The sequence below is a fragment of the Nerophis ophidion genome, linkage group LG06 (assembly GCF_033978795.1).
Source record: "Nerophis ophidion isolate RoL-2023_Sa linkage group LG06, RoL_Noph_v1.0, whole genome shotgun sequence".
In the NCBI taxonomy this organism is placed as follows: domain Eukaryota; kingdom Metazoa; phylum Chordata; class Actinopteri; order Syngnathiformes; family Syngnathidae; genus Nerophis; species Nerophis ophidion.
This window is the reverse complement of record NC_084616.1, coordinates 65,117,226-65,189,157: the sequence shown is the minus strand read 5'-3', so window position 1 is coordinate 65,189,157 and position 71,932 is coordinate 65,117,226. Positions and strand designations below refer to the sequence as shown.

The following is a 71,932-nucleotide window of genomic DNA, read 5'->3' as shown; positions in this document are numbered from 1 at the left end:
AGCGAAGGTCTCGGGAGGCCCGCTTTAGCAGAGACGGATACACATGACGCTTCCCCCGCCTGGCTGCTAAAACTCACTTACCTGACATGTGTATAGTCAACACTGACATACTGCTGATGCACAAAATACGAGGAATAGTCGACATCCATACAATGAAAAATAAGTTGCCTTTATTTTTCCATGATCTGCAACTTTTTTGTGTAGTGATATGGTGGCATTTCACCTGTTGTCAATTAGACACCATCAATGAAAAGTACAACTTTAGATGTCTGATGTAGAGCAATTATAAGCGCTGTATAAATATGATGCCCTTGCAAACACAATATTAATTATTGTCACTGTATTTAGCAACGGAGGAATAAACACCTTTTAGTGCGATGCAATGCCTTTTAAAACTACTTTACTGTAAATATTTCCCATGTGAGCTTGTACAGTACAGTCTCAATTTTTGATCGACCGGGGACAGAGGGGACAGAGCCTTCTCTGTTGTGGATCCCAAACTCTGGAACGATCTCCCTCTCCATGTGAGACAGGCCCATTCTTTGGCTATTTTTAAGACCCTTCTTAAAACCAATTTTTATTCACTGGTTTTTAACCCAGCATGAGACTTTAAAGGCCTACTGAAACCCACTACTACCCACCACGCAGTCTGATAGTTTATATATCAATGATGAAATATTAACATTGCATCACATGCCAATATGGCCTTTTTAGTTTACCAAATTACAATTTTAAATGTCCCAGGAGTTTCGTCTTGAAAACGTCGTGTAATGATGACGTGTACGCGTGACGTCACGGGGTTTTAGGAAGTGTGAGCGCTACACACACACAGCTAAAAGTCGTCTGCTGTAACGGCATAGTTATACAGTATTTTGGACATCTGTGTTGCTGAATCTTTTGCAATTTGTTCAATTAATAATGGAGAAGTCACAGTAGAAAGATGGAGTTGGGAAGCTTTAGCCTTTAGCCACACAAACACACGGTGATTCCTTGTTTAAAATTCCCGGAGGTGAACATTTACTATGGATCACAGCACAGGCAAGCCAACATGAATCCAGACCACATGTCAACCAGCAGGTTTCGGTGAGAAATTTGTGGTAAAAAAGTCCGTTCTTACCGGATAAAAGCTGAGCTTGTGCCGTCCATAGCTGCCATCGACTCCCCTGAGACACTGCGCGTCAACACCCGGCCGTGGAGACACCCTTCCGACTATCAGGTAGTATTAAACTCACTAAAACACTAGCAACACAATAGAAAGATAAGGGATTTCCTAGAATTATCCTACTAAATGTGTTTAAAAACATCAGAATATGTCCCAATGCTATCACGTTGTTTTTTTTTAACTGTTTTTTATTTTTTTTCTACTCCGTCGCTTTCAATATCCTCAAACACGAATCTTTCATCCTCGCTCAAATTAATGGGGAAATTGTCGTTTTCTCGGTCCGAATAGCTGTTTTTGTTGGAGACACCCATTAAAATCAATGTGAATATATGAGGAGCCATCAACATGTGACGTCATCATCTGCGACTTCCGGTAAAGGGAGGCTTTTTCAGGAAGTACCAAAAGTGGCGAACTTTATCGTAGATTTTCTCTACTGAATCCTTTCAGCAAAAATATGGCAATATCGCAAAATAATCAAGTATGACAAATAGAATGGACCTGCTATCCCCGTTTAAATACGAAAATTTAATTTCAGTAGGCCTTTAAACTGTTTTAAACTTTTAACATGTCTAACTGTTAACTTTTTAACTGCTTTTTATCCAACAAATTGTTTTTAGGGTTATTTGTATTTGCTATTTCAATGTGTTTTTTACTTCTGTTTAAAATGTTGTGGGTTTTTTTAAGTCTGTCCTTTGCCTTTATTTCTTTGTGGTGTACAGCCCTTTGTACTTCAACTGTGTTTTTTTAAAGGGCTTTACAAATAAAGTTGGTATGGTATGGTATGGTATGGTATGGTATGGTATGATATCGGATTCATTATGAGATAGTCAACTAAAAGGTTTTGGGGGCCACATTTCCAGAAAGCTAATTTTCCAGGGGGTCATAATTTTTCCTGTGCTATTTTTTTTAGATTATTTATAAACCAGGGAACCAGCATTCTCTACTACAGAAATTTGGTTGTGATCTATTTATTTTTCTAAAATGTACTGGCGCGCTCTGCTGTTTTTAAAGACTTTCCGCAAAAAAGCTGGTCAAATATAATTTCAATGCCAACACTCTATAGTGTTTTTAAGAATCTGCTGCAAAAATGTGAGTCTTTCTTTCACATGTTTTTTTTATCGAACTTGTGGAAAACCGGTTGGTATAGCCAAATGATGAAAAAGAAAAGACCTAAAATGGTGCCTTGAGGAACACTACTAGGATAAGTAAAGAAACTAAACAAATGACTATTGACTGCAACATCCTGTTTTATAAATCACATTATTAAAAAAAAGTGTTACTGACAAAATAGAAAGGATATTTAAAGAAGTACTTTGAGGAATGCCTAAGATATGTAAATCACCAGTTCGGAGCCCTGTGTTGGCGAGCAGAGTTAAAATGTCAACGCAAAGATCCGTCAATGTGTTTACAGTGGTCTACGTTTTTCTATTCAATAGGAGCACTCCTGTGCTTTTTAAGGAACTTGCTTCATAAATATGTGTCTCCCAAGTTTTGAACTGAAATAGAGGGCTGGTACGGTGTCATTCTCAGGCCGGAATTGGACCCTGGGTCGCCAGTTGAATACCTTGCATTAGATCACACATTCAAATTGGATAGGACTTAATGTTGTGCCAGTTGAATTACGTACAGTTATATACAGTTTTATATACATATATATATATATATATATATATATATATATATATATATATATAATTGAATATACAGTATGTGTGTATATATATATATATATTACATATATATATATATATATATATATATATCAGTATGTGTGTGTATAAGTGTATATTTATATATTTGTGTGTGTGTGTATATATATATATGTGTATATATACATATACATATATATATATATATATATATATATATATACATATATATATATATATATATAATTGAATATACAGTATGTGTATATATATATTACATATATATATATCAGTATGTGTGTGTATATGTGTATATTTATATATTTGTGTGTGTGTATATATATATATATATATATATATTGTATATACTGTGTATGTATATATATATATATATATATATATATATATATATAGATAGATATATTGTATATACTGTGTATATATATATATATATATATATATATATATATATATAGATAGATAGATATATTGTATATACTGTGTATATATATATATATATATATATATATATATATATATATATATATATATATATATATATATATATATATGGATGATCCCTGTACACATAGCAATTTTCGTAGAATAATACACAACTCACAAAATGTTTTTTCTACTGTGTCTATGACTACGTCAGAGTTAGACATGCGTTCTACTGAGGTGGCAAATTATGATGCGTTCAGTTTATCGCAGCGCCAAGTAGACAATCTGAAAATTCCCATCATATCAATTCCTAGATATGGTCGTAATTATTTTAAGTATACTGTGCATAATAAACGCAACATTATTAATATTGCTACTACGGATAATTTTATCAACAACTCCTTAAAACAGCCCACTACCTATAATATGGGCTTTCTAAACATCAGATCTTTGTCTCCCAAAACGTTATTAGTCAATGAGGTCATTAGAGATAACAACCTTAACGTCATCGGTCTTAGCGAAACCTGGCTTAAACCAGACGACTTTTTTGCGATAAATGAGGCATCCCCTCCTAACTATACGAATGCGCATATTGCCCGTCACCTCAAAAGGGGAGGGGGTGTCGCACTAATATACAACGAAAACTTTAACTTTAGTCCTAACTTAAATAATAAATATAAATCGTTTGAGGTGCTTTCTATGAAGTCTGCCACACCTCTGCCTCTGTGCCTGGCCGTTATCTACCGCCCCCCAGGGCCCTATTCGGACTTTATTAGTGAATTCTCAGAGTTTGTTGCTGATCTAGTGACGCACGCCGATAATATAATTATAATGGAGGACTTTAATATCCATATGAATAACTCATTGGACCCACCGTGCGTGGCGCTCCAGACTATCATTGATAGCTGTGGTCTTACACAAATAATAAATGAACCGACGCATCGCGGCGGTAATACGATAGACCTAGTGCTTGTCAGAGGTATCACCGTTTCCAAAGTTACGATACTCCCGTATACTAAAGTATTGTCCGATCATTACCTTATAAAATTTGAAGTTCAGACGCATGTTCGTCAAACTAATAATAATAATAACTGCTATAGCAGCCGCAACATTAATGCTGCCACAACAACGACTCTTGCGGACCTACTGCCCTCGGTAATGGCACCGTTCCCAAAGTATGTGGGCTCTATTGATAACCTCACTAACAACTTTAACAACGCCCTGCGCGAAACCATTGATAGCATAGCACCGCTGAAATTAAAAAAGGCTCCAAAAAGGCGTACGCCATGGTTTACTGAAGAAACTAGAGCTCAGAAATTATTATGTAGAAAGCTGGAACGCAAATGGTGCACGACTAAACTTGAGGTGCACCATCAAGCATGGAGTGATAGTTTAATAACTTATAAACGCATGCTTACCTTAGCTAAAACTAATTATTACTCAAATCTCATCCGCATTAATAAAAACGATCCAAAATTTTTGTTTAGTACAGTAGCATTGCTAACCCAACAAGGGACTCCTTCCAGTAGCTCCACCCATTCGGCAGATGACTTTATGAAGTTCTTTAATAAGAAAATTGAACTTATTAGAAAGGAGATTAAAGACAATGCGTCCCAGCTACAACTGGGTTATAGTAACACAGATACGATTGTATATACGGCGGATACTGCAAATATCCAAAATAGTTTCTCTCCTTTTGATGAAATAACATTAGAAGGATTGTTACAACGTGTAAATGGAATAAAACAAACAACATGTTTACTTGACCCACTTCCTGGGAAACTTATCAAGGAGCTTTTTGTATTATTAGGTCCATCAGTGCTAAATATTATAAACGTATCACTTTCCTCGGGCACTGTTCCCCTTGCATTCAAAAAAGCGGTTATTCATCCTCTCCTTAAAAGACCTAACCTCGATCCTGACCTCATGGTAAACTACCGACCGGTGTCTCACCTTCCCTTTATTTCGAAAATCCTCGAAAAAATTGTTGCAGAGCAGCTAAATGAACACTTAGCGTTTAACAATCTATGTGAAACCTTTCAATCCGGTTTCAGGGCAAATCACTCGACTGAGACAGCCCTCGCAAAATTGACTAATGATCTATTGCGATGGACTCTGATGCGTCATCTATGTTGCTGCTCCTCGATCTTAGCGCTGCTTTCGATACCGTCGATCATAATATTTTATTAGAGCGTATCAAAACACGAATTGGTATGTCAGACTCAGCCCTGTCATGGTTTAACTCTTATCTTACTGATAGGATGCAGTGCGTCTCCCATAACAGTGTGACCTCGGACTATGTTAAGGTAACGTGTGGAGTTCCCCAGGGTTCGGTCCTTGGCCCTGTACTCTTCAGCATCTACATGCTGCCGCTGGGTGACGTCATACGCAAATACGGTATTAGCTTTCACTGCTATGCTGATGACACCCAACTCTACATGCCCCTAAAGCTGACCAACACGCCGGACTGTAGTCAGTTGGAAGCGTGTCTTAATGAAATTAAACAATGGATGTCCGCTAACTTTTTGCAACTTAATGCCAAAAAAACGGAAATGCTGATTATCGGTCCTGCTAGACACCGACCTCTATTTAATAATACAACTTTAACATTTGACAACCAAATAATAAAACAAGGTGACTCTGTAAAAAATCTGGGTATTATCTTCGACCCAACTCTCTCCTTTGAGTCACACATTAAAAGCGTTACTAAAACGGCCTTCTTTCATCTCCGTAATATCGCTAAAATTCGCTCCATTTTGTCCACTAAAGACGCCGAGATCATTATCCATGCGTTTGTTACGTCTCGTCTCGATTACTGTAACGTATTATTTTCGGGTCTCCCCATGTCTAGCATTAAAAGATTACAGTTGGTACAAAATGCGGCTGCTAGACTTTTGACAAGAACAAGAAAGTTTGATCATATTACGCCTGTACTGGCTCACCTGCACTGGCTTCCTGTGCACTTAAGATGTGACTTTAAGGTTGTACTACTTACGTATAAAATACTACACGGTCTAGCTCCAGCCTATCTTGCCGATTGTATTGTACCGTATGTCCCGGCAAGAAATCTGCGTTCAAAAGACTCTGGCTTATTAGTGATTCCTAGAGCCCAAAAAAAGTCTGCGGGCTATAGAGCGTTTTCCGTTCGGGCTCCAGTACTCTGGAATGCCCTCCCGGTAACAGTTCGAGATGCTACCTCAGTAGAAGCATTTAAGTCTCACCTTAAAACTCATCTGTATACTCTGGCCTTTAAATAAACCTCCTTTTTAGACCAGTTGATCTGCCGCTTCTTTTCTTTCTCCTATGTCCCCCCCTCCCTTGTGGAGGGGGTCCGGTCCGATGACCATGGATGAAGTACTGGCTGTCCAGAGTCGAGACCCAGGATGGACCGCTCGTCGGGACCCAGGATGGACCGCTCGCCTGTATCGGTTGGGGACATCTCTACGCTGCTGATCCGCTTGAGATGGTTTCCTGTGGACGGGACTCTCGCTGCTGTCTTGGATCCGCTTGAACTGAACTCTCGCGGCTGTGTTGGAGCCACTATGGATTGAACTTTCACAGTATCATGTTAGACCCGCTCGACATCCATTGCTTTCGGTCCCCTAGAGGGAGGGGGTTGCCCACATCTGAGGTCCTCTCCAAGGTTTCTCATAGTCAGCATTGTCACTGGCGTCCCACTGGATGTGAATTCTCTCTGCCCACTGGGTGTGAGTTTTCCTTGCCCTTTTGTGGGTTCTTCCGAGGATGTTGTAGTCGTAATGATTTGTGCAGTCCTTTGAGACATTTGTGATTTGGGGCTATATAAATAAACATTGATTGATTGATTGATATTGTATATATATATATATATATATATATATATACACATATGGATGCATATATATATATATATATATATATATGTATATATATATATATATATATATATATATATATGTTTATATATATATATATATATATATATATATATATATATATATATATATATATATATATATATATATATATATGTATATATATATATATATATATATATGTATATATATATATATATATATATATATATATATATATATATATATATATATATATAATGCATATATATGTATATTTTGGGACTTGGTATCAAGGAAACGTGTAAATAATCAAAAATAATAAATGTAATTCAGCTAGTTAAAACCTACAATAAATTGCTACTAACACACATATTTACTTTCCCCCCTGCTCCCTCTCTAGGATGACAGGGGATACAAAACAATAACGTTTTTTTTTTTTAAGTGCAGTACATTTTCATAACATGGTCACTACTGCCTAGTTTATCTTGTTATATTCTTATTTGTACTGTTATATTTTCATTGAATGAAATAAGTTTCATTTCATTTCATTTTTATTCGTATTGTTATGTTCTCTAATTCATTTCCATTTATACCCCAATTATTTACTTTTTACTTTTAAAATTTTGGACCCTGTGATGAGGTAGCAACTTGTCCAGGGTGTACACCGCCTTCCGCCTGAATGCAGCTGAGATAGGCTCCAATACCCCCCGCGAACCCAAAAGAGACAAGCGGTAAAAATGGATGGATGGATGGATATACCCTCATTATTTACTTTTTACTTTTTAAATTTGTTCTAAATTCTGTACACTGCTGCTAGAATTTTAATTTTCCTGAAGGAACTCTCCTGAAGGACTCAATAAAGTACTATCTATCTATTTATCTACTTTAGTAATGGTGGAATGGTGCTGTAAATTTTCATATGTGCTGATTTTTTACACATTTCTCTCGTGATGGTTTTTGAAGCTCACCATATTTCAATTTGTCATGTGTAATGTAGTACAGGCATCATCTTCAAGTTGTTAAGATAGCAGCTCTCACACATCTTGTCTTCATCGTCAGAAAATAAAACCCAGCATGACAATATATTTCCGATAATATCTCGATGGCTATGAATGCTCCAACTCACTGACTAAAGGGTAAGGCATAAGTCAGTATTCATTTAGATTAGTGATCTCTAACTTTCATCACTACCAGAACTTATTTAATCAAAATAAAGGCGAGGTGAGCTTTTTGTTTTTTATTTATATGACAGATAACATTTAAATTGTTCTTTATTTACAAACCAGATCTCCACTTAAACAGTGTTGTCTTTGTCTTTTAATATATGTAGTGTTTTAATTTGTCACAAAAAAAAGACTGTTGACCTGTTATAAAAAATATCAAGAGATGAAACAAATATTTGACCCATTACCAAGCAAATCCTAAGCGACCTGTTAAAGATGCCAGAGTTACATCATAGGAATATCTAAACACACTTAAACGTCAATCTGAGATTTCATTGTGCCCAGTAATGGACTACTGACACTAAAAAAATTGATTTTGAGCCTGCTGCTCACAAGCGAATGAAGGGCATACTAAGTGAACAACCATACATGTCACACTAAGGGTGGCAGTATGAACAATGCCAACACTGTTGTAAAAATGTGCCATATAGTGAAACCACACTAAACAATAACGACAAACACATTTTAGAGGAATATTTGCACCGCAACACAACATAAACACTACAGAACAAATTCCCAGAATTCCCTGCAGCATCGACTTTTCGGGTACACTACAATATAAACAAACGCAATTGGTGGATCTACACCTAACATCCACTGTAATGATACCACGTACAATAGCGGTACTACTATGATTACATCGAAATTTTTTAACATCACAAAATCATCGTTCGTTTTTTTTTTTGTTTTTTTTTATATATATATATATATTATGTTTCGAAACTCAGGAAATATGTCCTTGGACACATGAGGACTTTGAATATGACCAATGTCTGTCTGATCCTGTAAAGACTTGGTATCAAATTTGTGGTATCATCCAAAACTAATGAGAAGTATCAAACAACAGAAGAATAAGTGTTTATTACATTTTAACAGAAATGTAGATAGAACATGTTGAAACAGAAAATAAGCAGATATTAACAGTAAATGAACTATTAGATTAATAATTCATTTTCTACCCCTTGTCCTTAATAATTTTGACAAAATAATAGAATGATAAATGAAACAGTATGTTACTGCATATGTCAGCAGACTAAATTGGGAGCCTTTGTTTGTTTACTTACTGCTAAAAGACAAGTTGTGTGGTATGTTCACTATTTTATTTAAGGACAAACTCGCAATAAGAAACATATGTTTAATGTACCGTAAGATTTTTTTTGTTAAAATAAGGCCAATAATGATTTTTTTTATGGTCACCTTTATTTAGAAAAGTACCGAAAAGTACCAAAATGTTGGTACCGGTACCAAAATATTGGTATCTGGACAACACTAATACACACACCGAGCACTAGAGATGCGCGGATAGGCAATTATATCATCCGCAACCGCATCACTAAAGTCGCCATCCACCCGAACCAACATTTTATCAAGACCGCAACCGCCCGCCACCCGCCCGTTGTTATATCAATCACGGGTAGGCAACCTTTACCACTTAACGAGCTATTTTGACCCGTTTCACAGAGTAAAGAAAGCAATGGGAGCCTCAACCATTCGCGGGAATGTTTGCTGGTGCTCATTCAGATAGCAAGAATAAGGATGTGCTATGAAGCCAATGCCTTTGACGCCTTCTACAACATGTACAAACTGCTTGCCAGCCCATCAACATGTTGTATGCAGCTTACGCAGATACACGAACAAGATTGAAAGGCATACTGGGGGATACAGAGTACACTGATGGTTGTGATATAAACAACTTTAACACTTTTACTTATATGCGCCACATTGAAGCCAGACCGAACAAGAATGACAAACACATTTCGGGAGAACATCCTCACAGTAAATAAATGATAAATAAATGGGTTGTACTTGTATAGCGCTTTTCTACCTTCAAGGTACTCAAAGCGCTTTGACACTACTTCCACATTTACCCATTCACACACACATTCACACACTGATGAAGGGAGATGCCATGCAAGACGCCAACCAGCACCCATCAGGAGCAAGGGTGAAGTGTCTTGCTCAGGACACAACGGACGTGACGAGGTTGGTACTAGGTGGGATTTGAACCAGGGACCCTCGGGTTGCGCACGGCCACTCTCCCACTGTGCCACGCCGTCCCAGTAACACAACATAAACGCAACACAACAAATGCGCGGGGGGTGGGGGGGGGGGTGGGTTAGTGCTAGTTGGGTGTATAATATAGTCAGGAAGAGTCATGGATGCAAAGGATTCTGGGTATTTGTGTACTCTGTGTCACCCAGTATGCCTTTCAATCTTGTACGTGTATCTACGGAAGCCACACACAACATGTTGATGGACTAGTAAGCAGTTTGTACATATTGAAGAAGATGTCAAAGGCAATGGCTTCATAGCACGCACTTATTCTCGTTATCTGGGTGATTGCCAGCGAATGTCTGCAGCGCCTATTGTCTTCTTCAATTTGTCACACGGGTCAAAATCGCTTTTTGGGTGGTAAAGGTTGCTGATCCCTGAACTATGTATATTAAATATTTCCGAATAGTTCAATTGTCACCCGCCCGAATCTATTTAAAATCTATTTTTTCGTCATGTCAACCACCCGACCCGCGGTTTATCCGCGGACTCCGTGGATGAGACCACAAACCGCGCATCTTTACCGAACACCCACTGGCAGAAATGTAGATCGGCGCCTATGCTTACGTACCTTCATGGCTATGCTTGTGTTCAGTGGAGTAGGCCTTTCCGATCATGGTCCAGACAGGCTTTAGGCAGCCAAACAGTCCCTCCAAAAATCCTCCAGACCCCGATTGTAGCCGAATGTTCTCCGAATGGTTCCGGAGAGCACCAGCTTCTGGGCTGTGGCCCGCCTCGGCCCCTGCGCCACACTGGCAGGTGTCATGTTCATGTAGTTTTAGCACGCTGTTGTCAAAGTGCCCCGAAGGTCCATCACTGGGAGTGGGACTGCTGCCACCCAGGGCCCCCAAGCCACCGGTGTCAATGGATAGCACGTTTCGGAGGACACACTGTGTTGGGGTCAGGTCCGTTTCCGGGGTGCAGGCGGGGGTGTCGGCATCGAGTCTTCGATAGGGGGGTTCTGATACCGGGGTGCTGAAGCCTGACAGGGAGGGGGAAGGGGCACGGGGCTCATGGATACAGGTCCCACTCATCAGGGGTTTCCCCAACCCAGGTTAGGGTGGATGGTGTTTGGAGAGCAGGTGATACAACCTGAAGGAGAAGATCGGATACAAATTTATTATACATCATTACATATATATACCTGCTTATGTTTCATTCCAACAATTTAAAACTCAGTGTATGCTTTAGACCAGTGGTTCTCAAATGTGGGTACTTGAAGGGATGCCAAGGGGCAGGTGAGATTTTTTAAAAATATTCTAAAAATAGAAACAATTCAAAAAACCTTTATAAATGTATTTATTGAATAATACTTCAACAAAATATGAATGTATGTTCATAAACTGTGAAAAGAAATGCGACAATGCAATATTCGGTGTTGACAGCTGGATTTTTGTGGACATGTTCCATAAATAGCTTCACGGTGGTGGAGGGGTTAGTATGTCTGCCTCACAATACGAAGGTCCTGAGTAGTCTGGGGTTCTTTCTGTGTGGAGTTTGCATGTTCTCCCCGTGAATGCGTGGGTTCCCTTCGGGTACTCCGGCTTCCTCCCACTTCCAAAGACATGCACCTGGGGATAGGTTGATTGGCAACACTAAATAGGCCCTAGTGTGTGAATGTTTTCTGTCTGTCTGTGTTGGCCCTGCAATGAGGTAGAGACTTGTCCAGGGTGTACCCCGCCTTCCGCCCGATTGTAGCAGAGATAGGCACTAGCGCCCCCCGCGACCCCAAAAGGAAATAAAGCGGTAGAAAATGGATGGATGGATGGATGGATTTCTTTTTTTGTGAAGAAATGTTTAGAATTAAGTTCATGAATCCAGATGGATCTCTATTACAATCCCCAAAGAGGGCACTTTAAGTTGATGATTACTTCTATGCGTAGAAATCTTTATTTATAATTGAATCACTTGTTTATTTTTCAACAAGTTTTTAGTTATTTTTATATCTTTTTTCCCCCAAATAGTTCAAGAAAGACCACTACAAATAAGCAATATTTTGCACTGTTATACAATTCAATAAATCAGAAACTGATGACATAGTGCTCTATTTTACTTCTATATCTCTTTTTTTCCAGCCAAAAATGCTTTGCTCTGATTAGGGGGTACTTGAATAAAAAAAAAAAATGTTCACAGGGCGTACATCACTGAAAAAGGGTTGAGAACCACATGCTTTAGATCAGGGGTCTCAAACTCAATTTACCTGGGGGCCACTGGATGCAGAGTCTGGGTGAGGCCGGGCCGCAAGAAAAAAATTCTTAAAAAAATATTTTTAAATGTCTTTATTTTTATTTTCAACACAAAATAATATCAAAATATACATGAACAAAATGAGGATGAAGAAATGTGAGGCAATGCAAAAAAAACAAACAAACAACGGTTTGAATTGTTCCAGGTCATCGAGGAATGTTATTACTGACGGACAGCCAGGCGCGTTAGAAAACCCTCGTCGCCATGGCAACGTCGCTGTTGCTTTCACTCATTTGCCGCTTTTCCACTAATGCAGGGGTAGGCAACCCAGAACATTGAAAGAGCCATTTTGGACCCAAATAACAAAAATCGTCTCTGTCTGGAGACAAATGGGAGGGACGGGGGGAATTTCTCTGCTTGCATCACGCAAGTGACGTCAATGTTCGGCCCTCGAGAGCCACATACCACACCGTGATTGGTAGATTCCTACAGCTCCGCAAACAACGCTGTCAAGTGCCATTCATACACTATCAATAAACTTTCATATTAAGGTGGGGGCCGCAAAATAGCATCTTGTGGGCCGCAATTGGCCCACGGGCCGCGTGTCTGAGACCTCTGCTTTCAATTATCAGCTGGTTTTGAAAACAAAAACAGCTGTGTCTGTGTGTTCTGCAGCCTATGAATGGGGAGCCATGCATGCAGCCATCCACCAAATGTTCTTTATGAATGAATGGAGCAAAGCAGGTACTAGCACTGCTCTGTCAGCACCAACCCCCTCAAAATAGGTCTCCCATCATGCATCAAGTCTGCATGGACTATTGTGTGCATGCCATAGAACATGATGAATTGCATAATCGTCCCTGCGTGTACTTCCGTGCGTGAGCGTGTGTTTGTGTGAAGTGGTGATGGCGTGCACATGTGCACGTTTCATGGAGCTCACAGCAACTCCATGCCTTGGACTGCACCAGCACATGAGGCGAAAAGACCCCGTGGAAATCGTGCAAAAAAATAAAAATAAAAACAGTGCGAGGGAGAACGCGCACGCGCACGCGTATTCATGCATGCAAATCAATGTAAAAAAAACAACAACAACAACAACAAAAAACATGAGGATGAATGTGAGTGTGAATGTTGTCTATCTGTGTTGGCTCTGCGATGAGGTGGCGACTTGTCCAGGGTGTACGCCGCGTTCCGCCCGATTGTAGCTGAGATAGGCGCCAGCGCCCCCCGCGACCCCAAAAGGGAATAAGCGGTAGGAAAATGGATGGATGGATGGATTCGATGCTTACAGCCGGATGGTATATCAAAGCCGCCGTGCAGCATGCATTGCGAGCCCGATGTCGATGATCAGCATCCCCCTGCGAGTGCCGCAGCGTCCGTGCGTCCACTCAATGTTGGCGCCGGCGCATAAATGACACGGAATGCGCGCGTCCGTCCTCGCTGCACACACATATGATGCTTCAGCATCGACCATCAGATCGTTTGCCTTTGCCTTGCTGCTGCGGCGTGGAGCAAAACACACGGCATCCGCACGCAAACGCACCGCGAGGTTAAAAATGCACATTTAAGCGAACAGTACGGCATTCCCATACCTTTCTGACTGCTTGTTGTCGCGTTGTCAAGTGAAAGGGTGCATGGGCTCAGCTTTCTGCTTTGCTTACGATGAACAACAAATGGCGGGTTTTTTCCCCCCCCCCCTCCTCCTCTTCTGTCCGTCTCTGCTGGTTCCTGTTCCGTTATCCAGCTAGTTTTGCGTCGCTGGGATGGTTCACAAAAATGTGTACCAATATCTGGGGAGCCATGCATGCAACGTGAGGCGCGCTGGGTTTCGGGGGAGGGAGCTGTCTCCTCATTCCCAGTGCTGAATTGACGTCACGAAGATGGCGGGATGATCCAAAAGGGGGCGTTGTTAGCTTCCCCACTCAAAACACAAGCACTATCTCATCATGGCATGCGTTATTGTGGGCCATTTTGTGCGCACACGTACAAACCCCGTTTCCATATGAGTTGGGAAATTGTCCATCCATCCATCCATTTTCTACCGCTTATTCCCTTTTGGGGTCGCGGGGGGCGCTGGCGCCTATCTCAGCTACAATCGGGCGGAAGGCGGGGTACACCCTGGACAAGTCGCCACCTCATCACAGGGCCAACACAGATAGACAAACAACATTCACACTCACATTCACACACTGGGGCCAATTCAGTGTTGCCAATCAACCTATCCCCAGGTGCATGTGTTTGGAAGTGGGAGGAAGCCGGAGTACCCGGAGGGAACCCACGCATTCACGGGGAGAACATGCAAACTCCACACAGAAAGATCCCGAGCCTGGATTTGAACCCAGGACTGCAGGAACTTCGTATTGTGAGGCAGATGCACTAAACCCTCTGCCACCGTGAAGCGCTTGGGAAATTGTGTTAGATGTAAATATAAACGGAATACAATGATTTGCAAATCATTTTCAACCCATATTCAGTTGAATGCACTACAAAGACAAAATATTTAATGTTCAAACTCATAAACTTGAATATTTTCTTGCAAATAATAATTAACTTTGAATTTCATGGCTGCAACACGTGCCAAAGTAGTTGGGAAAGGGCATGTTCACCACTGTGTTACATCACCTTTTCTTTTAAAAACACTCAATAAACGTTTGGGAACTGAGGAAACTAATTGTTGAAGCATTGAAATAGGAATTCTTTATAAATGATAAATGGGTTGTACTTGTATAGCGCATTTCTACCTTCAAGGTACTCAAAGCACTTTGACACTACTTCCACATTTACCCATTCACACACACATTCACACACTGATGGAGGGAGCCGCCATGCAAGGCGCCAACCAGCACCCATCAGGAGCAAGGGTGAAGTGTCTTGCTCAGGACACAACGGACGTGACGAGGTTGGTACTAGGTGGGATTTGAACCAGGGCCCCTCGGGTTGCGCACGGCCACTCTTCCACTGCGCCACGCCGTCCCTAAAATGATAAATATTTTTTTATGAAATCTGGCATAGATTGGAGGTGGCGGTTTTCAAAGAGTTTACTATAATTTAACTTGAAAATGATCATCTAGTTTTGTTTATTTTACTTGCACTATGAAAGAAGGTCTTTCATAGTCTTTCCCATTCTTGTTTTATGTAGAGCTTCAGTCATTCAACAGTCCAGGGTCTCCGCTGTCGTATTTTACGCTTCATAATACGCCACACATTTTCGATGGGAGACAGGTCTGGACTGCAGGCGGGCCAGGAAAGTACCCGCACTCTTTTACTACGAAACCACACTGTTGTAACACGTGGCTTGGCATTGTCTTGCCGAAATAAGCAGGGGCATCCATGATAACGTTGCTTGGATGACAACATATGTTGCTCCAAAACCTGTATGGACCATTCAGCATTAATGGTGCCTTCACAGGTGTGTAAGTTACCCATGCCTTAGGCACTAATACACCCCCATACCATCACAGGTGCTGGCTTTTGAACTCTGCACCTATAACAATCCGGATGGTTATTTTCCTCTTTGTTCTGGAGGACACCACGTCCACAGTTTCCAAATGTAATTTGAAACGTGGACTCGTCAGACCACAGAACACTTTTCCACCGTGCATCAGTGCATCTTAGATGAGCTCGGGCCCAGCGAAGCCAGCGGTGTTCCTTGGTGTTGTTGATAAATGGGTTTTGCTTTGCTTAGCAGAGTTTTAACTTGCACTTACAGATGTAGCGACCAACTTTAGTTACTGACAGTGGTTTTATGAAGTGTTCCTGAGCCCATGTGGTGATATCCTTTACACACTGATGTCTGTTTTTGATGCAGTACCGCCTGAGGGATCAACGGTCCGTAATATCATCGCTTACGTGCAGTGATTTCTCCAGATTCTCTGAACCTTTTGATGATTTTACGGACCGTAGATGGTAAAATCCCTAAATTCCTTGCAATAGCTCGTTGAGAAATGTTGTTCTAAAACTGTTCGACAATTTGCTCACAAAGTGGTGATCCTCACCCCATCCATGTTTGTGAATTACTTAGCATTTCATGGAAGCTGCTTTTATACCCAATCATGGCACCCACCTGTTCCCAATTAGCCTGCACACCTGTGGGATGTTCCAAATAAGTGTTTGATGACAATTTCTCAACTTTATCAATATGTATTGCCACCTTTCACAACTTCTTTGTCACGTGTTGCTGGCATCAAATTCTAGAGTTAATGATTATTTGCAAAAAAAAAAAATGTTTATCAGTTTGAACATCAAATATGTTGTCTTTGTAGCATATTCAACTGAATATCGGTTGAAAACAATTAGCAAATCATTGTATTCCGTTTATATTTACATCTAACACAATTTCCCAACTGATATGGAAACGGGGTTTGTTCACGATATTGCCAAAAGTGTATGGCCACCTGCCTTGTCTAACATATGAACTTGAAGTGTCATCCCATTCCTAACCCATTGGGTTCAATATGATGTCGGTCCACCTTTTGCAGCTATTACAACAGGGGTCACCAACTTTTTTTAAACAAGGAGCTACTTCTTGGGTACTGATTAATGCGAAAGGCTACCAGTTTGATACACACTTAAATAAATTGCCATTAATAGCCAATTTGCTCAATTTACCTTGAATAAATAAATCTATAAATATATTTAAAAAATGGGTATTTCTGTCTGTCATTCCGTCGTACATTTGTTTTCCTTTTACGGAAGGTTTTTTGTAGAGAATAAAAGATGAAAAAACACTAAACTGAATGGTTTAAAAGAGGAGAAAACACACAAAAAAAAATTAAAATTAAATTTTGAAACATAGTTTATCTTCAACTTCGACTCTTTAAAATTCAAGATTCTACCGAAAAAAAATGAAGAGAAAAACTAGCTAATTCGAATCTTTTTGAAAAAATAAAAAAATAATTTATGGAACATTATTAGTAATTTTTCCTGATTAAGATTAATTTTAGAATTTTGATGACATGTTTTAAATAGGTTAAAATCCAATCTGCACTTTGTTAGAATATATAACAAATTGGACCAAGCTATATTTCTAACAAAGACAAATCATTATTTTTTCTAGATTTTCCAGAACAAAAAATTTAAAAGAAATTCAAAAGACTATGAAATAAGATTTAAATTTGATTCTATAGATTTTGTAGATTTGCCGGAATATTTTTTTTTAATTTTAATCATAACTTTGAAGAAATATTTCACAAAAAATATTCGTTGAAAAAACAGAAGCTATGAATTAAATTTAAATGTATTTAATATTCTTTACAATAAAAAAATAAATTTACTTGAACATTGATTTAAATTGTCAGGAAAGAAGAGGAAGGAATTTAAAAGGTAAAAAGGTATATGTGTTAAAAATCCTAAAATCATTTTTAAGGTTGTATTTTTTCTCTAAAATTGTCTTTCTGAAAGTTATAAAAAGCAAAGTAAAAAAATAAATGAATTTATTTAAACAAGTGAAGACCAAGTCTTTAAAATATTTTCTTGGATTTTTAAATTCTATTTGAGTTTTGTCTCTCTCAGAATAAAAAATGTCGAGCAAAGCGAGACCAGCTTCCTAGAAAATAAATGAAATTTAAAAAATAGAGGCAGCTCACTGGTAAGTGTTGCTATTTTAGCTATTTTTAGAACAGGCCAGCAGGCGACTCATCTGGTCCTTACGGGCAACCTGGTGCCCGCGGGCACAGCATTGGTGACCCCTGTATTACAGCTTCAACTCTTCTGGGAAGGCTGTCCACAAGGTTGCGGGGTGTGTTTATAAGAATTTTCGACCATTCTTCCAAAAGCGCATCGGTGAGGTCACACACTGATGTTGGTCGATAAGGCCTGGTTCTCAGTCTCCGTTCTAATCAGTGACGTGCGGTGTACTAAACGCCAGGTGAGGCATACATCCTTTTTTTTCTTCTTTTTTTTTTTTTTTTACTTAAATTCATTTGTGCAGCTCTAGTCATTGTTGATTTAGGTTGCACATTAGTGTTACAGGGGGAAAAAAGGGAGTAATTCGCTTTCACAAAAACTTTACCATATTGATATTATGATATGATAAATGGGTCCAAAAACTAGTTGATAAAGTTTTTATTATATACTTTTTGGTCCCATTTTCTTTTGACAAAATAAATCAAGTATTTTGAGTGTATATTACCTTTCTGTATTTGTATCTGAAGCAGAAATAGCTATCCTCCATGAAAACATACTTTGTATGATCGCATTCATTTTGTCTTAAAGTCCAGTTTAGAGAAGTATTTCATCTTGGATACAGTATTAAATCCTCCATATTGGCAGCAACATTTACTTAATTCAATTTAATTCCAAGAAATTAAACAATATTTTTGCATATGACAAAAAACACCCAGAAACGCTGGCTTACTCTAATAAAGATGCCATGTTTGTTATATTTACAGTTGAAAAAAAAAAGAAAAAAAAATGCTGGCTTCAGCTGGAGAGACTTGTATCTGCTAGCTTGAGCGCCCCCACTTCTCCCAGTGTGGCGAGTCGGAGTACTGCTGAGGCATTGAACTGCAAGTTGACAATATAGCGCCCCTACCTTGAGGCAGAGGTACTTGCTGCCTCAAGACCTGCTTTTTCCACGTGGCCACAAGCATGCGCCCCGTCGCACGCACGCCCAATACACACTGTGTGTAGCCGTGGAGGCACCGCCTGTGTCTGCCTCACTTCTCGTATGCTGCATTGTTTTGATCAGGAAACATGGAATTTCTGCTATTTTGACCATGAACATTATCAAAATATACAGAAACCACACCAAAATCACATAGAAAGCATAAGCCAAAAGAGAAATATTAAAACGTATTTTATTTTTTTACTTTGTTTTGGAACATCTCATGGCTAAGCCACCTTGACAGCACGTCACTGGTTCTATTTCATCCCTAAGGTGCTCTATCGGCTTCAGGTGAGGACTCTGTGCAGGCCAGTCAAGTTCATCTACACCAGACTCTGTCATCCATGTCTTTATGGACCTTGCTTTGTGCACTGGTGCACAGTCATGTTGGAAGAGGAAGGGGCCCGCTCCGAACTGCTCCCACAAGGTTGGAAGCATGGAATTGTCCAAAATGTGTTGGTATCCTGGAGCATTCAAAGTTCCTTTCACTGGAACTAAGGGGCCAAGCTAAACTCCTGAAAAACAACCCCACACCATAATTCCTCTACCACCAAATTTCACACTCGGCACAATGCAGTCCAAAATGTACTGTTCTCCTGGCAACCTGAAAACCCAGAGTCGTCCATCAGATTTCCAGATGGGGCAGCGTGATTCATCACTTCAGAGAAGACATCTCCACTGCTCTAGTGGAGTCGTCGTGCTTTACACCACTGCATCCGAAGCTTTGCATTGGACTTGTTGATGTATAGCTTAAACGCAGCTGCTCGGACATGGAAACCCATTCCATGAAGCTCTCTGCGTACTGTACGTGGGCTAATTGGAAGGTCACATGAGGTTTGGAGCTCTGTAGCAACTGACTGTGCAGAAAGTCTTTGCTCTATGCGCTTCAGCATCCGCTGAACCCTCTTTGTCAGTTTACGTGACCTACCACTTGGCCAAACTCTTCACTTTTCTTAAAATAAAGCCAACAGTTGACTTAGGAATGTTTAGGAGCGAGGAAATTTCATGACTGGATTTGTTGCACAGGTGGCATCCTATGACAGCTCCACGCTGGAAATCACTGAGCTCCTGAGAGCGGCACAGTCTTTCACAAATGTTTGTAGAAACATTCTTCATGCCTAAGTGCTTGATTTTAGGCATGATTTTGGATGGGTGGCCAAATACTTTTTGCAATATAGTGTATGTGCGTGTCACGGCGCGGATTCGAACCTAAGATTCTTCCACAGCAGATTCCCACACTCCTTCTGGCAGCATGCCAGTTCACACCCCCGCACGCGCCGATTGCACCACGCCCACGCTTTGCCACAGCTGCAGGCTGCCCGTCATCAGAGCACCTGGCAGCAATCAAGGGAACAGCATAAAATCCAGTCACTCCTTGGATCCTGTGCCGGAATGTCATCAACTCTTGTAGTAAGCACAGACGTCTCTGGCTTCCCTCTCGTTGTCCTCGCCTCATTTTGTCTTTTGCCTCGTTGACTTGCCCCTTGTCCTCCTTGCAGTTGCCTCCCTCGATCCTCGATCACTCGCCTGGACTCGGACCTTGTTTGCTTGCCGCCTGCTCTCGACCTCTTGCCTGTCCCCGGATCTTCCTTGTGCCTACTCCTCCTTGACCAGATGAAGGTTTCATTCAACACGCATGTACAACATCCTCTTGTTTTATTCACATGGTTAACCTTACAATTAATCCTGCAACCAACACTTAGAGTAGCATACACATCCCACACAACCATCAAAGGTTACAATAAACCTGGTAACCTTAAGTTTTTTGTGGTGTCGTCTCCTTCCAATCCTCAAGTACATAACAGTGCGTGTCATATCTCATTTTTCACAGCATCATGTTAGACCCGCTTGACATCCATTGCTTTCGGTCCCCTAGAGTGGGGGGGTTGCCCACATCTGAGGTCCTCTCCAAGGTTTCTCATAGTCAGCATTGTCACTGGCGTCCCACTGGATGTGAATTCTCCCTGCCCACTGGGTGTGAGTTTTCCTTGCCCTTTTGTGGGTTCTTCCGAGGATGTTGTAGTCGTAATGATTTGTGCAGTCCTTTGATACATTTCTGATTTGGGGCTATATAAATAAACATTGATTGATTGATGTCTTCTGGGACCCAAACTTGTGATGTGCCTTTAAGCATAGCACCTTTCATCCTGGATTGGGACAGACAAACAGGCAATTCAGCTGTATGCACATGCACAAAAAACACAAATGCATCAGAGAAATACTAAAATTTGTAGGCAACTCGCCATGTGCTGGGACTCAAGCACACGAGCAATCAAACATTACTATACTAAGAAGTCAATTGACAGCATGATTGAAAATGCTGGTCACTGGTCTCGCCTGTAGAAATGGTTCCAATAGGGACTTTGAGAATGGTTATTATTGCATAGTTCCTAAGAGAGTCCAATAGTTAAAACTATTGTTTTTTTTCGTGAAGTTGAGGCAACAACACAGTGGAGTGTGCAGTGACCTCAATGTCTGTATGATGAAAGGCATACGCACATATACAATCTTTTTTCTTATTCTACTTACATATAGGCTTCACGGTGACTGAGGGGTTAGTGCGTCTGCCTCACAATACGAAGGTCCTGGGGTTCAATCCCGGGCTCGGGATCTTTCTGTGTGGAGTTTGCATGTCCTCCCCGTGAATGCGTGGGTTCCCTCCGGGTACTCCGGCTTCCTCCCACCTCCAAAGACATGCACCTGGGGATAGGTTGATTGGCAACACTAAATTGGCCCTAGTGTGTGAATGTGAGTGTGAATGTTGTCTGTCTGTCTGTGTTGGCCCTGCGATGAGGTGGCGACTTGTCCAGGGTGTACCCCGCCTTCCGCCCGATTGTAGCTGAGATAGGCACCAGCGCCCCCCGCGACCCCAAAGGAAATAAGCGGTAGAAAATGGATGGATGGATGGATGGATGGATACTTACATTTATTAGACTTTTAAGCAGTTTTCTTAGGAAACATTCTCATAGATTTGTGCATTGTTGTTTAGCAAGTATGTTGCAATGTTTAACATCAATAAAATCTTGCTAAATAGTATTGATGCTCTAGAACAGTTATCTCCAAAGTGAGGCCCAGGGGCCATGTTTGGCCCGCAGCTCGCTTTCAATTGGCCCTTGGCATTTTGTGAAAACAAAATAGATTCCTTATTGAGATAGATGGATGGATAGATAGTACTTTATTGATTCCTTCAGGAGAGTTCCTTCAGGAAAATTCAAAATCCCAGCAGCAGTGTACAGAGTTGAGATCAATTAAACAGTAAAAAGTAAATAACGGGGTTATAATAGAAACAAAATAGAAAAATATTACAGTAAGAATAAAAATAAAAAGCAACAATTAGAAGAAAAATGTAACAGTAAAATAATAATATAACAAGAGAAACTAGGCAGTAGTGACCATGTTATGAAAACGTATTGCACTGTTATTGTGCAGAGAGAAGTTGTACAGTCTAATGGCGTGTGGGACAAAGGAGTTTTTGAGGTCTATTAGTCCTGCACTTGGGATGAAGCAGTCTAGCACTGAACAGTCTCCTCTGGCTACTGATAACGCTATGCAGAGAGTGACTGGCATCATCCAGGATGCTCACTAGCTTGTCCACAGTCCTCTTCTCTGCCACCGTCACCAGTGAGTCCAGTTTCATTCCGATCGTAGGACGGGCCCGCCTGATCATTCATGAGATAGATTAGAAATGAGAAATTACACTCATTTGCTTCATCATGATAACACTTAGCCAAGATAATGAGGTTTATTTTTTAGATAGCTTAACATCTATTGACCAATATTGGATCGGTTTTTAGCAACATGTATGGCCCCTGCATCCTGCACTATTTTTTTTCTGTATTTGGCCCTCGGTGGAAAAAACTTGGACACCTCTGTTCTATGTTAATAAATCTTGTGCATATTCCATATAAGCCTAGGTCTTGATAACTACTTTTAGAACGAAACATTGCTAAAGAACAGGGAAGTACTTCAGCTAATTAAACATTGATACAAAGCATTAACTTCACACAATTGGAGCTACTGCAGACAACAAACATAGATGTTAGCAAAATATTTTACTTGCAACAGGACATCAACCCAAATATTAGGGTATATATTATATATGTTATGTGCAAATTGTGTAACCCATCCAGATGCAAAGAAATAATGTACCTCCATACTATTGTACTTTTCCTTGTGAGTGTCGAAGAGACTGTGGTCGACGAGAAAGTTTGAAAGTCCACTTGATGATGTTGAATCTTTAAAATCTTGAGAAAAGTATTTCTTTTTAAGCAAGCATGTATTCACTTCATCAAATTCTGATATTTTTTGATGATACACGGTTTGTATTTTCACAAATAAACATTTAAAATTGAGTTTATACCAAAATGGATACATGGATGATACAGCAGAGGATTGGGAGAATGTCATGTGGTCAGATGAAACCAAGATAGAACTTTTTGGTATAAACTCAACTCGTCGTGTTTGGAGGAAGAAGAATACTGAGTTGCATCCCAAGAACACCATACCTACTGTGAAGCATGGGGGTGGAAACATCATGCTTTGGGGCTGTTTTTATGCTAAGGGGAAAGGACGATTGATCCGTGTTAAGGAAAGAATGAATGGGGCCATGTATCGTGAGATTTTGAGCCAAAACCTCCTTCCATCAGTGAGAGCTTTGAATGGTTGACCAAATACTTATTTTCCACCATATTTTTAAAATAAATTATTTAAAATTCCTACAATGTGAATTTCTGAATTTTTTTTTCACATTGTGTCTCTCACAGTTGAAGTGTACCTATGATGAAAATTACAGACCTCTGTCATCATTTTAAGTGGGAGAACTTGCACAATCGGTGGCTGACTAAATACTTTTTTGCCCCACTGTATGTTTATGTATATACATATATATCCATCCATCCATCCATTTTCTACCGCTCAGCTACAATCGGGCGGAAGGCGGGGTACACCCTGGACAAGTCGCCACCTCATCGCAGGGCCAACACAGATAGACAGACAACATTCACACTCACATTCACACACTAGGGCCAATTTAGTGTTGCCAATCAACCTATCCCCAGGTGCATGTCTATATATATATATATATATATATATATATATATATATATATATATATATATATATATATATATATATACATATATATATATATATATATATTATTCCCAACAAATTATCTATTACTAATTACCAAACCAATAATTTCTTTTTTTCTTTGGGAGAGTTCTTATGCTCTTATGCAATGTCACCCTCTGTCCTGCAGAGGGCCACACTTACATCAAAGTGTGCACAGTTGCAAATATTGCGCATGCGCAATGTTTTGTGCCTTTCGAGGACCCGTAGCTTCCACGGCGGGATTCAAATCAAGTAGGGACCATAAGTGTCAGGAAGCTACTTTATTTATGTTAATAAAACATTTAGAGGGAGACATTTGACGTAGCGTAACTAATTTCAGTGTTGTATAAAACAAAAACAGCATAGCATTGTAGCGAGGCAGAGTTTAGCCGGATAACTCTGCTAGAATAGCAGTAGCATTAGCCGTTTGACAGTGGTAAAAGTAGTACTCGGTGAAGGGTTTGTTGTCCAAAGATGTGCTCTTTGTCCTTGTTCACTCCTCCGCTTCCGTCCGGACACACGACATTGTGTGAGTCCAACAACGAGCTGCTGTCAGGGAGCAACCCGGCGGAGCTACTCAAACAGGTATGACTCTCCCACTGATACATCCATCCATTTTTGCCGCTTATTCCCTTTGGGGTCGCGAGGGGCGCTGGTGCCTATCCATCCATCCATTTACTACCGCTTATTCCCTTTGGGGTCGCGGGGGGCGCTGGTGCCTATCTCAGCTACAATTGGGCGGAAGGCGGCGTACACCCTGGACAAGTCTCCATCTCATCGCAGGGCCAACACAGATAGACAGACAACATTCACACTCACATTCACACACTAGGGCCAATTTAGTGTTGCCAGTCAACCTATCCCCAGGTGTATGTCTTTGGAAGTGGGAGGAAGCCGGAGTACCCGGGTAGGACATGCAAACTCCACACAGAAAGATCCCAAGCCCGGGATTGAACCCAGGACTAATCAAGACCTTCGTATTGTGAGGCAGACGCACTAACCCAGGGGTGCCCACACTTTTTCTGCAGGCGAGCTACTTTTCAATTGACCAACTCGAGGGGATCTACCTCATTTATATATATCATTTATATTTATTTATTTATGAAAGAGACATTTTTGTAAACAAGTTAAATGTGTTTAATGATAATACAAGCATGTGTAACACATATAGATGTCTTTCTTTCACAAGGACAAGAATATAAGTTGGTGTATCACCTGATTCTGATGACTTGCATTGATTGGAATCAGACAGTAATGATGATAACACCCACATTTTCAAATGGAGGAGAAAAAAAGTTGTCCTTTCTGTACAATACCACATGAAAGTGGTTGGTTTTTGGCATCTAATTCATCCAGCTTCCATACACTTTACAAGAAAAACATTGGCGGCAAATTCCGTAGCTTGCTTGATTGACATTCACGGCACCCGAGGGTCTTGTGAGATGACGCTGGCTGCTGCCAGTTCATTATTATGAAAAAATGACAGAGAGGAAGGCGAGAAACACTTTTTATTTCAACAGACTTTCGCGCCGTCCCTTCCGTCAAAACTCTAAAGGCCGACTGCACATTTCCTATCTTCACAATAAAAGCCCTGCTTCATGCTGCCAGCGCTAACAAAATAAGAGTCTCGGAAAGCTGGCGTGCACAAGTGATGTGCACGCCAGCTTTCTGAGGGATCGCTTGTGCACGCAGTTTTCCGAGACTCTGTATTTAGTTAGCGCAGGCAGCATGAAGCAGGGCTTTTATTGTGAAGATAGGAAATGTGCAGTCGGCCTTTAGAGTTTTGACAGAAGGTACGGCGCGAGAGTCTGTTGAAATAAAAAGTGTTTCTCGCTTTCCTCTCGGTCATATTTGAATAATAATGATCTTGCAGCAGCCAGCGTCATCTCACAAGACCCTCCGGTACCGTGAATGTCATTTAAGTGACGTCTTGGTGAAGATTGATGATCACTAATTTTTAGGTCTATTTTTTTAAAAAGCCTGGCTCGAGATCGACTGACACACCCCCCGCGGTCGACTGGTAGCTCGCGATCGACGTAATGGGCACCCCTGCACTAACCCCTCTTCCACCGTGAAGTTCTCCCACTGATACAACCTTTATTTAACCCGAGAAGAAACCCATTGAGATTGAGGGTGACCTGGCCAAGAGGTCAACAGCACATGTCACAGAGCAGTTTCAGAAAAGTAATAAGTTAAGACATACATTTAAAGTGCATAAAAGAGAACTGTAAAATAATAAAGATGTACACCTTTTAAAAACACAGTCACTGTGCAAACGTCTCTCGCTGTCTGTCCCTCACACTGTAAAAAAAAAAATTCTGTAAAAAAACGGTCATCTACTGGCAGCTGTGGCTGCCAAACGAAAACCATAACATTAAAGTAAAACATTGTAAACCAAATAATGATCCAAAACATTATATTTACAGATATTTTCATGAAACATTTTGCGGGAAAATATCGTAATTTTACAGATTTTTACTAAATTATTACGATCAACCACCTTTAATAAAGTGACGATGCAAACAGTTCTGCAGAAAAATACCTTTATTCTACGGAGTTTTTCCAAATTATTATGATCAACCAACTTAATGAAGTGACAATTTTGGCAGTTCCACAGAAAAATACCATTATTTTACAGATTTTTTCCGAATTGTTAAGATCAGGGGTCTCAAACTCAATTTACCTGGGGGCCACTGCATGTAGAAACTAAAATGTATTCACGTTCTTTGAATGGCTATCCCGACCTAGCAACATCCTTGCCGATCCTCCCGATTTAACCGAGAGACAGGCTGTGACCCTCGCGAAGGATTGTCCCGACCGGATGTCGCCCGGACAAGTGTTTTAAAGGGGTGCCATGACAGCACTGCCTTCATCGTCCTCGACAACCTTACGTCGCGTTCGCTCATTCACCATTCTAACAGCGCGTCGACTAAGCCGCATGTTGTATAAGGCTTCGTTGATAATACAGTATTGGCTGCAAGACATACTTGATCAACAGCCATACAAGTCACACGGTGACTGTACAAACAAATATAACACTGTTACAAATATGCACCACACTGTGAACCCACATCAAACAAGAAAGACAATTACATTTCGGGAGATCATCCGCACTATAACACAACATAAACACAAAACAGCAATGCCAAAAACTCTTTTGCCAAATTCAGTCCGTACATAGGGAACTGTTAAAACATACTCATTGTTAGAGCCTAATGCAGTGGTTCTCAAATGGGACTACGCGTACCCCTGGGGGTACTTGAAGGTATGCCAAGGGGTACGTGAGATTTTTCTAAAATACCCAAATAATAGCAACAATTCAAAAATCCTATATTAATTGATTAATACTTCAACTAAATATGACTGTAAGTTCATAAACTGTGGAAGGAAATGCAACAATGCAATATTCAGTGCTGACAGCTAGATTTTTTTGTGGACATGTTCCATAAATATTGATGTTACAGATTTCTTTTTTTGTGAAGAAATGTTTAGAATTAAGTTTATGAATCCAGATGGATCTCTATAACAATCCCCAAAGAGGATTGTAATAAAAAAAGAGGATTGATGATTGTGTAAATTATTGCAAAGATTGTTTATGTAGATAAAAAAATAAAATGGGCCCCAGCACTGAGCCTTGCGGAAGTCCTTTGGTAATGTCCAGTAATGAAGAGGTCGTCCCAGCCACCTGCACACGTTGTGTTCTGCTGGAAAGATAGTCTGTGAACCAAGCAGCTGTATTTTTGGATATTTCAACGTGATGAAGGGCTTGAATCCATGACATACAGATACAGTTGCCCTGCTTTATCGCTAACTTGATTTCCAGAAATCATTGTATCACAAAGCACACTTGACAAGATGAGGTCATGTGATAGAAACCAGACTCCAATAGGTCTAAATAAGCCTTGTTACTTCAAAACAGTGTGGAAACACATTTTATTTTTACTCCAGATTATGTCCTTATGTGTTCTACTTGAATTAAATCATGTGAATGTTGATTTCCATCAAATAATAACTACTTTGAGGCATATACAAAGTAGTTGTGTATTTATAATTGTATAGGGTTCACCTTTCAATAATTAATAAAATGTCAACAGCTAATAAGTAATCCATCTCATGTTGTCAACAGGAGTCAAGTCCTTTGAGTTTGTATTTCCCCCGAGAGTCCATGAAGCTGCACTGTCGCACTGAGAGCAGCAGCAAGGCGGCCTTCTTGGACCACTCAGAGACATTGTGGACGAGGAGTGCAGCAGTTTGGTATGCTAATCGGACGGACACACCTAGGCCATGTCCACACGAACACATAGAGTTTCATAAACACATATTTGGGGTTAAAAAAAATCTCCATCCACCCAAGTGTACTTTGAAAACTGTCTATGTCTACACACAAACACATACACTTGATGTCTTGCACATTTTGTCCAATCGGAAGCCTGAAAAAAAGCAGAAATATCTGATTATCTTATTATGTTTATTTTGATCGACTTTAGACGTACATCTTTAAAACCAGCCTGCACGTACACAGAGACCTGGGAACATTATTAAAGAGCGAATGTACGCCTGTGCTGCTGAAACCCAACACTCATAGAATTATAACGTGTTCAGCAACATGATAATATATTACATGAGCAGTGAAGTGTACATTATTTCTGTAATCTGCACACACTAACGAGCAAAGGAAACCATTTTGCATGTTTAATGGAATTATAAACCATTTAATCATCGATATAGTGATATGGCACATGTGTAATAAAGTGTAAATTGTCTTTAAGATCACTACACACTACAAAGAGGATGCTACATTAGGTTGTTTTTTTAGTTGCTTGCTCACTTTTTACTCGTGAGCACGGTCGCAAAACATGTAAGTTAACTTCATGATTTGTTGTTAAACAACGACTAAAAACATGAGCTAATGTTGCACCTTTCTTATGACAGAGCAAAAGAGCTTGTCAAAGTTGTCCCATCAGGTGGAGGTTTGACAACAATCATATCCAAAACAGCTGACTGTCATTAGCGCTGAAGGGAGTGTCGCAAAGCCCATTTTGATGTGTCTTTTTTATTAATGTTGAATGAAAATAGCAGCATGTTTAGATTTAAACATACAATACCCCGTCTTCCGCCCGATTGGAGCTGAGATAGACGCCAGCGCCCCCCGCGACCCCAAAAGGGAATAAGCGGTAGAAAATGGATGGATAATTCCTCCTTTAGTGTATTTAAAGCCAGCAAGGCAGTGTTGTTGAGGTTGGAAATGACAGCACACAACCGTGACATCACAAGTCTCATTTTGTGCCATATACACGCATACGCTGAGCGGAGAGTTTTGGAACTCTACACTTTGGCCAGCGTTTGTAAAAGTCTGCGTTTTTAAAGACAAAAGTATACGTCTGCGAGTAGACAGGAGGCCTAAGCGCAGAAATAAGTATGCGTTTATTAAGTATCTGTGTTCGTGTGGACATGGCCTTAAACACTTATGTGTGTATTGCCAAACCTAAAACTTTTTAATGTTTTCAATGTTGTTTAAGGCAGTCCCAGCTGCAGAAAAAAAACATTTTAAGTACCGGTAGAATGAAAAACAAGTTAACTTTACGTGCTTCATTGTATCCATTCAACCATATTCAATTGTATCTATTAATGTCTTCATTTATCCAGGTCATTGTAATATCAGGGCATTCAATTGATTACTACTGTACTGTTTGGTTTATGTTAAAATATGTTTTGCTTCTCATCCGGTATTGGCACCAGTCACTAAAGTAGATCTGACCAATCTCAGTATATTGGCATGGACTGATGAAGCCCACATTTGGGGTTCGATGATGTCACAATGGGAACGCTTCCGCATCCTGCCCATATCATCAGATCAGTCATACTGGAAATATGATAAAATTAGAAAGACATGTTCTGTCTATCATTCACAATCCCTTTGTAAGATATGACCACCCTTTTTCTTTTTTTAATGCATTCCAGGTCTTAAATAAATCAGTTAAAAGTCTGCTAACAATGGATTCAATGGCGGCTCTCTATTCCCCCAAACAAAGCACTAAATAACCACTTAAAACTAGCAACAATACTCTTATTTACACATTGTAACTTAAACATTAAACAAATATTAGCGATGTTGTTATTATAAGTGCTAGCGCGGACAAACAATTTTTTGCGGCGCGTTGATAATAAAGATTTAACGAGCTTGTCCTGCTGTATTGTAAACTGGCCAATGTCCTGCTGCGGCATCGCATCTCTGCTCGTCAAAATTATTCTAGATTATTAAATCATGCATCGCATCTGGATAATAGGAGAACCAAGCCATACATCTAGAAGTTGTTCATCTGTGTCATTCAATTCATACCGGATGATGGTGACACAGACACAACAACCAAAGACATCACCTACAGGCAGCAACTTCTTCTTTTAACTCTTTATGTACAATATGATTTATTCTTTATCTAAACATGTAGATATAAACATCCTATCAGTTGTCATCGCAGTTAAAGCATACATTGTACTGTAAGCGATCATTTTATTATGTTTGTATTTCTTGTTTAGCACTTAGCAATACTGCTACATGATGCTATATTGTTTCACCAAAGTTGAATCTGTTTAGCACACAATTTTTAACACAAAGCTCACCCTTTTTATATTCAGGATCAGAAATTTTAGGTTCTCTGTAATAATTTTACATAAAGTAATCATTGGCTCTCTCAAAGTCTGCATGATTTGCATTGTTGTTAATGAGGGAAGGGATCTGTGGTTCCCACCTTTACATCACAGGTCACGTGACTGGCTTGCTCATTATCCCTCAAAATGGCTCAGGTATCTCTATGAGATTAGAATCAGAATCAGACATACTTTATTAATCCCAGAGGGGAAATTAAATTAATGCTATTTTGATCATATATATTTATTAGTAAACTTTGTAAGTCCTTTGGTGTTATAAATTTAGATATATATGAAAATAGCTTAAATATAGAGTTAACCTGTTTTTTTATTTCTACTGGTGCTTTAAGCAGGGGCATTACTTTTTTGAGGGGGGTTAACTTTTTCAACCTACAAGTCATTTGCTGCGAGCTGAACAATGGGTCTTGACCACTCCTAGAGTGCGGAGAAATACATTTCATCCGAGTAAATAGGGCCAGTTTATCCCAAAATCTGAAAAACAAACATAGTGTTGTGCTGTGTCCATTCATTCCACTTAAGCATGTATTCAATAAGAGCAGCAACACGGGTTGTGGCATGTCGATAGCTCCATGCAGCTTCTGTACTTCAAACAGAAGCACTGATATCAACCTGAACACTGAACAAAATATTCATACTGCGAGAAATAGTAGAAGCTGTGCAAGTAACCCAAGTAGGTGTGTGCGTGCGTGTGTTCCGTAGCGAATGTAGCTACCTTTCCTCGCATGAAAGTTTACTCCTGTGTTACTGTTTACTTTCGTGCTTACATTTCCAGTAGAAGTGAATGGCGCTGCTTCCTGCTCGCTCCAACCATCCATACTGTTATCTATGCAAAGTTTAAAACCCAGTATCCGTGATGGTATGAGGGTGCATTGGTGCCCAAGGCATGGGTAACTTACACAGCTGTGAAGGCACCATTAATGCTGAAAGGTACATACAGGTTTTGGAACAACATATGCTGCCATCTAAGCGCCGTCTTTTTCATGGACGCCCCTGTTTATTTCAGTAAGACAATGCCAGGCATTACAACAGCGTGGTTTCGTAAAAAAAAAAGAGTGCGGGTACTTTCCTGGCCCGCCTGCAGTCCACACCTGTCTCCCATCAAAAATGTGTGGCGCATTATGAAGCGTAAAATATGACAGCGGACACCCCGGACTGTTGAACGACTGAAGCTTACATAAAACAAGATCGGGAAAGAATTCCGCTTTCAAAGCTTCAATTATTAGTTTCCTCAGTTCCCAAACGTTTATTGAGTGCTGTTAAAAGAAAAGATGATGTAACACAGTGGTGAACATGCCCTTACCCAACTACTTTTGCACGTGTTGCAGCCAAGAAATTCTAAGTTAATTATTTTTTGCAAAAAAAAAAAAGTTTATGAGTTTGAACATCAAATATATTGTCTTTTAAGTGCATTCAATTGAATATGGGTTGAAAAGGATTTGCAAACCATTGTATTCCGTTTATATTTTCATCTAACACAATTTCCCAATTCATATGGAAACGGGGTTTGTACATACACTATATTGCCAAAAGTATTTGGCCACCCATCCAAATGATGACAATCAGGTGTCCTAATCACTTGTCCCGGCCACAGGTGTATAAGATCAAGCACTTAGGCATGGAGACTGTCTCTACAAACATTTGTGAAAGATGGGCCGCTCTCAGGAGCTCAGTGATTTCCAGCTTAGAACTGTCATAGGATGCCACCTGTGCAACAAATCCAGTTGTGAAATTTCCTCGCTCCTAAATATTCCAAAATCAACTGTCGGCTTTATTTAAAAAAAAAATGGAAGAGTTTAGGAACAACAGGAACTCAGCCACCAAGTGATAGGCCACGTAAACTGACAGAGATTGGTCAGCGGAAGCTGAAGCGCATAGTGTAAAGACCTTCTGCACAGTCAGATGCTACAGAGTGCCAAACTTGATGTGACATTCCAATTAGCCCACGTACAGTACGCAGAGAGCTTCATGGAATGGGTTTCCATGTCTGAGCAGCTGCATCTAAGCCATACATCACCAAGTCCAATGCAAAGTGTCGGATGCAATGGTGTAAGCATGTCGCCACTGGACTCCAGAGCAGTGGAGAAGCCTTCTCTGGAATGATGAATCACACTTTTTTCATCTGGCAATCTAATGGACGAGTCTAAGTTTGCAGGTTGCCAGGAGTACGTTACATTTCGGACTGCATTGTGCAGAGTGTGAAATTTGGTGGAAGAGGAATTATGGTGTGGGGTTGTTTTTCAGGAGTTGAGCTTGGCCCCTTAGTTCCAGTGGAATGAACTTTGAATGTTCCCGGATACCAACACATTTTGGACAGTTCATGCTCTCAACCTTGTGGGAACAGTTTGGAGCGGCCCCCTTCCTCTTCCAACATGACTGTGCACCAGTGCATAAAGCAAGGTCCGTAAAGACATGGATGACAGAGTCTGGTGTGGATGAACTTGACTGGCCTGCACAGAGTACTGATCTGAACCTGATAAAACACCTTTGCAATGAATTAGAACGGATATTGAGAGCCAGGCCTTCTCGACTAACATCAGTGTGTGACTTCACCAATGCGCTTTTGGAAGAATGGTCAAGAATTCCTATAAACACACTCCGCAACTTTGTGGCCAGGGACAGCCTTCCCAGAAAATTTGATGCTGTTATACCTGCAAAAGATGGACCGACATCATATTGGGTTAGGAATGGGATGGTACTTCAAGTTCATATGTGAGTCAAGGCAGGTGGCCAAATACTTTTGGCAATATAGTGTATATGTCGCAGGACACATTTCATCCATTAATTTTTACCATTTGTCCCCGTTGCGGGGGGCTGGAGCCTTTCATTTGGTAGTAAATGTCCGCCTTAAATAAATAGAAAAATAGGAAACACTGCCTCATTAAAACTTGCCATGCCTCTAGATTTACCAGTTAATGGTTCCTTGAGACAGAGAAAATTACTTTTTGTAAAGAGGTAATTCGGTAAAATTAGCTTTAACTTAAAGTTGTGTAGTTGTCATGATCGAGGCCTCGCCTGCTGATGGCATCATAGTGTGGCCTTTTTCACTTTCTCCCAGGTATACACATATTGCGATGTGGAAAATGTTAAAATACTAAATTTTTTTAGGGGGCGGTGAGAAATCAAACTTTCATATCTCACTAGGAAAAGCATTTTAAGAGTTACATATATATATATATATATATACACACAATTTCAGTTTAAGAGCTGTAATTGGATACCGTATTTTTCGGACAATAAGTCGCAATTTTTTTCATAGTTTGGCCGGGGTTGCGACTTATACTCAGGAGCGACTTATGTGTGAAATTATTAACATGTTACCGTAAAATATCAAATAATATTCAGTGTTTCCCACAGGTCAGGGATCTATTTGTGGTGGTGTGGTCGGGCGGCGGTGGGATGGGTGTCAGCGGCGGCGGCGGCGATGACCAAGAAGAACGCGAAGTTGGAATATAATTACAACACTTTATGTACATATTTATATACATATTTATATAATATTTACACATTTATACAATATGTAACTACAAGCTCCATTCACAGACAGAGCCCCATTGCTTTTATGAGCGGTCGAGCGAGTCAAAAGCCGAAAAGAAAAAAAAGAAAAAAATCTTTTTTTATTTTTACTTGTTGCGGCCGTAATTCTTTCGTGGCGGGCCGCCACAAATAAATGAATGTGTGGGAAACCCTGATATTATTTAGCTCGTTCACGTAAGAGACTAGACATATAAGATTTCATCGGATTTAGCGATTAGGAGTGACAGATAGTTTGGTAAACGTATAGCATGTTCTATATGTTATAGTTATTAGAATGACTCTTACCATAATAAGTTATGTTAACATACCAGGCACCTTCTCAGTTGGTTATTTATGCGTCATATAACGTACACTTATTCAGCCTGTTGTTCACTATTCTTTATTTATTTTAAATAGTCTTTCAAATGTTTATTCTTGGTGTTGGGTTTTATCAAATACATTTCCTCAAAAAATGCGACTTATTAATCCAGTGCAACGTTACATATGTATGTTTTTTTCCTTCTTTATTTTGCATTTTTGGCAGGTGCAACTTATACTCCCGAGCGACTTATACTCCGAAAAATACGGTACAAATAAAAATTCATATGACTGGATATCGTTTTGTCAACATTTTCGTCTCGTTTTTATATAACTAAAGTGTCAGTTAATTTTGTTACGGAATTGTCTTAGTCAATGTGCTTTTGTTTTGATTAGAAATCGTCTTTTTTTTTTACCTGCTCTTATGTACAAAACACAACCTAAATAAAATAAGCAGCTTCCCAGTGCCTGCACACACTGTTTAAAAGATACATTTCAAGATGTTCCTCTTGTCGGACTTTTAATAGTTGTTTCAATGTTGGAAACTCATGTTAAACAATGCCAAAGTATCAAATCATAAGGTTCATTCATTTGTGCATGAACTTACATACAGTTTTGAATGCTGCTGAACGCTGTGTATTGCAGTGTTATTTTTTAATAGTGGGCCAATTGTGACGGGCGTACTAATGTGGGCACTTTGAGTTCATGTTCTCTGCCAGGCTGCTTACTGTATATCTGCCCTATCTTGCTTTCTCGTCTGCTGTGATGTGTATAACATGAATGCTCCCATGTTTTCTTCTGTTCACAGCATTTTACACGGGACTTTTCTTATGGCCACTTTGAAATTTGATTATCCGCTAAAGTCTGACGAAAAGGACAATTAATTTGAGGAAATACAAGAAAATGTAGGATGAAGTATTATTTTCATCTATTTGTGGTATGGGCACAATATTCATGACGTGCAGTGAAATAATGCAGATGTTTAAATGTGACTCTGGGATAAAATGTAGGCAAAATTTACACCAAAGTTTATGCAATAGATATTAGCTAGACCACAAAGACGTGTGTTGAAATGTAAATTAGACTCATCAGAGGTCCCCTTTAATGTATGACATTTTGACCACTGAATATTTCAAAGTATGCCGCATGTGATTGTCTCACTGTTTTTGGCTTATAAAATGTTAAAGTTGTGGACAATTGTAATCATGCACTACAGGTTTGATCAACAGTCACACTGTGAAGGAGGTACCATATTTATTGTACTTTTTCCTATTTAGGCGGGATAGTGGTTTCACAGGACTACTGAATGAAATCAAAAACTCCCATGAAGAGGGTATGTGCATTTCTTCAGCCATTTTAAGAAATTAATATCTACACTATTGTACATTTTATAGAAACCTGAATGCTATCTCCCACAGTGCCGACATGGTTGTCAATGAGTTCTGGCTGCATACTGGCCCTATTGGAGAGGATTTATTCTTTTCATGGCTCCTTGTTTCCTCATCTCACGGTAAACTGTGCCTGATAATTAAATTACTCTACGCAAAAAGATGATAATATTTAAATGTGCTTTTTTTTGTCCTGTGGCCTGTAGTTGAGCAGTGAGAACATGATTGCAGAGTTTTCTCAAACACTAAACTGGTGAGTAGCTGTTAAGTAAATTACAATTTTATTTTTGAATGTTTTAGTCTGCTGGGCCATCATCGAGCTGAGACCAAGTAGACATTTAACTGTTAATCCAAATGTGAATGTCCCTGGTTTTGTCTTCTCATATTATTTTACTTTACTTAGGTACTCAATAACTTTTTCTGGGACCAAAGTTGTTCAATCTCTAAATAAACAACCTTTTTAAAGTTACAAAGGACATAAAGCTAGTATTGTTTGCAAACGATACAACTGTGTTTTATTCAGGAGAGAACTCACACAAACTAATACAAATTATTAAAGATATTACTGAATTCAAGAGACATTTAGACAAAAAAATTACTCCTTGAACCTCAGTAAAACTAAAATATTGCTATTCAATAACAGCTGAAGAGAAAGTCAAACACAAATGCAAATAGACAGGGTGGACTTGATAGAGTAAAATACATTTTTGATGCAATAATAGATGGCAAAAAAACAATATGCAACATATGGTGGCAAGAAATAATGAATAATGATGAATGCAAAATATGTATTGGACAAAAAAATCACTCCGTATTCTCTACCGCTCGCTCGTGTTACCATATCTGAGTTATTGTGTAGAAATATGAGGAAATAACTTCAAAAATACACTTCATTCACTAGAGGATAGTTAGAATAATAATACATGATGTTGGTTATCAATCATTGAAATTTAACTATTTTGTGAATTTACAAACAGCTAAAATTATGCACAGAGCAAACTTTAACCTGCTACCCAGGAATTTATAACAAAAGTGTAGAAATATAACCATAGAGAAAAATTTAATTTAAAATATTTGTATGCATGTACAACACATAAAACATTTAGTATATCATTATGTGCAATTCAATTATGGAATGGAGTAAGCAAATAAGTCAAACAAAGTACTAATATGATACAGTTTAAGATTACAAAGTACAAAGAAGAAAAATGATGCTAAAGATTTTGAACCTTACTGAAAATTAGCTTATTTTATTCATCTCTCTATGCGAATTACAACTTATTTAACTTGGAAGGAAGGGACTTTATTATTTAAGGAGGAAATTGTCTTCAAAGTGAGAATAGGAAGTGAATCATATGTGTTAGTGATTGCTATGAAATGGAAAAGGGGTAAATAAGCTCTGCTTCGACTTACTCTTTCCGAACATGTTGAATAAAGAAACTGGAAATGGTGATGTATCATATTTTAAACTGTGTGCATGTTTGAAATAAACTTACTGTTGAGTAAGCACTCACAACATTGAATATCTAATTCAGTGGTTCTCAAACTTTTTTCAGTGATGTACTCCCTGTGAACATTTTTTTAATTAAAGTCCCCCCTAATCAGAGAAAAGTATTTTTGGTTGAAAAAAAGAGATAAAGAAGTAAAATACAGTATAATGTCATCAGTTTCTGATTTATTCAATTGTATACCAGTGCAAAATATTGCTCATTGGTAGTGGTCTTTCTTGAACTATTTGGAAAAAAGATATAAAAATAACTAAAAACTTGATGAAAAATAAACAAGTGATTCAATTATAAAAAAATATTTCTACACATAGAAGTAATAATCAGCTCAAAGTGCCCTCTTTGGGGATTGTAATAGAGATCCATCTGGATTCATGAACTTAATTCTAAACATTTCTTCACTAAAAAATACATCTTTAACATCAATATTTATGGAACATGTCCACAAAAAATCTAGCTGTCAACACTGAATATTGCATTGTTGCATTTCTTTTCAAAGTTTATGAACTTACATTCATATTTTGTTGAAGTATTATTCAATAAATATATAATTTTGAATTGTTGTAATTTTTAGAATATTTCTAAAAAATCTCACGTACCCCTTGGCATACCTTCAAGTACCCCCAGGGGTACGGGGGCCTTCAAGTACCCCCAGGGGTACGCGTACCCCATTTGAGAACCACTGATTTAATTGACCACCACTAGCTTTCTAGCTTTAAGTACTTTTTTCACAGCAATTAATAAAATTGATACAGTTAGCAAAATTCAATAAAACTTGTGAGTATCTGGGTGAAGCTACACTTTACACAATAGTTTATGTATATCATTTTATAATGGTAACCTAAGACTGTATGAATAAACAACCATACAAACAAATGTTCTAATATTTTGTCAGGCCGGACTGTGTGGTGCGAGCCTTTGCCTGGCACCCGCATACAGATAAATTTGCTGTTGCCTTGCTGGACGATTCGATTAAGATCTACAATCCCAAAAGGTGACATCTCTTTTGCCAATTTGAAAACTTAGATTGTGAGAAGCAGTGAAGCATGTTAGTATTGTTTGGAAACATTGAGAGAAAATCACATTTTGGCCGAACCAATTTCAGTACTTCTGCATTTGAATTGATTCTCTCAGTGCAACGACTCCCACTCTGAAGCACCGGTTACAAAGGAGCGTTGCAGCGGTGCAGTGGAAGCCACTGTGTGCGTCTGACCTCGCTGTCGCTTGCCAGAACTGTTTACTAGTCTGGCATGTAGATCCCTGCTCACTATCCACCAGGCATGTAAACATCTCAATTAAATGTTGCATCCTTTATGTGTTTCATTACAATACATGTAACTTTTGCTTCTTGAATAGGCCTTCGTCTGGATGTGCACAAGTTTTGTCTCATCCCGGACACTCTCCAGTCACTTCCATCGCTTGGTCGCCAAGTGGCCATCTCCTTGTGTCAGCCTCGCCTATGGACACAGCAATGATGGTAGGAAGCTCTATCTTAGTCTTCTATCTTCTAGTGAAACTAATTAATTCACGATCACAATTTCAAATGCCACGATTAAATGAGAATGATAGTCGGCAATATTAACATTTAAAAAACAGGCGCTGCTGCATATCAAATCAAGCACTTTCACAACCGCAGCAACAGAAAACAGCTCTGAAGTGTGCGCCCGCGTCCACAACAGAGGCCATTGTGTATTGACACAAAACTCCATCAACATTAACATTATTTTCAACATTAACATTCACAAACTTTTACTTGGTTTCTGCAGCCAGTTACTTTGTTTCACTTAATTTCTCGGCGTGCATTTAAGACGGCACTGCTATCATTATCCTTTATTTAATTGCTAACTTTGTCAGTGTTCAAACAACATAAACACTATAGCTCAAATGTTTTGTCATGTCATCAAATTGAACGCAGGTTGTAAAGTGACAGCACGCTAAGTTGTCATTGAGGCACGAAGCTTGTGTGTTACATGTGAGCGGTATCACTCCTATTTGTTTTTGTTTTTGTTGGCCAAACTGTTCTACTGAACCACAGTGTTGTTGGAGAAGAACACAGCTTGTTTGTTAGACTTTATCTTCATTGGCCAATTGGCTTTGTGTTTTCTATTGACACAATGTGACACACTTTTTGACACAATGTGTGGGTGATTTTGATGTTAACAATTTTAGTGTGCTTGCGTATGAATCCAGGAAAAGTGCAAATGTTATTGTGCTCAACAGGCTCTCCCACATGAGTTCAGTCGTTACACTAAATAACTATATTTTTGTATTTTGTCATTTGTTATTCGTGTTACACACAACAAACGATCAAATATGTATGATTAGGACAAGTGGTATGTCCAATTGGGCCACCTATTAAAACGTGGCTGTTTTTTTATGCCACCATAAAAAAACATAAAAAAATAGAAAAATAGAGTTGAAGGCACCATGTATTAAGAAAAAACCGACATATTGATACAAAAAACAAACAAAAACACATATTTGTCCATCCTTTTTTTTTTTAGACTATTTCAAGGGGCTGTTTGTAACATTTACACGGATGCCTAGAGGGCGCCAACTTTCCAATGTATTTTTCACAGTATATCCCACCCTCTTACACAGGTTATCCACAGGATTTTAAAAAGTCTTAAATCTAACAATTTCAATTTAAGGTCTTAAAATTCACCTCAAATCTAATAAAAGGTTATAAATTCAATTTTGAAAGGTCTTAAACATCTATTTACACTACTTTTTTTTAAAATGTGCATAAACTTCAGTCTTGCATTTAAATGTTAGAATTTTTTAAGAGGCTATAACGTAACTACAAAAGAGAACTAAAGTGGGCTAGGTGTGCTGCCCGGTCAGAAAAATTTGCACACTAGGTAATGTGCAATTTTTTTCTGTGCTGTGCGCGGGCAACGGTGTCTTGTTACAGCTTAGCATAGCAGCGGAGAAAACGTAATGAAAGCCCACAACAAAGGTAAATTACTTGCATAAGATGGGTAGGTGCAAGTTCAATGATTTGTGGCTCCAGAACGTTCCATTTAACACATCCTTGAAGCCGGTGAATGAAAACTTATAAAGTGTTTTGCACCCGAATGTAGAGCCATCGAGGACGAAAGCGTTTGTAACGTTGCGATAAAAGTAAATGAAATGATAATGTAAAAGTCAAAAGTCTTTGTTAAAACTAAAAAAAATATATAATTCTCTCATATTATTTCTACAATGTATTCCTATAATTTCAGGCCATGTTCTTATGCCTAATCTTTTCTCCAAATGTATACAGCAAGTGACATTAAATGCTATAAAGTTTATGGTTTGGTGAGGAAAGCTAGGGACATTTGCAAATGTCATCTTGCCATGCTTAACTAAAAAATAGTCTTTGTTTATTATATGTTTTCAAAAAAGTCACAAAAACAGGTAAAAATGTATTCATACATACCAGATACAAAATGAGCTTAACAAATTTGAATGTTATCCACATTATTCACATCCAATTTCTGTTTGAGGTTTGCATGCTATAATCGCCTCTTTTCTTTTTAGACAATCGCTGTGTCTGCACTTTGTTTTTCATAACTTTGTGCAAATACAGTAGTAGTGCTGTCGATGTTTTTATCTGCTTGCTCAATTCTGAATGCTGCAAAAACACTCCAAAAGTTGACCATTTAGCTTTGGCAGAGATGCTTATAGTCCCTTTCACAAACAATATATTGCTGTGCTTTCCTCTAACATTGCTTTCGTTCTCGTTGTTGTTTCATTAAAACACTTGATATGAAGCACATTGCACCTTTTGCAAGAACATTTTTTCATGGCAAATCTGAAAAATGTAATATAATGCTAATATTTTTTCTTTAATTAGTTTGGAATAGAGAGTGTTCAAGTGTATTTAGTTAGTTTAACCATTTTTCCAATGTGAAAGAGCAGTGACTTAATTCATATACTTGTATACTACATATGCAATTTATTCTGGCCCTCTGATTTTTCTTTATGTCATTGTACTTTTTTTGTTCATAAGTATGTGAAATGGTCTTAACTTATATTCATTATGGTCTTAGAAAAGTCTTATATTTGACTCGTTGAAACCTGCAGAAACCCTGTTACAGCCTCTCATACCTAATGATGTAATTACGTACGTATACAACTCATGCACTCGCATTAGCTTTTGGTGTTGTTGGTTAATATTACCAATTCGGATAACTAGCGTTAGCTGTCATTGCATGTATATTCTATCATAACAACAATATGACTGCAAAATGTACGTTGCTTCTCTTGGACTGCTTTTGTATGTGTTGACGAGACCAAGTGAGTGACAGCCGTAAAACTCCAATCATTTTATTACATAAACTTGGTAATTGTGTAAAATATTGGCAATTATCAAACAAATGTGTTCTGTTAAACTACTAATGACTAATGGTAATTTAAGCTACCCTAGCCGATGGTGTTCTTGTTATATTTTTTGCTTTGAAAAATGTTACTGTAAGGAGTGTGCAGCCCTACTTCATTGTCAGGCCTCTTTCAGGTGTGGGATGTTGCGGCAGAAAGCTGTGTGCCCCTACAGCGTGTTGGAGGTGGTGGGGTCAGCTTTCTCTCCTGGTCCACTGATGGTAGCCATATTCTCGCCTCGACACCATCTGCTCTCTTCAGGTTAGAGACTCATAATTACATTTTGATACGGAGTCCTACTGCCCGACGAGCACACTTCAACGTAGTACACAAACAAAAAGCTTTATTGTCATCGCACACAAGATACAGGGAAATCTGGTAGTCAATATCTTTATGGTAATTATGGCAGCATGGCTCAGGTGGCAGAGTCGTTGTCTCCCAACCTGAAGGTTGCAGGTTCAATCCTCAGTACCCCTGTGACCATGTCGAAAAATCCTTGAGCAGGATACTGAGCCCCCAGTTGCTCCTGATGCCTCGTCATCAGTAGGTAAATGTGGTAATAGTGCCAAAGTGGTTTGAGTACCTTGAAAGTAGAAAAGTACTATAAAAGTGAAGTCTATTAAACATTATATTATATATTTCATCAGGGTCTGGGAGACCAGGATGTGGACGTGTGAGCGTTGGCCGTGTGTAAAAGGCCGTTGTCAGGTGAGCATTGCCACAATATTTTAAAGACTCACCCATTTTAATTGTTTCAGGCATGTGATTTTTCCATCTAAAGTCGGAATTCCGTCTTTTTTAATCTTGGGGGGGCAAAAAAAAATTATCTTCCGTTTTTCCGTTTTTTTTTCCGACCCTAAGTCAAGATTCGTTTACTTGCCGATTCGTCTTTTGTAATCGAGACGTAGCTAATATTACACCGTAGTTGATTGGTCGATATGTTCCTTGTGACCAATCAGGACATCTGTTATGAATGATGACGTTATTACCGCCATTTTCCAAATGTAAATGATGTCAGTTCTCGAGAAAAAGGACGCTTCACGAGTAAAAGAAATTGATAAACATGTCAAAAATAAGTTTCGATGGGACTGGATGGAAAGGGAAATCACTGATACTGTTGGGAAGAAGGAAGTTTTTGTTTGGCGATTTTATTCGGAAAATCGATCGTCCCGGAAAAGTTTTGTGCACGTGGTGTCATGATAATATTGACTATGGATCACGAGGTTTCAAGGCTTCGGAAGTACATGCGAAACGCCAAAAACATATGAAACAACTTGAAACAAGGAAAACAAACTTTTCACTAGCTGGTACTTTTGGATTTCAACCGAAAGTGAGCAAACCTTACGGACTTCATCCTTTGTTTACATCGACAACTGCCGTAGACATCGAGAGGAAAGATCCACCCAAACGACCCACTTCAGTTGCAGACAGGGTAGTTAATAATGAGGTAAGTTAAAAAATATTTGCTTGCGAAATACGCATGTTTGTTTTAAATATCAACCAATTATTGCTTTGCGAAATATAAATGTTTTTTTCTAAAAACAAAAAGCCACGTGAAAATATTATGAAATTACAGAAATTCGAAGATTCGTACTATTGATTCCAGTTAACAATTTATTTGAAAAACATTTGCATGTAATACTATTTTGTAATATTAAGTTCTTATGTAGTCTCTAGAAACAATATTGTCAGTGGTGTAACAATCTTGAAGGTAAATATTTTCACACTTGTTTCATGCAATCTCCTCACATTATTATTATTTCCTATTTTCAAATATGAGTAAACAATACTAAACATGTTTAGTTATTTTCATAAATGTATATCCCATTTTGGCGAAAAGAATGAAATGTTTACATTTGGTATTTTGTTATCAATGTGACACCTGTGGATGTGAAATGAACACAAGATGTAAATATTAGTGACTAAATACTGTTGGGACTGAACTATATACAGTGATTCATTAGGATAATTGGGGTATGTATGTTCTATTAATGATGTTTTCATGTCTTTAAACACTAAAATATTTTCTTCAAATGGTGCTGTCTTTGTTAATTTTAGCATGTTAAATTGGTGAAAAACCAGGAGCTTCGGTGGAAATTTTTTCAGTCTTTTTCATTGTGGTCAAATCACATGCCTGTTGTTTTCTTATTGCAAATTATCTATCTTTTTTGTTTGGGCAAGTCTGGTTGTTGGAGTCCAGATGGAAGTCGACTTCTCTTCACTGTGCAAGGAGAAACTGTCATCTATGCTTTGACCTTCACTGACAAACAAGGTAAATTTATGCCGTAACAAAGAAAGTCGACTCAAATGTATTCACAATCCAACCGAGCAAATCCAGAAATATAAATTTTGTTATGTGATTGTTTTTGCAGTAGATCCCTCTGTATTGTATTTGTAGGGTCGAAGACCTAATGTGATTTTGTGATTAATTGGCAGGTGCACTCGCATGCACTTTAAAAGGTCCACTAGCAGCAGCAGTGGTGGCCGACCTGTCAGAGACCACCTTTACCACGCCAGAGGGAGACGTCACGTAAGAGCATGGTCATCAACTTTTAAATTCCTTGTGTGTTTAATTTGATATGTTTGACTTGTACAGTGTCGGTGGAGAGATCCAGTCCCTTACTTGGGACCCGAGAGGAGAACGACTTGCTGTGCTTCTCAAAGGTCCTTATTTATATTTCTTCTATGACAACATCAGCATTGTTTGATTTGTTAATATAATATTATGAACCAGCTTAAGGCAATACTCTACACTAAATATTACCATGCCATGCATTTTTGATGACATTAGCCAGAATAATGTCATTTTAATAGCTAACGTGAATCCCGCAAAAATACAGTATTTAGAGTATTTTGACCATGTCATAGTTTAATTACACTTTACATTGCTAACTTTTGGATGGGTTGTCAGGTGATCCACAAGCAGACCGTCCTGCAATAATTGCAGTGTTTAAGACCAGAACGCGGCCCATTTTTGAACTTTTGCCATGGTAGGTGTTTCAATCTACAGTTGCTTTTCATACCTGTTTACTGTTGCCAAGCTACAGACTGGAATGTGTCCTCCTTTTCCTTAGTGGTTTTGTTCAAGGAAATCCTGGTGCAGAACCAAGACTGATGCAGTTCCACCCCAAATTTCAGCATGGTGCTCTGCTCACTGTGGTCAGTCAATACCCTAATCGTCATATTCAATTAATGTAGTGTTTTCTTGAAAAAAAACAGATTAACTTTATCAAGTGCTTCTATTTTTTAGTGTTGGTCCACTGGAAGAATTACACATGTGCCTTTCTACTTCATGAGTGGCAACCCTCCCCAGCTTGGCTTTAATGGCAGTCAGTCACTACCACGCCATCAGCAGCATTGTACTGACCTAGCCAATCAGTCGCTCTTTACAGAACTCATGTCATGACCATTAATCATATATCTCTAATTTGTAGCATGTTTGCCAATAAAATGTTTTGAAGGACATTTTAAGCTGGTTCTCTCATTCATCAAACAGAGGCAGAATTATCACAGGATGGGCCTCGTATTGAAGAATGATGTGATACTGAAAATCACTTTTCAGTTTGTGTCAAATGAGATGAGGATGCAAGAAGGCAGCAGTGCCTTTGGACATTGTTGGTAATTGACTTTACTTTCTATGTCCATAAAATGTTTGGCCTGCTTTCTATTTGTTTTAGTCTGTAGATTATTATCATGGATAATGGAGTTTTCTCAGTAAATAAGAACATATTCCTATTTTTACTGGTAAGTAATAATACATTATAATACATTTTAGTTAACAAAAACAACACACTGCAGTGAAAAGGTAAGTCAAGCGTTTGTTTATTACTCTAGTGCCAGGAGAAAAATCAGGCCACTGGAAAGAGAGAAGTACAAAGCAGGAAGGAGCTGCACTGATATAAGATATTCTTGAAAACCCTAAGCTTGGGGCGGGGGCTCGGATGTTAGACTGGCCGTGCCAGCAACTTGAGGGTTCCAGATTCGATCTCAGCTTTTGCCATCCTAGCCACATCAGTTGTGTCCTTGGGCAAGACACTTCACCCTTGCTCCTGATGGGTCATGGTTAGGGCCTTGCATGGCAGCTCACACCATCAGTGTGTGAATGGGTGAATGTGAAAATAGTGTCAAAGCGCTTTGAGTGCCTTGAAGGTAGAAAAGCGCAATACAAGTATTATCCATTTACCATTAAGGATGCTGTCAACCAATGAGCTGTTAGTTCAAAACTTGCCACTGATCCCCAGCCGCACCTTGAAACTAGGGAAATGTACCTGTATGAAAACACACTAGTGAGCCACAGTCTCAATTCTTCACACAGTCTTACAAATGCTTAATGGAACGATTGACCGTATCTAATAAAAGTATTGCACAAAAATTGTTAAAGCACCCACCTAAATATTTGTTTTTTGTTATGGAAAAAAGGAGAAAACATGTCCACGCCTGTGATTTTTTTTTATTGAAAAGTCAAACAAAAATACACTTCTTCATTCTGTTTTCCTTTTATTTCCAATTTACATCAATAAGATGTGTAACAAAAACAAAACGGATCATAATAAAATTAATTTAAAAAATTTACACACCCTCACACACACAGAGACGCCCCACCCTGGTTGTTATTGGGCCACTTGGTTCAGCTTTGGTGTGGACTTCAGTGATGGTCTTGAAGTAGCCCCGGTCTTCACCTGTCTTAACTCGACGGCTCGCCTCCTTCAGGGTGGAGTGTGAGTGTGTGGTGTGAGGCTAGTGGGAATTAAGGGTGGGGGTGAGGGATGGTTTTTTGGTAGAGACTAAATCACAGAACTCATAGCACCTTCTGAAGAGAGAGCAACCCAAAGCATAGATGACCATATTGGATCTGCCTGGTCATAAAATATTTGCGGTCATCTGTACATTGTCCCTATGTTTTTCAGCGTGAGGTAGCTTCAAACCATTGGATGACTACAATAAAAGGCAGGGTTGCTTGGGATTTTTTCAAAGCATTTTTTTGGGGATGAGAGTAAATTTCCCTCCTCTGATGGGCAGTGAAGGGGTACAAGACTTGGAGACATACACCCCAAATGTAACCGCACTTCCAAAAAGTGTTGGTGTGCATATCAACACATGTACACACATTATGTGGAAATACATATAAAAACCACCTGGTTGCTTACAGTATAAACAGACCTTTACAACAATAGAACCAAGGCTTTATAATACATAGTAACGGTTTTGCTCCTGCTCATGATGGACAGGCGTGGAGTACCTAGAGTTTGAGAATATTTTATTGGTCTGCACAGATTGAAAATGCCATATTAGTGTGATGGGAGGGAAGCGGGGAAGGAGGTGGAGTAGGACTGGAACAGAGGTTGTGCGGCTGCTGTTTAGTGGGAAGGGGCTTGTTGTACTTACAAGGTGAACCCCTCCAGTCCTACCTCATCTCTGCCCATTCAGGTGATACAATAAATAAGTGACATCAAGTCATGTTTCAGTTCTCCACAACTTGGTCCCTCTCTTTTTCTGGACTCATTCCAGTCAGCAGTGGGCCATGGGAAACATGACTGGATCTCAGGAGGCGGGTTGACAGAGATGTACACTTATTGCAGATGCCCTTCAGTGCCATCATCCAACTTGGAGAGCACTTCGCTGTGAGATCAATTTTCTTTTTATCATTTCCAGTCTTCTTTATTGTAGAAGTGTGTGTAGTGTTTCATGGTTGAGTTTATTTCATTCCTGTTATTCTGGGGGGTCACTGTGATATTCCACTTTACAAAAAGCAGACCGGGCCTACATCCAAGCCAAACTCCTGATCCGCTCCTCCGATGTCCATAGGAGCAATGTCCACGATGGGCAGACGGGAGGTTTTCTGTGTTTTGTACTCAAAGACAGTCTTGCCCCATCGGCCTGTGTGTTTCTGTTGGTAGAAAGTCAAGGAACAATTCAGCCAACTCATTTATGGAGAGGTCATTGAAATTGTTTTCTGGCATTTTGCTTACCTTGCAGCCGTCCTCCATTACGCCATATGTGAAGCGACTGTTGCCCTCTGCACGGATCTCCACATCATTGGAGCCCTGCAGGAGCAAAGCCTTCTTCAAGTTGCCGGTGGCCTGGTCCATGTAAGCGATGCTGTTCTTGCAGTGGTAAGTGAGGTTCTGGGATGCCTCGTTGGACAGAAGCCTCAAGAAGGTCAGCTGGACACTGGCGGCATTTGCAGCAGGGCCATCCTGAGCGTAGCTGAACTGTAGAGACAATTTTAGAGATTGTTAGCAACCTTTAAGAAAGGTCTTCATCATTGTTATCTAATAGAGTAGACTCACATGGAATCCTCCATTCATGGTCTCGCCAAACCAGATGTGTTTCCTATCCTTGCTCTTACTGGTCCACCAGGACTTCTTGGGTACTTTGGCGATGCTCGGGTAGACGCAGGTCTCTCCAGTCTCCATGTTGCAGAATACCTTAATGGCATCAGCTGTGCTTCCAATGTTGGGATCAACCCAGTAGTCACCTTAAAAGACAGACAAAAGCGGGGGGTTGAAAGCCTGAATTTTATTTTGGAAATCTGTGACTTGAGTTTGTCTGAGGGTGCTACCCTTCTAGGGGAGCTCTCTTTCTGTTAACACAATTCTTTGTTCCACTTATCTCACCTCTAAGGAGCCAAGAACTGAGCCATGTGGAACTCCACCTTATTATAGCTGGGTGTTTATTGGAATATATTTTGCAGAATTCTGCAGTCTACAAATAATCATTTTCATGAATATTTTGATAAACAAAGTAGTAAAATCCCTGCAAATCTAGCAAAATATGCTAGATTACTGTTTTAAAGACACTTGGTGAGACCATATTGGCAACAAGATATGATTAGAAACAATAATATTTATTTTATATATATAATTTTTATGTTCAGTAATATTTTCTCATGTTTTGAACACTTGGGTGGTAGGGGAGGATGCCAGACAGACCTGGCAGGCCCAAACCTATAGTGAGGGTCTTCTGGGTACGTCTGGAAGAGTCTCCCATCAGAAAGAATTTCAATTCCCACCTACAAACCGTTTGAGGGAGGTGCTGGATATTGAGTCCGAGTGGATCATGTTCCGTGCCTCTATTGCTGAGGCAGGCGATCGGAGCTGTGGCCGCAAGGTGGTCGGTGCCTGTTGTGGCGATAATCCCAGAACCCGCTGGTGGGCATCAAGGGTGAGGGATGCTGTTAAACTGAAGAAGGAGTCCTATCGGGTCCTTTTGGCTCAGGGGTTTCTGGAGGCAGCGGGCAGGTACGGACAGGCCAAGCGGATAGTGATTTTGGTGGTTGCAGAGGCAAAAACTCGGACATGAGAGGAATTCGTAGAAGCAATTGTGGATGACTTCGTAGCGATTCTAGACCACCATCTGCCACCTCAGGAGGAGGAAGCAGTGCACTGTCAACGTTGTGTATAGTGGAGACAGTATGCTGCTGACGTCGCCTGGGGATGTGAATCGGTGGAAGGAATACTTCGAAGCCCTCCTTAATCCCACCTACATGTCTTCCGATGAGGAAGCAGTGCCTGGGGACTCCGCGATGGGCTCTCCTATTTCTGGGGATGAGGTTGCCGAGGTAGTTGACAAGCGCCTCGGTGGCAGGGCCCCGGGGGTGGATGAGATCTGCCCAGAGTTCCTTAAGCATCTGGATGCGGTGGGGCTGTCCTGGTTGACAATACACTGCAGCATTGCATGGACATTGGGTGCGGTGCCTCTGGATCAGCAGACTAGGGTGGTGGTTCCTCTATTTTAAAAGGGGAACCGGATTGTGTTCCAATTATCGTGGGATCACATTCCTCAGCCTTCCCCGCCCGGTAAGGTATAATCAGGTGTACTGGAGAGGAGCCTACGTCGAATAGTCAAACCTTGGGTTTAGGAGGAGCAGTGTAGTTTTCGTCCTGGTCGTGGAACTGTGGACCAAATCAATGTTCTCGGCAGGATCCTTGAGGGTGTATGGGAGTTTGCCCAACCTGTCTACATGTGTTTTGTGGACTTTAAGAAGGCATTTGGCCGTGTCCCTCGGGAAGTCCTGTGGAGAGTGCTCAGAGTAATCTGAGGTATCGGACTGCCTGATTGTGGTGGTCCGCTCTCTGTATGATCAGTGTCAGAGGTTAGTCCGCATCGCCGGCAGTAATTCTAGCAAGGGTTATATTCCGCCAGGGCTGCCCTTTGTCACAGATTCTGTTTACATCTTTTATGGACAGAATCTTTAGAATTTGTAGGCATAGCCAGGGCATTGAGGGTGGCTGCAGGATTAGCTCTCTACTTTTTGCGGATTATGTGGTCCTGCTGGCTTAATCTGACCAGGATCTTCAGCTCTCACCGGATCAGTTCGCAGCTAAGTCTAAAGCGACTGGGATGAAAATCAGCACTTCCAAGTCAAAGTCCATGATTCTCGCCCGGAAAAAAGAGTGGAGTGCCATCTCCGGGTTGGGGAGGGGATCTTGCCCCAAGTGGAGGCGTTCAAGTACCTCGGGGTCTTGTTCACGAGTGAGGGAAGAGTGGATCATGAGATCAATATGCGGATCCGTGCAGCGTCTGCAGTTACGCAGACCCTGTATTGGTCCGTCGTGGTGGAGAAGGAGCTAAATCAAAAGGTAAAATGTAAGGCTCTCAATTTACCGATCGATCTTCGTCCCTATCCTCACCTATGGATGAGCTTTGGGTTATGGCCGAAAGGACAAGATCATGGGTATCAGCGGCCGAAATGAGTTTTCTTTGTTAGGTTGCGGGGCTCTCCGTTAGAGAGAGGTTGAGAAGCTCTGTCATCCGGGAGGAGTTCAGAGTAAACTGCTACCTCTACACATCGAGAGGTGCCAGATGAGGGGGTTAGGGCATCTGGTCAGAATGCCCCCTGAACGCCTGTTTGGGGAGGTTTTTAGAGCGTGTCTGACTAGTAAAAGACCACAAGAAAGACCCAGGACACGGTGGAGACACTAATTCTCCCATTTGGCCTGGGAACGCCTCAGGATCTCCCGGAAAGAGCTGGATGAGGTAGCTGGAGAGAGGGAAGTCTGGGCTTCTCTGCTTAGGATGCTGCCTCCATGACCCAACTTTGGTTAAACGGAAGTAGATGGATGGATGGATTGACGTTTCAAAAATACTATACACAATACTGTAACGCTTTTATCACATATTTACTCCCCTTACCGCTCTTCCAGTCAGGGTGGCTCAGTTTGAGATCTCTGCAGGAGCGAGTTGGATTCTTCTGGGAGCCATCGGGGCTGCGCAGGTTCTCAATCTGGTTGTTGAGCGACTTGAGCGTGGAATCAACCTCAACATCATGCTGTCTGTGGGAGCTGGAAGCCTCATCAGCCCTCATGTACCTCAGAGGATCGGGAGACTTCTCAGTCTGTCCGAGACCAGCGAAGGCGGACATGTCTATGCCAGGGCCTGGAGGGCCAGGAGGGCCAGGGGGCCCAGCATTTCCAGGGGGACCCTAAAGAAGATAAGAAATTGGAAAATGTTTAACTGAAGAAATACTAAACAAAGTGTAGAGTATATGGACAATGACGATGCTACATACAGCTGGGCCAGATTCTCCAGAGCGTCCACGAGGTCCGGGTGGTCCAATGGGGCCAGGCTGTCCATTAGATCCATCTTTGCCAGCAGGTCCTGTAGGTCCATGTGGTCCCTAAAGCATCAGTGTGTGTTAAACCACAAGAAAAAGGGGGCAATTTCTTGTGATGAACTTTAAAGTTTAAAACTTTCATCATTTTCTGATGAAGCCTATCAAATGTGCTTGCAGTTCCCCTGTATTGCGTCAATCACCTTCAGGCCTTTGCCTTATTATGCATGAATATAATTTGTATAGTGACATTTTATTTCATTTCTCTTATCATAACTCCTGTGCTAAACTAATCTACAGGAGATATTACAGCCCATTTTGGATCTAAGCAGGAATTCCTATCTTATCTGTCAGCCTCTTTTCCGCACACTGAATAATTACTTAATGCCTGCACTGCCCATCTTATCTCACTGGTAGGTAATTAAAGCCCTCGCACTTTGCTGTGCCCGTCTTCACCAATTGGAGATTGGAGAATTGCACAGAGGCTGACTTCTGACCCCCATTAAAACCCTCAATATCGTCATAGTCAACGCTTTTGTATGGGAAGTTTGTGAGACCCATTTATTTTCTTTTACGCATACCTTAGCTCCGCTTGGTCCTGCAGGTCCAGCAGATCCGGAATCTCCAGCGGGACCCTGTTGGACAAGATCATAACACATTGAAGAACAAAGAAGATTAAAGACGCAGAAGTCAAGGCCATGAATTCCTTACGGGAGGTCCAGGAAGACCCTGCAAACCGGTGAATCCTCTGTGACCCTTCTGTCCTCTCTCACCAGTCTCACCACTCTCTCCCTTATCTCCACGTGGTCCTTGGGGACCCTAGGGTAAAGAAAAAAAAAATCTTAGAATGTATAACTTCCACTAGCACCCAACTATAATCTTACAATCTGAAGCCAATTAAAAGTTTTAATTTTATGTAGATGTTACTCACAGCCATTCCTCGTGCACCAGCAAGTCCAGGTGGTCCTGAAGGTCCTTGTGCACCCTGAAGTGAAAAGAGTTATTTTCTTACAGTGTATACTCATTATGTACAGTAAATGTTCAATTGGCTTGTTGTGTTACTTACAGTCTCTCCTCTGTCTCCCTGCTTGCCAAGAGGTCCAACAGGTCCAGGGGCACCGGGACCACCAGGAGCACCAGGGGCACCATTAGGACCAGCGTTTCCTCGCTCTCCCTATAGAAGATCACAAAGAGCCGATTTATTGGCTGCCAACAGGTTATTTCACCATAGAACTAGATACTATTCTTAGGGTGACCTGGACCATTTTCTCTTACCTTGATTCCAACAGATCCATCCCTACCAGGTGGTCCATCTGATCCAGGGGTACCCTGAAACACAGAAGTACAATTAAATAACTCACTCTACTGTAGTAATTATTAATGTAAATGTAATAGTGAATGTAGTTGGTTTATCTTAAGTCCTCATAGTTCACACCTCTCTTCCAGTCTCTCCAGAAGGTCCAGTAAGTCCAGGGGGTCCTACAGGTCCAGGAGGTCCACGGTCACCAGAAGAGCCAGGTCCTCCTTGTTTACCAGGCTCACCCTAAAAACAAGAAGTATATTTTTTCATAAGTCCTTTTTTGTTAGTTTCTTTGAGACCATTTCACCAGAATTTACACTCCTTAATGATGTTGGACTTACAGAAGGTCCAGGAAGGCCAGGGAAGCCTCTCTCACCACGCTGTCCAGGCAAACCAACAATACCACGAGACCCAGCCAGACCCTGAGGACCTGAAGGTCCGTCGGCACCCTACAGAGACAGAAAGGATAGGATCTTGCCCCGCTCTCTTCATAGCAATTGGAAACATAATTAAGTCTGTGAGGAAAACTCACAGGGGGTCCATCTTCTCCGGGCTCTCCCTTCTCTCCTTGTGCGCCAGCGGGTCCTCGAAGACCAGCATCTCCATGTCTTCCTTGGGGTCCAGCGTCACCACGGGCACCCTTTGGTCCGTCTTTTCCAGAAGGACCAGCAGGTCCAACAGCGCCAGGGTTGCCCTGTGATAGAAATAACATGATTGGTGAGTCTAAAAAGTTTTAGAATGATTTCATTATTGGCTTTTTGTAAAATACTTACATTAGGACCAGGAGATCCAACTCTACCAGCAGCACCAGGGAAACCAGTCGCCCCCTGTTAAGCACAGACAGTGTTAAATATTACCAAATGTTCATAAACTATAATTAATAATTGTTCAATCTGCAACTTTGTGCCAGCGAAATACTGTCTTAATTTTTTTTATTATACACAAACCATGTGAGATGCAAATTTCTGTCTGGTTTATTCATTCATGATACATTTGATGTTTGGAATTTAATTGTCAGAAAGCAATTGTCCATATTTTAAAATACTTTAACCAATTTAATATACTGTAGGGATGTGTGCGAGTGACTACATTATTGAATACATATTTCAACTATCATGCTAGATATCTTTGATTTATTGATTGATTGATTGATTGAGACTTTTATTAGTAGATTGCACAGTTCAGTTCGTATTCCGTACAATTGACCACTAAATGGTAACACCCAAATAAGTTTTTCAACTTGTTTAAGTCGGGGTCCTCGTAAATCAATTCATGGTACAAATATATACTATCAGCATAATACAGTCATCAGACAGGTTAATCATCAGAGTATATACATTGAATTATTTACATTATTTACAATCTGGGGGGTGGGATGAGGAGGATTTGGTTGATATCAGCACTCCAGTCATCAACAATTGCATCATCAGAGAAATGGACATTTTAACAGTGTAGGTCTGACTTAGTAAGATATGTACAGCCAGCAGAGAACATAGTGAGTTCAGATAGCATAAGAACAAGTACGTTGTGAATACGTTTGATTATTTATATTTGGTTATTTACAATCCGGGGAGATGGGATGTGAATGGTATTAGTAAAGGGTTGAAGTTGCCTGGAGGTGTTGTTTTTGAGCGGGTTTGAAGGAATATAGAGATGCACTCACTTTTACACCTGTTGGGAGTGCAGTCCACATTGACGTGGCATAGAAAGAGAATGAGTTAAGACCTTTGTTAGTTCGGAATCTGGGTTTAACGTGGTTTGTGGTGCTCAGCCTGGTGGTTTGGTTATGGCGGTCATTCACGTTAGAGAAGTAGTTTGACATGTATTTCGGTATCAGGGAGGTGCAGCGGATTTTATAGACTAGGCTCAGTGCAAGTTGTTTTACTCTGTCCTCCACCCTGAGCCAGCCCACTTTAGAGAAGTGGGTTGGAGTGAGGTGTGATCTGGGGTGGAGGTCTTAAAGTAACCTGACTAGCTTGTTCTGGGATGTTTGGATTCTAGATTTGAGGGTTTTGGAGGTGCTGGGGTACCGGGCATGTAAGCGTAATCGAAAAAGGGTTGAACGAGAGTTCCTGCTAGAATCTTCAAGATGCTTTTGTTGACCACTATTTGATTGAATCAAATAGGGGTCACACCAATCCTTAAAACCCTTAGTTACAGCTTTCAACTGCATGAATAACATTAGCAGTTTGAAAGTAATAATTCTGTTTATAGACTTTGTTACTTGGTGTAACTTACAGGAGCTCCCTGAGCACCACGTGCACCTTTAGGTCCAGAAACACCAGTTGGGCCCTAGAAAAGAAAAATATATTAAAACTCAAACCACATACATTCAAATACACTTCCTGTGCACTCAAGGCTTTAAGTTTGAGGCAGAGTACCCACCACAGGTCCGGGTGCTCCGGATGGTCCTTGAGGTCCGGAAACACCAGCCTCTCCTTTCTGTCCTCCCTCGCCAAGCTCTCCTTTGGCACCAGGCTGACCATCTGCTCCCTGGATGTGTCAGAAAAAGGATCAACAATGGCATGTTTGATGAAGAGCATGTCAGTACAGTAAAGGTCCTTTAAATGTACTTACAGGAGGTCCAGCAAAGCCAGCAGGCCCAGGAGGACCTCCCTCGCCACGGTCACCCTGTGGGCAAATAGAGAAGTCTCAATCAGGAAAGGCTGTTTTCTGTTAGTCTTCTAATGGTTTTTGCATGAAATAAACGCTCAAGAACGATCATGTCAGTGTTCCAAACTATCTACAACTAACTTACTTGATGTAATGCAAATTACAATTACAAGCTTCAGGTCGGTTGCGAGAGTTCAATTTAGAGTTTTTATAGTCATCAACTAAGCATATTCTACCTCTCGCAATCTAATACTCCGTGCATAAAAAGTGTATGAAGAATGAACAAAAAAAAGCTAAATTGACTTATTACATTGAACGCAAAGTAACTTGCAGCACAATATTGGTTAAAAAAAACTAGATTATATGAACATTTGTAAATCCCTCAGTCCCATGCATACAGCATGTTTTTTTTTTGTAATGTAGATATTGACTACATGTATATTCACATAACAAATCTAATTGTTTTTTCTTTGTTTTTAGAAAACCATAATCGTCTTACTGAAAGAATTTTCAAGATACCCAACCAAACGTCCTATCGAAAGTTTACAAAAACATTGTAAACTCGAAAGTTTACAAAAACGTTGCCATCTTTTTTTTCTAGTGTAGCCACTGATGCACAGGGGGATATACTCACAGGGGCACCACGGACGCCAGGAGCACCAGAAGGCCCAGAAGGTCCAGTCTCACCCTGAATAGAAGAGAAACAATCAAATTAACTATATTTAATAACACAGACTTTAAATTAGGGGTCCTCGATTACATGTAACCAAGGATCAGTAGGGGCCAGTATCATTAAAATGTAATTTCCCATTGATCTATCTAGACACTCACAATGTTTCAGTACAACTGTATGGCTTCGATATGTAAGGTATGTGATGTTTGACAGGCCGACTATTGAGGACCCCTTACTTTGATGGTATATTACATGTGCAGGTTTATTGCTTTAAAACACCAGAAGTTGCAGGATCAATTTTACCTTGGCTCCATTGGGTCCAGCTGGGCCAGGAGGACCAATGGGACCAGTCAAACCCTGAGGAAGATTAAAAGCATGATTATAATCTGTGATTGATATATTTTAAAAAACACATCACAAGAGACAATCCCTTTTGGACTCACTCTAGAACCGTCTTTTCCAGGAGCTCCCTCAGGTCCCTTTGCTCCATTGTCGCCCTGTTGGAAAAATTAAAAATAGCAAGTCAACCATATGAACAATTTTAATAAGGTGAAAATGACAAGTTTTTAAAGAAGACATTTACTCTGTCTCCTTTGGGTCCTGGGATGCCACCAGCTCCTCTCTCTCCAGGCATACCCTGAAGGCCGGGGGGTCCCTGTGATCCAGCACTTCCAGCTGGTCCAATGGCACCCTAACATAAGAGTACATCACATGCCAGTTTATTTTAGCACAGCATTCAACATTACTGTCATTTGTTACTTTTGGTTAAGAGCTATATAACTTGAAGATGAAGAGTGAGAGGACCCTGAAATTCTGTAATTCCTCTCTTACCTTGGGTCCATCACTTCCAGGTGTTCCAGGAAGTCCACGTGGTCCCTGAAGACCCTGAGGACCAGCACCACCCCTCTCGCCAGGGAAACCACGTTCACCCTTTCAGGACAGAGGTACACTGACTTAATTGAGGAAACTTGATATGAATGCGAAAACATGTATTTTTGTACTGTGTACATAAAACGGTGCAAGTGTATGTGTTGAATATCATTACAGTACATTTTGGTAGCACTACATCAATCGTATGCATGTATTTTGTCTTTGAAATGGTAGATAAAAGAACAGGAAAACTCACTCTAGGTCCAACAGCCCCAGGAGCTCCACCCTCTCCAGGAACACCCTGCAGAGAGAGACAGGAAACAGGTTCATTCAAGGTTACGCAATCATTTTATACTCAAAGAGATGTTCTGTTTTGTACCACCTCTGTGCGGATGTCTTAGTTGGCTTTAGCATCAAAAACTATCCATCAATGTCCAATAGAAAGCCAGCAAAGGGACATGAAGATGTTTATCATTGGGAAAATGCAAGTTTAAAACCCCATCTTGACATGAAGTGATCCACACTCATCATCTACAGGTGAAGGAAATGTACCGTATAATTTCCGGCCTATAAAGAGTACCTGAATGTAAGCCACATCTACCTAATTTTTGGACTATTTTTACTTTATACATATATTGTCCGCACTAGTCTATAAGCCGTAGTAGGTGTACACAATGAAACATTAAATAATTACACAGGCTCTAGTCAACTGTCTTCGGCATTTTGTTTATTCGTGACTGAAATTTCGTGTTAATTTCATAGATCCACACCACCGTGACTATGCTAATTTATTTGTGGCATGTGAAGCTTGTGAATCCGGAAAAAAATCCATACATTAGCCGACTCATTGTTTGAAGCGCAGGGGTTCAAAGTGTAGGGAAACAAAGTAGTGACTTACAGCTAGGAAATTATGGTATGTTGCACTGACAAATTTCTCACCTGATCTCCGGGTTTTCCAGCCTCTCCTGGGGAACCACTTGGTCCAGGAAGACCCTGTATAACAAAAACGTTGCATCATTTTATCTGGTGAGTTTAGCTGTCCAGATCTCAATCTCGTCTTTACGAGATAGTTTTTTGAAGCATTGCTTGTGTTCAAATGTGATTGTGGGGTTTGAAGATGTGACTAACCTGGAAGCCAGAAGGTCCAGGCTGACCTTGCTCTCCTCTCTCTCCAGCAGGTCCCTGAGATACAACATAAAAATGTCAACCAAAAACAAGCAGATTTCTTTTTAACTTGTAGAATTAAGCACTTACAGCAGGGCCGGGTGGGCCAGCAGATCCAGTCTCTCCATCTTTTCCAGGCAGACCCTGTCCACAAAAGTTAGGTTTTTTTATGAGTTAATTTCATAAGGATATCTTATAAAGCAATCAATGTGATGTTTTAAACTCCATGTAGTACTTACTCTCAGACCAGTGCGACCCAACAGACCTTTTTCTCCAGCCTTTCCAGGCTCACCCTGTTTAATAGAAATCAATCAGCTACAGACACTCTACGTTTGTGAACACAATTCGAATTAAACGTTGCGGTATAGACTTGTCTAGCGCAATTCTGACAAACGTACATTGGCTCCTTTTGGACCGGGGAATCCCATCACTCCTGGCTGTCCACGGGCTCCCTGAGGACCAGGTGGGCCGGGCCGACCGTCCTCACCAGAGGCGCCCTGTGGTGATCCAAGAAACACAAAATAAAACTCAGTGTGTGCAGATCAAGATATATATATCAACTAACTGTAAATGTAAGGAAATCGAAATCAAACATCAAGTGCTGTCCTGCCTGGTACATCAATACCATTAACCACTAAAGTGGGTGGCATTGACTGAAACACTTTTTTTCAAAAGAGTTCATGGACAAAGTTCGACATTTCTACATTGTGCAGTGAAGTAACCACTGGTACTCACAGAAGGTCCAACTTTGCCTTGAGGACCAGAATCTCCAGGACGGCCTGTAAGACCCTGAGAAAGGGAAAGCAATTTGTGAGACCATTGAAGATGTGAGTGGTTGACGCTGACTTCATTCTCACTCACTCTTGCTCCAGGAAGACCTGACTCTCCTGTGCGTCCGGGGTCACCTGTCGCACCCTTAGGCCCAGCAGCACCAGGAACACCACGGTCACCTGGGGCGCCCTGAAGAACACCAAACCCAAGTTGAGACAGACGTCACTCATTGTTAGCAACATGATTTCTCAAGGCTGAAGTAGCTTTGTGAAGCACTCTAAGCAGTTCTGAATATTAAAACTGTGCAGCACCCACCTTAGCACCTGCAAGACCATCTTGACCAGGGAATCCACGGTTGCCAGGGGCGCCCTAAGTATGAGCAAAACAATTGTCATCAGACATAGTATGAAGTAACTGCAACTGATTCATCATGCAAGTTACTTAGAGCTCATCCTTACTCTCTCTCCCGGAGGTCCAAGTGGTCCTGCTGCACCAGGTTCTCCTCTAGCGCCTCTCTTTCCTTCTTCGCCAGCAGGACCGGGTGCACCAAGGGGACCAGCGGGGCCCTGGAAAGATCAGGTTATGCCAGTGTACAGTAGCATTGCCTTAGTCTAATTCTAATAGGAGTTTTAGTCCATAATAAGTAAAAAGAAACACTTACAAGCTCTCCCTTTGGTCCAGCTTCACCTTTAAATCCAGGAAGACCAGGGTCACCCTAAACCAGAAGATGAGAAAACCGCAAGGAATGAGTGTTTGTGAGCAACCTCCAGAGCTATACAGGTGATTCTCAAGCAACTCACAGACTGTCCTTTGGGTCCCAGAGGGCCTGTTGCCCCTTGTGGTCCAGGAGGACCCCGAGGGCCGGGGAAGCCAGGAGCGCCAGCAATACCAGGACCTCCCTTGAAAGAACAACAAACCAAATGTCAGAACCAAGAGAAATTGAGAGGGAAATATCAAAATGAGAAGAGTGGTCTTACAGCAGATCCTTTAGCTCCGGGGATACCATCAGTTCCGGGGTTTCCCTGTTAAACACAGACAGAAGATAGTGGGTCACAATAAGAACTCAAGGACCATAAAAAGAGCTTTCTGCTACATAAATCAATGTGGTGGGTAATGACAAACCGAAGCCCCAGCAGGTCCGGGAGATCCTGGAGTGCCAGCCTCTCCTCGGGGACCCTGTTGGCCTTCGGCTCCACGAGCTCCAGTTGGACCAGCTTCTCCCTGCCAGGACACAACAACAACATTTGTACCTCCATAGAGACATAACTATATATGTGTCACATAATGAAGGTTAGTGAATACATACCTTGGCTCCTGGAGATCCGGGGAAACCAGGGGCTCCAGCCGGACCAACAGGTCCCTAAAGAAAAAGACAACCTGTAGGTCAGTACTGTATTTCAAATGCAAAATGAGTAGAATCCATTAAAGTAATAATAGGTAAGTGACTTACAGGCGGCCCAGCAGGTCCAGGCAATCCATCATTTCCACGAGCACCCTGTGGAGTAAGAACAAGACACTCAGGCCATTGAGTTGTCCACTTTCTAAAGGACAGGAAGCGTAAACAAGCTAAAAGGACAACTCACTGCTGCTCCAGCAGCACCTGGACGTCCCCTCTCACCAGGTAGACCACGTGGGCCCTGTAACAACAGACAATAATCGTTTGCTTTTGCATTGCATTGCACTTCTGTCAACATGAGTTTTATTTGTAGGACACTCACCATGGGTCCAGGGGCGCCATTCTCTCCAGAAGAACCAGCCTCACCCTGAGAAAGAAAAGAGCCTCAGATCAACCTGAACTATTAGGAGAATCCAGTAATACTATTTTGAAAAGCGCTGCTCTCACCTTTGCACCAGCAGTGCCAGTCTCTCCCTTAGCCCCATCCAGACCAGGGTGACCCTACGAAGAAGACGACAAGACTGATGCCTCAAGCAAGCAGTGTCATATTGTGTCAGAATGTCTAAATATTGGCTCTGCTTCTCATTTGTAGGGCTGATGGACATCACTTACTCTGTGTCCTTTGATTCCAGGAAGGCCAGGAGTTCCGGGGAATCCTCGAGCTCCCTGAAATTCAAAGAGAAAAGTAATTCAAGTTTGCTTCCTCTTTAGTTGCCTCTCATCCTGTCAGTGAGTTTGTGTGAATGACCAAATCATTATTAAGTAATACTGTATCCGGACTAGTCTGTGTAAGAGTAAAACAACTTGACCACAAGAGGTCATCATTGCAAGGATTTAACCAGGGTCGTGTATAAAGAGAATAGCGGCCAACTAAACAGGCGCCATGACTGCTACCAAGGAGATGTGCGCCAGATACATGCGATTGCTGTCGTTTTGACGATATTTTTTTTAAAATAAAGCAAAATATTACATCTCTGTATAGTTCTAAACATACTCCAGCTCATAAACTTACCATAAAACATGCTTTTATATCGTCAAGATATAATTTTGCGGCCGTATTTGACGCAATCTGCTCCTACATTCTTGCAGTGTTTCGTGACCAGCAGGCACTCTAACTCGCACCCGACGGTACAATGAACGTAAAAAATACACAGAATGACCAAAATGATAACTCATTACCCTCATATTGACAAAATCTTCTTTAGCTTTGAACCAACAATCATGGAAAAATTGGAACTTTTGTGTGAAGTATGTCAACTGTGGAGGCTGCCTCCAATGTATTGGTAGTCACTGTATGTATCACTCATGTAATATTGTATCCGATCTTTCTTTTTTGTAACATGGTAAGTAAATAAGTGTACTTTTGCAGTTATTTCCCCGTATGTCTGCATAATAACTCAGCTATACTTAAACTGGTGAGCACTAGACAATATGGATTGATTATTTATTATTATTTTATCATTATTGACTTGTTTTTGCCACTTTGTTTTGTACATTTTTAATGAGATTTTCAGTTCACTTTCTCATCTATTGTTACACCCAAAATGTGTTTTTTTTTACTCACTAATTGTCCGTCTATTTGTATATGTATTTGACTTTCTCTTCTACTGTTATCGAATTGCATTATTTTAGTTTTAATGAGATTTAAAGATAACCTGTCTTTGTCATACCATCTCATACAAGTATTAATTTTTCCCGTAATATTTGTATTATATAATGTGTGTTCTCTTGAAGAAAATACAATCATTTACCTGACATAAGAGACTGTAATCGTTGGCACTCCAGTGTTGTCTGCGGACATTCACTTCCCATACTTGTTTTCTGTCCGGGTTGTGGTTAAAGCGATTTAAAAGCTCTCCACAATTCTCACCGGTAGAGCAGCCCTATGCTGCACAATATGGCATTTTTATACATCGAATGACTAATGAGGAAGCACCGCAATCGGATCAGCTCAAAGTCTGTAGTAGTCATGTCATGCGCCCTTTCGAGCTCCATCTTATCTTGCTTATTGTATTGTACCATATGTCCTGGCCAGAAATCTACGTTCTAAGACCACCAGCTTATTAGTGGGCTCCAGTACTGTGCAATGCCTCACCGGTCACATTTAGAGATACTACGTCAGTTGAAGCATCTTAAATCTCATTTATGGACTGGACTATCACAATATTATATAGCGTGTCAGACCCACTCGAAGGTCGAGTGGGTCTGACACTCTATATGAGACTCTATGTGACACTCTATGTGAACAAAATTCAATTCAGTTTACCCACATTTGTGGTCCTCTCCAAGGTTTCTCATAGTTATTCTCATCGACGTACCACTGGGTTGTGAGTTTTTCCTTGCCCTTATGTGGGCGCTGATCCGTCAATGTCGTTGTGGCTTGTGAAGCCCTTTGAGACTTTGATTAATTGATTGATTTATATACTTTTGCCTTTAAATAGACCCCTTTTTTAGACCAGAATATCTGCCCTCTCTCTTTTCTGCTGTGCCCCCCTCTCCTGCGTGGAGTGGTTATCAGATGGCCACGGTGATGCGCTGACTGATGCACAGAGGAGTCTGTGTATCAGTTGGTGACGTCTCTGCACTGCTAAATTGTCTACATACAAGAGAATCCCCTGCAAGTCAGCGGTCGCTTCCAGGGTTTTCCATTGTTCCTATTGGGTTGAGTTTTTTCTTGCCCTGATGTGGGTTGTGGGATCAGAGCAGAGGATGCTGTCGTGGTTTGTTAAGGCCTTATGAGGCATTTGTGATTAAAGGTTATAAAGATAAACTGTGATGGATTGATTGATTGAAAGTTACATGAGTGCCTTTTCTACCAATCATTGATATCGCCTGAAACCGAGTTGGCCATATTCTATTTACACACAACACTGGATTTGACCAAGCATTTTCTGCATCCATTCAGTGAGTTATGTCTTTATCTCCAACCTGAGGTCCAGCGGGTCCACGTTCTCCAGATTTTCCAGGTTTGCCAGCCTCACCCTGGAATAAAACATGGAGTTGATGGGTTCTTCTTGAAATTCAGCAACAGGTACCTGCACTGCACTTTACTATTACTTATGCTTCTACTTTATGGCGGAACGATATTAAAGAGAGATAGAATATATGAGGATTCTTACATCACTTCCTGGTTTTCCAGAAGGCCCAGGTGGCCCACGGGGTCCCATCGCTCCCTGTTATTAAACAAGCGATAGTAACCAAGTATTCTATCGCAGCAACTTTCTTACAAGATTATTGAAAATAATGCAAATACAGTAGTTATATTTTAAGGAAATACTTACAGATGGACCGGCCTCTCCAGCCTCTCCAGGGCCGCCCTGGAAACCCTGTGGGCCCTACAAATACAATAACAAAGTACATTAGTCATTGTTATACACTGTATGGTTTGTCCTTAACTAAGCAGTTATAATGGGTACTTGTATGTATGGAATTTACTGCTATGATGAATGCACTTACAGGGGCTCCACTTGGTCCAGGAGGCCCACGGGGACCCATTGGACCCTGCAAGAGAAACATATTTGCAAATTAACAGTTAAAAAAAAAAAAAAAAATCTACAAAACCCTGGTTTTGTAAATGAATTGTGACAGATTACTAGAGCAATAACTACACCATTCTTTTTTAATTTTTTTTTTAACATTTTCATTATTATTCAGATTCGTTCATTTCAAAACTAACTACAAGTGTAAATGAATCATTAAAATAAACTGGAACTGCACTAGTCTGTGTAGGAGTAAAACAACTTTGCCACAGGAGGGCATCGTTGCAATGGTTTGACAAAGCATTTCTTGCATCAACCCTGAAAGCTGTCTTACAAAATCATTATCTACTGATTATTTCCGAAGTACCAAACCAGTGCACACAGAAGCCGTACGTACCATCGGTCCTTGCATCACTCCCATCTGAGCACCTCCGGCCTTCTCATCAAAACCTTGAGCCATCTGTGCAGCAAAGTTCTTTAAAACAGAGAGTGACAGTCAGTTTATCCTTGTCCTTGTCCTTGGTTTGTTTGTATTTATCAGTAAAAATCACTGCAAGATCATTTCATAAATTGGCATCGCCTTGGAGGTCAGCTGTCTGTTTTGAAACATTTAGTTTATTGGCTTCTTGTGCATCAAGGAAATTAATGTAGTATTATGATGTATTATAATGTACTACATGAACCATACGCTTACCCCTCCGAGTCCTGCGGGTCCAGGTGGCCCAGGGGGTCCGGGGTTTCCGGGGATGCCGGGCTCGCCATCTCTTCCACGAGGTCCAGAATTTCCCTTGGGAAAAAATAGTAGGACACTGAATCACAAACTGCAAGGATTTGAAGTCAGGAGAAGGGAACGTTATATGGATTGATAATCTTTAGTGCATGGATGTTTGCAATTACAATGTAATTATAGAATAATCTGGATCTTAATTATGCTTTCATACCTTGTCACCTTTTGCGCCAGCTGGTCCACGAGTTCCCTGGTCACCTGGGGGCCCCTGCAAGAGCAAATATATCTCAAGTCAGCGACATTCCATGTGTGGCTAACACCTGCTCCCACCACTTTATACCAAGAAACAACTTTTAGCAGCCTGAATGGATCCTAGAAGAACATAATACTTACCATTGGGCCGGCTGGTCCTCTTGGTCCTACAACCTGCAGGTGAGAAAGGGGGGAAAAAAAATTCTGTGCATAATTATGACCTTTGGACATATTCATAACAACTATGATTTGACTTGACTTGAAAAGTTTGGCTAAAGACTTCACTTCTGCTTAAACTATGCTGTGTGCACCTGTTTATGTATGTCTGTGTATGGGTGTTGACTATGAAGTTGCTGAGAGGATGGAAGAAGATTTGATGGGGGTCATTGTGTCTCAGGAATGCAGAATTCATCCCATTTAATACAAAGTGTAACAACGCACTAATGGAGATTATCCATATAGATCACTTGCCTCTTTTGGGGATTTATTTTAAAGGAAAAACTAAATGAAAGATTAACTGAGGGCTTTATTGTGCACTGCGAGCGTTTAAATAGTACTCATCTCCCATAAGTTAGAATATATGCAAAAGTCAGTACTTATTGTGTTGTCATTTAGTGAACAATGTTTTATGGATTGTATTTCAAGTCTAACAGCCTCCTCAAAGATCTACTCACATCTGCGATATCTCCAGGTTCACCTTTCTGGCCCTGGTTGATAAAAGAGAGCAATAGTAAGAAAAACTTCATTTTCTAACCAAAATAAGTATTTTCCCAAGGCCTCACCCTAGCGCCAACTGTTTCTGATGTGGTCGGAGGATGGATAGATCAGGGGGGAAAAAAGAAACACATGTAAAAAGCATTTCAAGACAGTGTATGGATTTCACTTGATTTACTTTTAGGGGAGAAAAGACAAAAACAATGCATATCATGATGCTACCAATTACCAAACTAACAGGCCAAGAACCAATCTAGGTTAGTGGAATGAGGAAGGGGCTGAAGCAGAAGCAAGCGTGTGATCATTGTAAAGAAAAAAAAACGACAAAGAAATTGATTATTCTCATATAAAGAAAAAGCCTCATGGTGGACTTTTCCTCATTTTAATTATATAAAATTTGATGAATAAAAATGCGTCATTGCGTTGAAGGATCCTTCTGATGGCACCCCCTTGTAAGCCTTCATTAGAACTTTTGACACTATAACTCATCATGCTGAAGTCCAATCAATTGATGGGCATAGATAAAGGTGCACGTCTGGTGATGATTCATACAAAGATTGTTGGGATCACACATGTATCGGACAGTTTAGTCAAGGGAAGGATGTTGTGTAATGAAATATCAACCTTAAAGGATTGTTTAAGGACCTCATGGATCAAAGTGGATTTGAGTTGTGATCATGCAGCATTCCCCATGCAGTGGTGTTAGAGGCACATAACTAAAAGCAAGTAATTTATTTATGGGTAAGGGAATAAATAAATTACAACCAATGGGGGCACTGCCATCAGCGGGGCACATGGGACAGCACTCTCCAGATGGGACGATGGGTTTGGCACACTCCCTCATCTCCTCGCAGATTATCTCATCACACAGAACCGCTCCGCTGTCACACACACATATTCGACACGGCTCTGGCTTCCACACATCCTTATCATTGTACAGCTGGCCGTCCTGCGTGCAGACACCTGGCCGCTCTGTGGTGACCAGCAGGGGGTGTGTGGCAGGTGGACAGGAGAGGGGGAGGAGAGGGTCAGTGAGATGGATGCGGAGAGAGTTAGGAAAAGTTGAGGAATTTAAAAGTGTAAATATTGTTTAAAAGTGGTTTCGGAAAAGGGGGAAGTGATGGGGGAGGACCAGCGTCAGGATAAGATGAGAGACGTGTGGTTTGTAAGGCAGTTTCCAGTAACAAATAAAAGCTTTGCAAGGTGCACACATTTTAAAAAGACATTGTGAATAAAGTGGGGATCAGGAACTGAAGACCGGAAAGTGTTAATCATACCTCACAAACTTCAGCTAAAATAATTGCGTCCAAGAATTTGAAACTGTTGACTGAATATATTTAAAGAGTTGGGGCTCCGCTGCACCTTTGAATGAATGAACACTGTGCTCAATTGACAAGCCTCTGCCTTGGGTAAACAGGGGGTGTCTCCATCTGCACCACATTGCGGCGTCAAGCAGCAGTACAAACAAAAATTAAGAAAGGCTTGTTTGTCTGGCCCAACATACTGTAATGAGTTCGGTTTGCTTCGCAGCTCACTGTCCTGGTTGCAGTTGAAAAAGGATGGTAGAATGGAGAATAATTGCTATAAATACTCTATACTTAGTGACCTTCATCTGTTGACCCCCTGTTTTGCAGCCTGTCCTACTGTCCCCTGCAGAGTTAATACCTGCCAATGCCTTACTGCTACCCTTTGAGCCTGCTAGGCTGAGGTCACACACAGCCTGACCCTGTCACTTCACATCACGACACAATGACCACTGAGTCTGCAATTAACAGTCACATTTATAGCCATTAGTCTGAGATTCTCAAAGCCAACAGTGTGAGCCCTGAACCGATCCAAGAGTGTAAACAGTGCAGACAGCCAGAACTTTAGGTTCGCACCCAAAACTGTTTTGTTTACTAACCAATCATACATTAAACAGTAGCCAATTTTCTGAACCAAGTGGTTAAGCAATGGTCTGATTTTGGTGTTTAGATGAGAAAGTTTGGTCTTTGCAGTTTGAGCCAGTTACATACAAATGAGCACTTTCACCTGGTCCGCCATGCCTCACAGATTGTAAATTGGTTTTACTTGTATAGCGCTTTTCTACCCCTTTATAAGAAGCCCAAAGCGCTTTGACAGTATTTCCACATTCACACACACATTCACACACTGATGGCGGGAGCTGCCATGCAAGGCGCTCACCAGGACCCATCAGGAGCAAGGGTGAAGCGTCTTGCCCAAGGACACAACGGACATGACTAGGATGGTAGAAGCTGGGGATTGAACCAGTAATTCTCAGATTACTGGCACAGCCACTCTACCAACTTCACCACGCCGTCCCCAGATGGGCCTTGATATCCTCACTTAGTCTAGAGATGGAGAAACACTGTAATATTTAGAAAGAAAACAACATCTTCCTACGGTTATTAACACAACTGCCTCTGTCTGGTAAAACTTTGTACAGAAGGAACATTGGTCATCATTTTTTTTTCTGCAAGAAAAGAAGTTAAGGGTGGAGAAGAAGAAACTTGAAGTACTTACGGTCGCCCTCTTCCTGACATCTGACCACAGCCAGTAATACAAGTTGGGATGCTACAAGTAGCAGAACAGTCCTTGAGTCCACAAAGCCGAACATGTCTAAATATTAGACATGCAATAGCTCGGGTGAGAAGAAGTGAAGGTATGGATGAGACGTTCAGTCAGTGCTGTGTTGAATGTGTGTTCCCAGAGATCGGCGGCACCATGCACTCAAACCCTCCAAAGACTAAGTGGAATCCAACGCGGGGCCCCAGCTGGCACTCTGCACCCACCGCGTCAGGGCAAGCACCGCGGTTTTATGTCCACTGTGCCTTGTATGGATCTTCGTATATTCCAAAATACCAGTCCTTCCCCCAGACCTCCTGTCAAGCTGAAACCTGAACCTTCCATCCCTCCCCTCAATCCTGCACCATCTACTCTCCCAGGGATTTTTTTTTTTTTTTTTTTTACTCAAGCCCACCTTCCTCCCTGACCTGTTTGGCCTGGCCGAGCGATGCACCTTCACTTTCATTACACTGAAAATGATTCTTGGGTGGACAGTGGGCCTTCTGATGGCTTCATATACAGTGGGGCAAAAAAGTATTTAGTCAGCCAGTTCTCCCACTTAAAATGAATGATGACTGAGGTCTGTAATTTTCATCATAGGTACACTTCAACTGTGAGAGACAGAATGTGAAAGAAAAATCCAGGAATTCACATTGTAGGAATTTTAAATAATTTATTTGTAAATTATGGTTGAAAATAAGTATTTGGTCAACCATTCAAAGCTCTCACTGATGGAAGGAGGTTTTGGCTCAAAATCTCACGATACATGGCCCCATTCATTCTTTCCTTAACACGGATCAGTCGTCCTGTCCCCTTAGCAGAAAAACAGCCCCAAAACATTATGTTTCCACCCCCATGCTTCACAGTAGGTGTGGTGTTCTTGGGATGGAACTCAGTATTCTTCTTCCTCCAAACACGACGAGTTGAGTTTATACCAAAAAGTTCTATTTTGGTTTCATCTGACCACATGACATACTACTAATCATCTACTGTATCATCCATGTATCCATTTTGGTATAAACTCAACTCGTCGTGTTTGGAGGAAGAAGAATATATTAACTGAAAAACAACTAATAACCTTTCATAATCCTTCTCTAAACATGTTTATGTAACATAATTAAGAATAATGCCAGGCTGCATTTATAAATCCCATACTGCTTTACTACCTGGACACTAATGACGATGTGTTTTCTCTAGACATAATATACAGCCTTACTAAAATCTTTACTATAACAACCAGGAAAGTACATGACCATGTCTTTGCAGGCATGGCAGTACTTGAAAACATTTGTGGATAAACAGTATCCTCAAAACCAAACGAGCTTGCATTGCAGACCACAAGAAAAGTCAAACTGTAAAGGAGCCACTGGCCCGATAACTCTTATGGGAACCAAGTACTGGGTCAGCAGGGTTGTTTGTTATGGTTTCGTCTGCGGATTAGGGATTTTTCTTTGGGTATTAGACAAACTTGAAGTGCTCAACTCACCAATAGGGTTGTGCAGTCGTAATATGTTGGCAAAATCCGTCCAACTTTCTTGAGTATTGCTATGTTTGAACAAAGGCAATTAGCAGGAAGTCGTGAAGAAGAGTCAAACATTCAGCGGAACTCAATTAAAGAGAGGTTTACTTAGATGTAGGGTCCATTTTATTCTTCACTTTAATCATTGTGCACCCTTTCTATATGACGATTGAATTTCTTCCATTGCCACGTTCCTCATAAAACAGCATATTTTTGTCACTACTGTCTGCAATGAAGCTGCAAGGTGATGAAACGTGATTGTAATCGTGAAGCTCTCTGTTCGGTCGGGCCAGGTGAGGAAGCTTGAAAGCAGGTCTTTGTCATGCGCAGAGGCACAGTAATTCCAGGGTCGTAACCCTTTGGCGAAGCGCCATCATTCCACATGCAGCAAAGAAAGACTTGGACCTGCCATCTAAAGTCCAGTCAGACAGTTCTACGCAGAAAACTCTGGTTTTCAGGTTGCAGTGATATTTGTAATTGTGTGAAAGGGTCGACACTTTTACAATCTTTTAACCTTTTAGCTAACAATGACTCTTACAATGTTTAATCAATAATATTTGTCCTTCAAACCAGTGGTTCTCGACCTTTTTTCAGTGATGTACCCCAGGTGAACATTTTTTTACTTCAAGTAAACCCGTAATCCGAGCAAAGCATTTTTGGTTGAAAAAAGGAGATAAAGAAGTAAAATACAGCACTGTCATCAGTTTCTGATTTATTAAAATAAGCAAAATATTGCTCATTTGTAGTGGTCTTTCCTGAACTACTTGGAAAAAAAGATAAAAAAATAACTTGTTGAAAATAAACGAGTGATTCACTTATAAATAAAGATATCAACACATAGAAGTAATCATCAACCTGAAGTGCCCTCTTTGGGGATTCTAATAGAGATCCATTGGGATTCATGAATTAATTCTAAAAATGTATTTTAAAAAAAGAAATCTTTAAAATCAATATTTATGGAACATGTCCACAAAAAAAATCTAGCTGTCAACACTGAATATTGCATTGTTGCAATTTTTTTTTCGCATTTTATGAACTTACATTCTTATTTTGTTGAAGTATTATTCAATAAATATATTTATAAAGGATTTTTGAATTGTTGCTATTTTTAGAATATTTTTTCCAAAATCTCACTTACCCCTTGGCATACCTTCAAGTACCCCCAGGGGTACGCGCACCCCCATTTGAGAACCAGTGCTTTAAACAACAGAAGTTGCACACTGAATATATGTTGTCCACTCAAGTCATGTGTTAAACGCAAAACAAAGCTCTTTATGATATACAGAAAGTCTCACAGCCATAAACAATCATTTGGAACAAAACCATAAGTCTCTATATCTACCCAGTGCTATTCCTTTAGGTTAAAAACGTAGATTTAGATCTAGTAGAGAATTTTCTGGTGCATCCCTTTCACTCAGAGTGCACCAGCAATGATGCTGAATACGAATCAAAGTAAACGTATAACGATGCATCAACATGAAACATTATATTAATCCAACATAATTTCAGTTCTCCACATCCTCTTTCTGCGCTGCTCCGACTGTACGCTGCTTTCTGCCATCCCCCAGCACGCACAATAGGCCTCTGTGTGCACGGCGGCCCGCGGAATGCTGCGAGATGGCAAGGCGGTGGGATAGCTACATGGTGAGGATGGGGGTTGGAGGGTAAGGAAGGGTGTGGATAATGAAGGGAGGGGGATAGTTTGGAGGTAGGGGAAGAGATGGCGGTGAAGGCCGGAGGGTGGTGATGGTGCTGTGGTGGTGGTGGGTGGGGCGGGGCGGGGTTTTGATCTTGCGCCACTGTACCGGTGCACATGCAGAGGCTCCAGAGGCCTACAGGGTGTCTGGGTTTCTGCGGACTGCGCCAGGGGTGTTGCTGGAGGGCTTAAAGGCCTACTGAAATGAGATTTTCTTATTTAAACGGGGATGGCAGGTCCATTCTATGTGTCATACTTGATCATTTTGAGATATTGCCATATTTTTGCGGAAAGGATTTAGTAGAGAACATCGACGATAAAGTTCGCAACTTTTGGTCGCTAATAAAAAAGCCTTGCCTGTACCGGAAGTTGCAGACGATGACGTCAGCCGTGTGAGGGCTCCTCACGTTGTTTATACTGAGAGCCTCCAACAAAAAGAGCTATTCGGACCGAGAAAACGACAATTTCCCCATTAATTTGAGTGAGGATGAAAGATTTGTGGCTGAGGATATTGATAGCGAAGGACTAGCAAAAAATAAATAAATAAAGTAAAAAAAAAATATAAAAAGGCGATTGCATTGTGAGCGATTCAGATGTTTTTAGACACATTTACTAG

The 71,932-nt window shown here is 40.6% G+C and overlaps 3 protein-coding genes and 1 long non-coding RNA gene across 7 annotated transcripts in view; 2 read left to right on the top strand and 2 right to left on the bottom strand.

Annotated features, from left to right (window-relative positions):
* The window catches only part of map3k12 (mitogen-activated protein kinase kinase kinase 12), a 41,581-nt gene extending 27,162 nt beyond the window's left edge, over nt 1-14,419 (bottom strand). Inside the window, exons 1-2 of one of the 3 annotated variants that reach the window (XM_061904602.1) lie at nt 14,146-14,419; nt 10,938-11,458 (exon numbers count right to left, since the gene is read on the bottom strand). In XM_061904602.1, the coding sequence (XP_061760586.1) occupies nt 10,938-11,400 (463 nt within the window). In that variant the 5' untranslated portion in view covers nt 11,401-11,458; nt 14,146-14,419. Of the gene's footprint in view, nt 1-10,937; nt 11,459-12,566; nt 13,408-13,842; nt 13,940-14,145 lie in introns of those variants that run through there. The other 2 variants (XM_061904604.1, XM_061904603.1) reach the window with 2 other exon arrangements.
* A 10,031-nt stretch (nt 14,420-24,450) lies between these two features.
* aaas (achalasia, adrenocortical insufficiency, alacrimia) lies at nt 24,451-45,495 on the top strand. The gene is made up of 16 exons (XM_061904601.1): nt 24,451-24,854; nt 28,396-28,523; nt 36,047-36,102; nt 36,188-36,279; nt 36,364-36,410; nt 38,558-38,656; nt 38,797-38,940; nt 39,019-39,139; nt 42,161-42,285; nt 42,672-42,732; nt 44,206-44,296; nt 44,461-44,554; nt 44,621-44,688; nt 44,936-45,014; nt 45,099-45,183; nt 45,275-45,495. Exons 1-16 carry the CDS (start codon nt 24,744-24,746, stop codon nt 45,428-45,430), a joined length of 1,557 nt encoding a protein of 518 aa, XP_061760585.1. The 5' UTR covers nt 24,451-24,743; the 3' UTR covers nt 45,431-45,495.
* Nucleotides 45,496-46,454: 959 nt separating this feature from the next.
* Nucleotides 46,455-68,397, bottom strand: col2a1a (collagen, type II, alpha 1a). Of its 2 annotated transcripts, XM_061904599.1 has the most exons (54): nt 68,060-68,397; nt 66,302-66,508; nt 65,605-65,621; nt 65,497-65,529; nt 64,964-64,996; nt 64,785-64,838; nt 64,538-64,630; nt 64,241-64,318; nt 63,821-63,865; nt 63,646-63,699; nt 63,484-63,537; nt 63,293-63,346; nt 60,977-61,030; nt 60,812-60,865; nt 60,687-60,731; nt 60,552-60,605; nt 60,419-60,463; nt 60,275-60,328; nt 60,091-60,189; nt 59,946-59,990; nt 59,769-59,867; nt 59,630-59,683; nt 59,427-59,534; nt 59,284-59,337; nt 59,059-59,157; nt 58,933-58,986; nt 58,596-58,694; nt 58,437-58,490; nt 58,288-58,341; nt 58,162-58,215; nt 57,973-58,026; nt 57,290-57,334; nt 56,995-57,093; nt 56,747-56,854; nt 56,607-56,660; nt 56,467-56,520; nt 56,125-56,178; nt 55,455-55,508; nt 55,263-55,370; nt 55,116-55,169; nt 53,651-53,704; nt 53,410-53,571; nt 53,219-53,326; nt 53,013-53,120; nt 52,853-52,906; nt 52,644-52,751; nt 52,509-52,562; nt 52,289-52,396; nt 52,159-52,212; nt 51,536-51,643; nt 51,160-51,448; nt 48,315-48,502; nt 47,994-48,236; nt 46,455-47,911 (listed from the first exon to the last, which is right to left on the bottom strand). In XM_061904599.1, exons 1-54 carry the CDS (start codon nt 68,151-68,153, stop codon nt 47,765-47,767), a joined length of 4,464 nt encoding a protein of 1,487 aa, XP_061760583.1. In that variant the 5' UTR covers nt 68,154-68,397; the 3' UTR covers nt 46,455-47,764. The 2 variants fall into 2 exon arrangements, with proteins under 2 accessions (XP_061760583.1, XP_061760584.1); XM_061904600.1 differs by lacking the exon at nt 66,302-66,508 and having other exon boundaries at nt 68,060-68,392.
* Nucleotides 51,127-68,892, top strand: LOC133555112 (uncharacterized). The gene is made up of 16 exons (XR_009807274.1): nt 51,127-52,793; nt 52,867-52,919; nt 53,024-53,133; nt 53,221-53,594; nt 55,457-57,107; nt 57,268-58,059; nt 58,209-58,978; nt 59,070-59,199; nt 59,277-59,341; nt 59,441-60,351; nt 60,421-60,589; nt 60,678-60,916; nt 60,997-61,049; nt 63,298-63,395; nt 64,805-65,002; nt 68,247-68,892. It is a non-coding gene; the product is annotated as an uncharacterized LOC133555112 (long non-coding RNA).
* Nucleotides 68,893-71,932: the final 3,040 nt, after the last annotated feature.

What these genes read in the sequence shown, in the direction of transcription:
- col2a1a (XM_061904599.1), bottom strand. Translation starts at nt 68,153, where the DNA reads ATGTTCGGCTTTGTGGACTCAAGGACTGTTCTGCTACTTGTAGCATCC. An exon ending in CCGGAGCTAAAGGATCTGCT is followed by an intron (nt 59,868 to 59,945) that starts GTAAGACCACTC and finishes TGTTCTTTCAAG; the next exon opens with GGAGGTCCTGGTATTGCTGG. An exon ending in AAGGCAAAGTTGGACCTTCT is followed by an intron (nt 58,695 to 58,932) that starts GTGAGTACCAGT and finishes GGATCACCACAG; the next exon opens with GGCGCCTCTGGTGAGGACGG.
- aaas (XM_061904601.1), top strand. Translation starts at nt 24,744, where the DNA reads ATGTGCTCTTTGTCCTTGTTCACTCCTCCGCTTCCGTCCGGACACACG. An exon ending in CAAAAACTCCCATGAAGAGG is followed by an intron (nt 36,103 to 36,187) that starts GTATGTGCATTT and finishes TATCTCCCACAG; the next exon opens with TGCCGACATGGTTGTCAATG. An exon ending in GTGTAAAAGGCCGTTGTCAG is followed by an intron (nt 42,733 to 44,205) that starts GTGAGCATTGCC and finishes TGTTTGGGCAAG; the next exon opens with TCTGGTTGTTGGAGTCCAGA.